Source organism: Pezoporus wallicus, unplaced genomic scaffold (assembly GCF_028554395.1).
Source record: "Pezoporus wallicus isolate ANWC-B61680 ecotype Strahan unplaced genomic scaffold, APGP_CSIRO_Pwel_v1 contig_8824, whole genome shotgun sequence".
NCBI classification, from domain to species: domain Eukaryota; kingdom Metazoa; phylum Chordata; class Aves; order Psittaciformes; family Psittacidae; genus Pezoporus; species Pezoporus wallicus.
In genome coordinates this window covers 698,072-767,891 of record NW_026642442.1, presented here as the reverse complement: position 1 = coordinate 767,891, position 69,820 = coordinate 698,072, and the positions used below count along the sequence as shown (strand labels likewise).

At 46.0% G+C, this 69,820-nt stretch overlaps 2 protein-coding genes across 5 annotated transcripts; both read left to right on the top strand.

The window, feature by feature from the left end:
• The first annotated feature begins 18,206 nt into the window (after positions 1-18,206).
• Positions 18,207-29,948, top strand: CDHR5 (cadherin related family member 5). Of its 2 annotated transcripts, XM_057430608.1 has the most exons (14): positions 18,207-18,332; positions 18,534-18,712; positions 19,559-19,609; positions 20,215-20,307; positions 20,425-20,523; positions 21,910-22,020; positions 22,347-22,523; positions 22,882-22,972; positions 23,816-23,913; positions 24,456-24,662; positions 25,701-25,817; positions 25,980-26,052; positions 28,411-28,568; positions 29,433-29,948. In XM_057430608.1, the coding sequence occupies exons 1-14, from the start codon at positions 18,254-18,256 to the stop codon at positions 29,931-29,933; spliced, it is 2,034 nt and encodes a 677-aa protein (XP_057286591.1). In that variant the 5' UTR covers positions 18,207-18,253; the 3' UTR covers positions 29,934-29,948. The 2 variants fall into 2 exon arrangements, with proteins under 2 accessions (XP_057286591.1, XP_057286592.1); XM_057430609.1 differs by lacking the exon at positions 19,559-19,609.
• Positions 29,949-36,642: 6,694 nt separating this feature from the next.
• On the top strand, positions 36,643-63,563 carry BUB1B (BUB1 mitotic checkpoint serine/threonine kinase B). Of its 3 annotated transcripts, none has more exons than XM_057430605.1 (23): positions 36,643-36,708; positions 37,090-37,240; positions 38,767-38,826; positions 39,051-39,195; positions 39,998-40,194; positions 40,287-40,465; positions 40,571-40,764; positions 42,635-42,729; positions 45,970-46,196; positions 47,047-47,159; positions 48,512-48,609; positions 48,888-48,940; positions 49,591-49,675; positions 50,379-50,481; positions 51,151-51,437; positions 52,317-52,507; positions 54,928-55,077; positions 55,242-55,354; positions 55,628-55,789; positions 56,453-56,595; positions 58,565-58,736; positions 58,873-58,979; positions 63,017-63,563. In XM_057430605.1, exons 2-23 carry the CDS (start codon positions 37,098-37,100, stop codon positions 63,207-63,209), a joined length of 3,210 nt encoding a protein of 1,069 aa, XP_057286588.1. In that variant the 5' UTR covers positions 36,643-36,708; positions 37,090-37,097; the 3' UTR covers positions 63,210-63,563. The 3 variants fall into 3 exon arrangements, with proteins under 3 accessions (XP_057286588.1, XP_057286589.1, XP_057286587.1); XM_057430606.1 differs by having other exon boundaries at positions 37,087-37,240; positions 54,931-55,077; XM_057430604.1 differs by having other exon boundaries at positions 37,087-37,240.
• Positions 63,564-69,820: the final 6,257 nt, after the last annotated feature.

Below are 69,820 nucleotides of genomic sequence, written 5' to 3'. Positions count from 1 at the left end.
CCCTGCCACAGGCAGGGACCCCTTCTACTGGAGCAGCTTGCTCCAAGCCCCTGTGTCCAACCTGGCCTTGAACACTGCCAGGGATGGGGCAGCCACAGCTTCTCTGGGCACCCTGTGCCAGCGCCTCAGCACCCTCACAGGGGAGAGCTTCTGCCTTATCTCCAACCTGAAGTTCCCCTGTTTGTTTGAACCCATCACCCCTTGTCCTGCCACTCCAGTTCCTGATGAAGAGTTCCTCTCCAGCATCCTTGTAGCCCCCTTCAGGTACTGGATGTCATGTCGCTGAGAGCAAAAACAGATGACAAATGACAGAGTCATTGTTCACCCTCGTGGAAAGCAAGAAGAGTTATAAGTCAAAGTGATGGACAGTGAGTGCTTTTAAGAGCACCTTTGGAGAGTGATGTGGTCAGTGGTTTTGAGCAGCCCTGTTTTGCTTGGGTGTGCAGCTTGCAGTGTCTTGGTTCCCCTGTCACACTGTGACAGGCTGCTGGCTCAGAGAAGGGGGAAGAGGCTGGGAAAGCCTCCCATAGCTGCTCTTCTGTCAGGAAAAAATGGTTTATTCTGTCCTAAGGACGTGCTATGAAGGACACAAGATATGAACAGCAGCACCTCAACCTCATGTAAAATGGTGCCTCAGTTTCCCCTTTATAGACCATCAGATTGGTCTCCCAGCCATCCCAGAGACAATGCTGTCCATAAACCAGGGATGGAGTCTCTGTGTAATCCCATGTCACTGCTTGTCAAATAAGGGGAAATGAGACTGATACCCAATATCTCTTAGGGCCTCTGCCTTCTGTGGCTCTGGCATGCAGAGACTTGGCTTGTGAGCTCAGTGTCACCGTCACTGCCCTCCAGCCACCTCCAAACTCAGCTGCCAGAGGCCAGCCCCTGGCAGCGCCAGGAAAACACCCAGTTCTTCACACAGCAGTGGCAGATCTGCCTTTTCAGCAGAGCTGGTCCCCAGCAGCCAGCCAAGGAGGCAGGAGCTCCACAGAGACTCCCCGAGGATGAGTTAGTGGAGGATTCAGTCGGTTCAAAGCATCGGGAAGGTTGTGAATCGTGATACCTGCCAAGGTCCCCGAGATGTGGAGCTTTTCTCTGTAGTTTCTCCCACTTGAGGCACTGGAGTTTTAAATAGAAAAAGAGAACAAAATTACCTGCCAGAGTTTCAGCCTAAAGTCAACTGTTGAATAGTACCCTGATACCTGGGCAACAGATCGCTGGGGCTATCTTGAGGCTCGGAACAAAGGGAGGAAAATCAAGAGCTTTTAAGGCCAATCGTGTTCCTTTTATTTGTTATATTTAGCTGAGCAATTCTCTGCGAAAAATATCATCTGCAGCAAAGCCATCCTGCAATGCACTTCCCAGAAGGGAGACAGAGCAGCATCCTGCCTCTCAGGTTAACCTTTGCGGCAGAGGGAGAGGATGGCAAAGCTCTCCCCGCTTTTCAGGCTCTCTTGAGCCCCCTCCAATAAGCTGCAGGGATTTGTGTACTCACCAAATAGATCTTTTGACATTTAACATTCTGGCAAGTTATGATAAATCCATGTAAGATGTAAAAGCTAATGCATTTGGGATGGTGATTAGCCGTGGGGATGGAGCCACAGGGAAACTGGCTGGATTTTCTGTCTCAGCTTCGAGAGAACAGTGGATGTTTCTGAGGTTTCAGACTAAGCCATATAATTGATCTCACGCAGGGGTTACCTGGTGAAATCTAAGGGTTTATGTCATAGGGCAAATCAAATTAATATACTTCAAGAGCTCCTACTGGTTTTAAAGCCTCAGTGAGCTTATTAGAGCCACTTGTTATGAGGAGGAGAAGAGGAAAGCAGCATGGGCAGGGAAGGGCATGCCTGGGAGCAGCAAGCACTGATGAGCGCATCTCCTTCCACCCCCCTCTTCACAAAGCCTTGCTCACCTGGAAGGGATGTTCTTTCAGGTCCTTGACAAAGTCCAAAGAGGGATGCAGCCAAAATGAAGCCCAGCAGTTGTGTAGCTGTCAGGGGCTGCTGTTCCATTGCTGGCACTGCATACCTGGAGCAGCTGGGTGAGCCTGTCAGCCTGGGCACAGAGCCTGGACATGGACACAGAGCCTGGACACTGAGACTGGACACACACAGAGCCTGAACACAGACCCTGGACGCACACAGTGCCTGGACATACATAGAGCCTGGCCACAGACAGAGCCTGAGCACAGAGCCTGGACATGGCCACAGAGCCTGGATACAGAGACTGAACACAGAGCCTGGACATGGCCACAGAGCCTGGACACTGAGACTGGCCACACACAGAGCCTGGCTACAGTCCCTGGCATTCTTATAATTAAAACTAATCCTCTGAAGTGCTTTCTCCTCTTCCTAGACCCAGCAAACAGCTGGAGGCTGAGATTACAGGCGCTGATGCCAATTAGAGCTGTGATAAGGCCACATGCATGGGGAGCAGCAGCACAGAGCTCTGCTGGAGACAGGAGGCACTTGGAGCTCTTCCATTTAAGCTACAAGGTGGTTTCTGGCTGGGCAGAAGCAATGCTAGGCCAGGAGGGCATGGGTGGCCAGAGCACTCCTGGGGAGGAAGCCTCGTGTCCTGTCCCATCATGTCCCTGCAGTGGTATCTGTTCCATCCACCACACTGGGGGGTCTACCTGGGGACCGGCAGAGTGCACCCACTTTGGCAGTCATAGAATCATATCACAGAATCACAGACTGGTTTGGGTTGGAAGGGAGCTTAAAGCTCCTCCAGCTCCAGCCCCCTGCCACGGGCAGGGACCCCTTCCACTGGAGCAGCTTGCTCCAAGCCCCTGTGTCCAACCTGGCCTTGAGCACTGCCAGGGATGGGGCAGCCACAGCTTCTCTGGGCACCCTGTGCCAGCGCCTCAGCACCCTCGTGGTCCTCAAAGGAGATTTAGAAGCCCCAAAGGGTGTAAAAAAGCAGCAGTGATCAATGGAGGTGGCAGTTTGTCTTTGCAGGTCTTTATAAAGCTCTCTGGGCTTCCTTGATGACAGAGACAACCACAATGCATAGACACAGGTTGCAGCCCTTCCTCTGAAAACTAGGCTGTTCCCTGCAGCTGCCTTTTGCTTTTCCAGTCGCAGTGCCAGCCGTGGCAAACCCAACCCTTATTTCTCCCTAGTGTCCATTCCGCAGCAGGGAAGATTTCCCTGCAGGAGGGAAGTGCCTCACAGCAAGCCTTCCACATTCAAGGCTGTCTCCTGCTTGCTGCAGGTGTGTCTGCACAGGGAGCAGCACAGCAGGGTAAGCCTGGCTTGGCCCCAGCATCTCCAGGCACAGCATCTCTAGGGAGGCAGCCCAGCACCCTTGGGGGACCCTGTGGCCTAGCACTTGTCCCTATCCAGAGCATGGGGTGAGAGATGTTCTGGCTTGCTTTCTAAGTGCCTCATTCCATTCCATGGAGAGCCAAGGCACTGCGCCAGCACCCAAGGTACCATCTGTGCACCAATGGGGCACTTTTCTCTTCCCATTTCTTAGCAAAGTGTTTTAAGCTTTTCATTTTTCCAGCGGGAGCCAAACACCAAATATTTTTCTTAATCTCTTCTTTGAAAAGAAGATTCTGGTGTTTGCTGCAGATTTCACCCAAGGATTTGGCTGGAAGCAGGTCCGGCTTGGATTAGATTGGCTGAGGTCTGCTCTAGCACAGCCCAGAGCTCCTAACACGAAGGTTTGGATGTCCTTGCCCCTGAGTGGTGCTGCCAAACATGGGGCTAGCTGGCAGGTCCAGCCCCTTCCCTCTAGACTCCAGAGCAAGTGAAGGTGACATCTTATGGGTTTTTTTGGCTCCCACATCTTAACTTTCTCTTTAAAGTGGTGCAAATCCAGAAAGGTGCCATATGCTGCAGCAAGGCTCAGCCTTCTTGGACTCTGCCAAGTAAAGCAGAGGAGAGACAGAGGCAATATAAGCATCCCCCCCAAGAGCTGCACAGGCAGACAGAGTGAGCCACACACATCCTGGATCCAAACACCACCTTTGCTTAGAGTAGTTTGCCCCTTGCTGAATCAGATGCTGCCATGTGGGCTCAAAGGGCAATGGAGCTGGAGCAGGGCCTGGAGCCCAAGTGTGATGGGGAAGGGCTGAGGGACCTGGGGGGTTCAGTGTGGAGAAGGCTCAGGGGGGGACCTGATGGCTGCCTACAAGTGCCTGAGAGGAGGATGGAGCCAGGAGGGGCTGGGCTCTGCTCCCAAGGAACAAGGGATGGGACAAGAGGAAACGGCCTCAAGCTGCACCAGGGCAGGTTTAGATGGAGCTGAGGACCACCATGAGGGGCTGGCATGCTTCTGTGACACTGGATTTATTCCATAACAAGGAGTGTTTCCTACCCTGTTCAGGGTTTGGGAATAGTAGCTGTGTCCACCCTGGGGCTTGGGAGCGGACTGGGTGTTTTTCTATGGTCCCACAGCCATATAGGACTGTGATTTTCCTTCTCCCTTCCTCTCCCAGGGCGCTCGCCTCTTCCTCCCATCCATCTCTTCCCTTTTGCAGCCAGAATTACCAAATCGGGTGGTAAAGATTAAAACCACTCCTGAAACCATCCTGTGCAAGAAAGGAGCATTTAGAACTCTAAATCCTCCAATCCCCTTATTCCAATTAGGATCCTTTCTCTTACAGACCTGGGAGTGATGCTAGAAAATGACTCCAATGTGCTCTCAGGAGACAGCAGCATCTTGATCAGCTCCTTGACGTGGGGAAGACTCACCTGTAAATGTACAAGAGAAAATCCCCACCACACACATGGACTCACACACACACAGGTTAAGGAAGGAAAAAAAAGAATGGGGGAGGTAGAAGTTCCTGAACACTCCCTAAGCTGATTAAAGGGTATTTTACGTAGGAAGGATTTAGCCATTCAGTTCCTGGCACCATCTGACCTCAATAAACTCCTGTGTCATCAACAGGGGCCACCACTGGATGGGGTCACAGCCTGTGCCTGGGCTCCTCAAAGCTCAGTGCACCTAGACAGACCTGTGACAGCATTGCTGGATGTGTGTGTGCTGGATGTGGTGGTCCTTCCCCACCTTTCTCAGCCTGTGTTGACCCTGTGCACTTAGCTTTGAGGCCACAGACCTCAACGAGAGCAATGCAGAGGCTGTAGGAACAGTTTGGGATGTGCGTTTTGGCTAACCAGGGTGTCTCCATGAAGAAGAGCAGTCCCAGCAGAGCCTGAGTTGCTGCAGTAACACAGCTGGGGTCTGGACTGTGGACAAGCTGGCAAGAGATGCTGCCTGGGATGGGTTGCTTTGGATAAACAGCATCCCCAAAGGCTGGATGGGCTTTCCTGGTCCAGGCAGGAGCAACAGTGTCTACAGGACATTTATATCCAGTAAAGCTCTGTGGAGGTGGGGTCTGACTGCATCCACACAGCTCCTACAGCCAAAGTTTTTCTGCTCTCCTGTATTAGCTTCTTTGCAGTGTGAAGGGGAATTTCTCCCCTTCAAACCCCAGAATGACCCCCTCGAGCTCTGTGTGCTGGTTTTGAGACCCTGCCTGCATCCTTCCTGTGGTGTGGGGTCAGGATGTCCAGCTTTAGGATGAAACCTTCTCTTCTTCCAAAGGCAGTTCCTTCTGTCTTTTCCTCCAACGCAGACGCATGTGCTCTCCTTAAACACTGCCAGATTTGGGGCTAATACATTTAACATGGTTATAAGATGCTGGTTTGGTGACTCCCTCCCACTGTAAAGGGGAGAAAAAAGACCTTCTTCTCTGCTGTTCTTAGCTTTGATGCCTTTGGAACGGGTCAGCTTGTGTGCACTAGCCACTAAGTACCCTTTAATGCAGGGTCTTGCTGTCAGACTGGGGATGGCTGCTCTGTTTCATAACCTGTGCTCACTGCCATGCACAAGGGTGCTCCCAGCCAACAGTGTGGCTGCTGTGAATAGCCCTTGAACCTGGATTTACTTAATGCAGCTCCCCACAGGTCTCTCCACGTTGCGCATGTCAGTTGGTGTCAAGCCTAAGCAGAAGTGACTGCACAGAGATCCTGCTGGCTTTATACCTGGCAATGTCCTCAGGGCAGCTCATGTCCTGCTCAGGAGTGGCCTCAAAGCTCACAGACCCCTTCTCCCTTGGCTGTGTGTCCCTGTCCCCTTCAAGAAGTGTGGATAGAATAGAATCATAGAATAGTCAGGGTTGGAAAGGACCTTAAGATCATCCAGTTCCAACCCCCCCTGCCTTGGGCAGGGACACCTCACACTAAACCATGGCACCCAAGGCTCTGTCCAACCTGGCCTTGAACAGTGCCAGGGATGGAGCATTCACAATCTCCCTGGGCAACCCATTCCAGTGCCTCAGCACCCTCACAGGAAAGAATTTCTCCTTAGATCCAATCTAAACTTCCCCTGTTTCAGTTTGAACCCGTTACCCCTTGTCCTGTCACTGCAGTCCCTAATGAAGAGTCCCTCCCCAGCATCCCTATAGGCCCCCTTCAGACACTGGAAGCTGCTCTGAGGTCTCCCCGCAGCTTCTCTTCTCCAGGCTGAACAGCCCCAGCTTTCTCAGCCTGTCTTCATACAGGAGGTGCTCCAGCCCCTGATCATCCTCGTGGCCTCCTCTGGACTTGTTCCAACAGTTCCATGTCCTTTTTATGTTGAGGACCCCAGAACTGCACACAATGCTCCAGGTGAGGTCTCACGAGAGCAGAGCAGAGGGGCAGGATCACCTCCTTGGACCTGCTGGTCACGCTGCTTTGGATGCAGCCCAGGACACGGTTGGTTTCTGGGCTGTGAGCACACACTGAAGCCGGCTCATGTTCATTTTCTCATCAACCAACACCCCCAAGTCCTTCTCCTTGGGCTGCTCTCAATCTCTTCTCTGCCCAACCCGTAGCTGTGCCTGGGATTGCTCCGACCCAGGTGCAGGACCTTGCACTTGGCATGGTGATGCACGGCCTCAGTGCTCCTTAATGCCACCTCTTTAGTGCACTTTGCTATATACCCTCTCAAAAGGTGTTATGTCCCCTGAACAGGTAAGTCACTGGCAGTTGGTGCCAAGGATGTGACTTTTTGCAGCTTTGGGTGTTACAACTGTGCAAGGATCAGGGATCAGATGAGGGCAGTGATGTCGATTTCCCTTGTTCTCAGTCAATGATGGGGAGTTTTCCTCTGCAATGATGCTGCACAGAGATGATGGGTTAGATGACAGTGATAGATGGATGATTTAATCACACTTTATCTCTGTTGCATGCAGGCTGGGGAATCTCCTGTCTGAATGCTCACAAAATGGAGAAGGGGAAAAGCAAGGTGCAGATTCACAAGGCTCCATTCAGCTGACACTGTTAAGCAGTCCTGTTTATCACTCCTGCTTCCATCATGTCTCCTGATGGACATTTAATGTGAATTCTAGTTAAAGCACAGATGTTGTCTCAGGACTGGGGATTTGCTTTGGGCTCCTGTTTATTCAGGTATAAATTTCAGCTTCCAAAAGTTTGGGGTTTCCTTTCATGGTCCATAACTTCCTCATCAGGGAGCTCAGGAGCTGCATGAAGCTCGTTGCTGTCACCTGCATTGTGCTGCAGCAGTGCTGGGCACGGACACACAGTTTTCTACCCCACCACCTTTTCCCTCTCTGCCTGCTTGCTGCCAGGCAAACCCCGGTGTTTGGCACACCACGTTGCTTGGTTCATGTTCTTCCAGCCCCCCAGAAGCTTTTCCTGTCGTGTTACTCACGCTCTGCTGCCATCGTGGGGCCGCCTCTTCGTTGCAGCCTCTTCTGGATGCTCTTTCCCTATACCCGGTTAGATTCTCACAGCAAACTGAGTTTTCTCCAGGGACTGGGGGCATTTCAGACCCATTGAGGTTCTCTGCGAAGGAAAGGACATCAAATGACTCATTTTTAGCTCCCTATATGTTATTTAGCCTTTTTTAATAGGCTTTTTTCCTCCTTGCCTTGTTCTTACATGCTTGGCCCTCTTTGTTACATGTAGGTGTTTGGCAACAGCATGAACAAGCCCAGACTGAAGCTGCCATCACTGATGCAGCCAGAAAATATGAATGCAGGAAATAGGAAGATTTAGATGCAAAGAACAAAACCACAAGAATTTCAGATGTCACCAATGTCACCGGGGGCTCCCAAAGCAGGGCCTGGTCCCCAGAGAGGAATGGCAGCACAAAGGCAGCTGAGGAAACCAGTCCTTGCAGAAAGGAGCCAAAGATGCTTGGGAAATGCCTGGACTGACCTGCACTGTCTGAAGGAGGAGAAGGGCTTCCCAGTCCCAGCGGTGGCTATGTCACCTCTCCATATTGCAGTCCTGGAATGGGACCTGGAATGTCCCTGCTGTTTCTTCCCCTCCCATCTGCAGGGGTCTGGCTGCAGCTTGCAGCCACAGGCAGTAGTGATGAGGCTTGGTGCTCGGCAGGGGGTGGGTGGCAGGGAAAATCAGATCCTTCCCAGCTTTCCAGCCATGGGGATGCCCTCTGCTTTTCTGAAGAAAACAAGGCAAGCAGACAAGAAGTGGTGTAGCGTAGCTCCTCTTTCTCCAGCTGGAAGATAAGAAGATTTATTTATAATCATTAATCCTTTCATGCTACTTTATACCACAGAAACAAGGAGAGAAAGGTCATAATCCTGTTTTCTCCCTCCATTTTCCTGCCACCTGCAACCAGCTCCAAACCCTGGGAAAAGCAGGGAATTTATTCCAGGTGTTTCCCATGCATGTATAAACATGCTTCTTTTCTTGAAGCTGTGATACAGCCCAGATGCGGCTGTGAAACCTCAACTTTGAGAAGGTGGTGTCCCAGCCCTCATCCCGCTGGTCAGACAGTGTTTGCCCTAAAACGTGACCCGGTGTTTAGGCAAATCCCAGTACACACATGCACTCCCCAACAGTTCCTGGCAGCTGCAAACAAAAGGCAAGCCAGGATTAAAAAGGAACGGCAGATTAAGCTGCTATCAAGAGGTAATTAAAGTCAGGAGGAGAGATAATGGTGACAATCATAATGAATCAATCCATACAGGGGTGTTTGCCCAAGGAATTACTGTCACTGGAGGCAGAAGCAGGAATTCTTGCCCATCAGCAGAACTGGGTTATTTGCTGTTAATCACAATTACTCGTATTCATATCTTTACCCAAATAATTGCTTCTGATAAGGGCTGCGCATTTATAGGGGGCCATGGAGAGGAGTGGGCCAGTGGAGCATCGGCGCAGTGAGACAGCAGAGAGCCCAGGGTGACCAAGGGGTGGTGAGTACCACAGTGTTGATGCAATCAGGCTGGCCCCATGGCCTTGACCCCTCTTTCAGTTTTCAGGTGGTGGGTTTCAGGCCCCTGTGATGCTTTGCTGAGCCATTGCCATGAGGCTATCCATCTCTTGAACTGCAGTGCTGGTTATATGGAGGGTTTTCGAGCAACCAGAGGAAAGAACAGGGCCCAAAGAGCAGCAGGACCAGATGGCTTCCAGAAATAACGTGGTCTTTAGTTTTAGATGGAGTACAGCAGATGGGCAGGAGCAAGAAGGTGCTCAAATGGCTGTGTACCAGCCTGTGTGGAAGCTCTCCTAGCAGTACGGCTCCTGCGGGGTGATGGAACCTCGATTCAGCAAAGCCTTTGGGTGCCATCTGACATTTCAACCCTGGGATTTGTCTGCTGGGAAGATCTGAGATGCTCCCTGGTCCCCGGCTGGCTTGGTGAACACTTCTCTCAGCTAAAGGTCCCAGCTAGCTATGGAGTTTGCATGTGTTGAAAGCCAGCATCACTGGGGAGAGCAATGAAAAGCTCCGAAGTAGCTTAAGAAGGTTTAAACAGCTCTACTGCGAGGACACTGAAGATCTACCTCCTTCCTGGGGTCTGACTGATTCAAACCCCAATGCAATACACTGCTGACACACAGGAGGAGTTCCTCCCCAGCAGCCATTGCTGCTCCTAGCAGCTTCAGCAAGCAAATGTGATCTGCACAAGGAAGACAAAGTAAGGGAAAAGGGAAGTTGATCCACTTGATCAGCAGCTAGGAAGGTTATGAAGAGAGAGGAAAGTCTGGGGTTTAAAATGGGCTCTTAAATGTGGTGCTCTAAGACAAATGTCAGCCCAGGGTTGGCCCAGGGAAAGCCAATCTCAGTGGTGAGATCCTGGCTGGGGGGGCAAGGCTCAGACTCCAGGTTTCACCCCTGAAGGATGGTGTTCTCTGGTTTCAGTGGCTGTTCTCGGCTCTTGCTCATCCCTCAGCTGGGAAGCAGAGCTCTGGAGCCTGGCTTGTTTGGACTCCAATAAGAAACTTGGAAGTGTCCTTCTTGTTTTACTGATTCCACCCTCCCCAAAGCCAAGTCAGGCAGGAAAACACAACACTAGAGCATCACAAGTGTGTGTGAGATGAAGCTGATGGCTCCTTAATCATGCAAACCCTCTCACCTGTGTGCTCTGTGACCCCCCAGGAAGTATTTGTGCTGTGGCTTACAGCAAATAGAAAGGATAATAGAAATAGAAAGCCTCTTCTCATGCCTAGAGTAGTGAACATCCCAGGAGGGTGGCTAGAAACTGTTCAGGGAACTCTGACAGTTCTCTAATGCTCTTCTTACTGTCTAGTTTCAGACCGAAGTAAAACCAAAGTGGGAGGACTTTGGTTTGGGGTTAGCAAGTGCTATGTGAGGGTTTCCAGGACAGGCATAGAAGGGAAGGTTTGCTTCTGTGCAGGAGGAAGGCAGGAGTATTATACATTACAGATATGGCTCCTGAGTAATCCCTGGGGAAATGTGAGCACCCGCAAAGGCACAGCCCCATCTCTGCAGGCATAGGGCTGCAAAAAGAGCCTGGAAATAAAAGGGAAAACCATGCAATGGCTTGTGAAGAACCAAATGGCCTCCCCTCCCCTCCCCTAATCAGGAGGTTCTGCTGCTACTGGAAATGTGGTTGTTTTTCTTCTCCCTCTTGAAAGATCAGAGCACAGGCAGATATTGGCACACACTGAGCTCTTCCTTTCCCCTGTGTGGACATGAACTTTTAGTTGGTACACGCCATTTGTTTTGGTCTGAAAAATCCCAAATAGGTTTCTCCTGAGCATCCTCCACGTATATCAATAACTGTGTGGGATGTGGGGGCTCTAAATCCTCTCCCTGAAGGCTCAGCTCTCAGGAACCTGTAGTAGAATGGGGTTTCCTCCATGGTGTTGTGCTGCTGGTGGATTAACTTGCGTGATACCTCCCTGTGTATTCACTACATGTTATACTGACTCACAGCAAGGCTCCGGCGCATCCATCATGTCACAGAGGCACCCTCAGATGTGTGCTCCAGGACTGCACGGTGGTGGGATGACAACTACCACCAGCTTCCAATGAGCTGACAACCTGAAAGATTGGAACTGTTCTTTTTTAGTATTTTAAATAATACAACTTTTCCTGGCAGGAATTTCTGCCTAATGTATAGTGGTGTTATTTACAGAGCCATGTGTGGCATGTGGCCTCTGCCAGACAGAGCATGGTCATTTTAAGGAGGTGATCCTGCCCCTTTCCTCTGCTGAGACCTCACCTGGAGCATTGTGTGCAGTTCTGGGGTCCTCAACATAAAAAGGACATGGAACTGTTGGAACAAGTCCAGAGGAGGCCACGAGGATGCTCAGGGGCTGGAGCACCTCCTGTATGGAGACAGGCTGAGAAAGTTGGGGCTGTTCAGCCTGGAGAAGAGAAGGCTGCGGGGAGACCTCAGAGCAGCTTCCAGTGTCTGAAGGGGGCCTATAGGGATGCTGGGGAGGGACTTTTCATTCGGGACTGCAGTGACAGGACAAGGGGTAACGGGTTCAAACTGAAACAGGGGAAGTTTAGGTTGGATCTAAGGAGGAAATTCTTTCCTGTGAGGGTGGTGAGGCACTGGAATGGGTTGCCCAGGGAGGTTGTGAATGCTCCATCCCTGGCAGTGTTCAAGGCCAGGTTGGACAGAGCCTTGGGTGCCATGGTTTAGTGTGAGGTGTCCCTGCCCATGGCGGGGGGTTGGAATTGGATGATCTTAAGCTCCTTTCCAACCCTGACTATTCTATGATTCTGCTGCTCATAAAAGCTTGTGCTTTAATTCAGCAGAGAACATGGTTTCCCTGTCAACTGGTCTGTGCCAACTGATTATTCCTATGATTGTGCTATCACACTTCTCAGCATCTCTTCCATCCCGAGAGAGGTAAGCATTTCCTGTGCCTCTGCTTCCTTTTCTCCATGGCTTGTTGTTCAAAGAGCCTGTGAGCTATAAAGTCAGGCTTTTATCTTCCCTCCGCAACTTGCATCTGCTTGGATGTTGGGCATTTTCCTGCCTAAACTGATTTAGTTGAATGAGACAAATGTTGAGAACATTTTGTCTTGCTTGAGAACAGAAATATTGATCTGTTTGGGAGAGAAAATCAGGGCCCCAAACAGACCAAACTACAGTAGAAGAGACACTTTTGAGCCTGTTTTTGTGCCCGGTACTTACAAAGGCTGATAAAGGTGGAAGTTTCTGCTTCAAATAGCTTAATCCTATGAAAACATAACTAAAAATAGTCAGTTTTGTCAGCTCACCACTTTACAGTCCTATGTAAGACCTTGGCAGGGTTGTCCCTCCTCCCTCCTGTGCAGGGACACTTAAAGCACAGAGGACTAAAGGAGCTGGGCTGGAAGAGGACAGAGCTGAGGCTTCCCCCATGGCCACAACCAGGGCCTTTGAGCACTGCTTTTAATGCCTTGTCACTCAGTCATTGCCGGTGCTGGGCTTTGGTACCACTGCTGTTATCTACCTGTTCCGCAGCCAGGTATCTGGGTGTTTAATTTCTTACTTCTCCAGTCTCTTGTCCTGCTCTTTTGTGCTGAATCAGCATTAACCTCCCATTCCCATATCCTTATAGTAAGGTGATCACATCGGAAAGAAGGAAGTGCAGGTAGTTTCTGTGTGATGATGAACAAAGATGAGTTCCTATAAGATTTGCCTCTTTTTCTGTGTGAAGCTTTGCCAAATTCTTGGAACCCTGTTTCCTTGAGGGTACAGTTTAAATCTCATTCTCTCTGGTCCTAAAACCATTCCTTTTCACCATTCTTCCTGTGCTGACTTCCTCCCCAGGCCTGAGAGGCATGCTGATGGGCTCTTCCACAGCGAGCTCAGCAAGATGAATGGCAATGCCTTTGTGCAGCAGCTGATCAAGCACCTGATGGGCCTCAAGGAGAGGTAAGGACCAGCCAAAACCACCCTCCTGAGGGCTGGAAGTCTCCAGAGGGAGATGGGATCCCAGCAATGAGGGTGGTGTCCACAGGGATGAGCTGTCTCCAGCTCCAGAGCCAGCGTGAGTGCAGTCCTCATCCAGAAGATGCTCAAGATGAGGCAGGAGAGGAGAAGGGGAGGGATACAGGACACCTTGATGGTGGGAAGAGAGAAATTCCTATGTCTTGTGATGAGTCCCACATCACATGGCTGGGAGGAACAGGCGTTGTCCTGCATGTTCCCAGGTCCCAGAGGCACTCCGATGGACTCTTCACCAGTGAGTACAGCAAGATGAGAGGAAATGCTCAGGTCCAGAAATTCATCCAAAACCTGATGGGCCGCAAGCGCACGTAAGAGCTCTGCTTCCTGGGAATGGAAAGTGCTTGAGCCATGTTCCTAATCTCCATCTAAACCTGCCCTGGTGCAGCTTGAGGCCGTTTCCTCTTGTCCCATCCCTTGTTCCTTGGAGCAGAGCCCAGCCCCTCCTGGCTCCATCCTCCTCTCAGGCACTTGGAGGCAGCCATCAGGTCCCCCCTGAGCCTTCTCTTCTCCACACTGAACCCCCCAGGTCCCTCAGCCCTTCCCCATCACACTTGGGCTCCAGGCCCTTCCCCAGCTCCGCTGCCCTTCTCTGGCCCCGCTCCAGCACCTCAAGGTCTCTCTTGTAGTGAGGAGCCCAGAGCTGAACACAGTCCCCATGTATGGCTCTGACTGCCAGACTGGGCAGATTTTAGACATAATCCTATGGATTATGTCTAAATATATATGGCAAATATGGGGCCTTTCATCCAGCTGTCATACAGGCACACGAGCTCCCACTGAAGCCACATATATGAACACATCACCAGTTATAATATGTGGGGCACTGTGACACACCCCACAGCTGCCTCTGCCCTTGATGCTGGTATGTTATGAAGGGTCAATATTGCCTCCAGAGGTTTCCTTCAAGCGCAGTCTTTTCTGCAGGGCACAGACAGCACATTGATTCCTTCCCATCCGTTCTGTGTGCTCTGATATTTCCTGTGGCATGCACCCCTAGCAAAGTCCTGGCAGATGCAGGAGAGTTTTCATTTCCAAGTGCTTGGAAAAGGTACATACATCCATGGGTGGAAGGACATGCCAGCCCTGGGTAATGAGGCAGAGAGCAAGAGCATATTAAAGCCTATCCCTTTGCCAGCCAGAAACCTGATTTGAAGAGGACACTTCCTTTTCCTCCTGCACAGCTCTGGTGACAGCAGGTTAATAGAGGCGGGACCATCAGTGGGGTGCTGTGGGGTGAACCTGCCTTCCATAGCAGGGCTGCTTTACAGCTGTGCTGCTTACACTGCATGGTCAAGTGTGAGGTGTCCCTGCCCATGGCAGGGCTTTGGAACTGGAGGTTCTTAAGGTACTTTCCAAGCCAAACCATTCTGTGATTCTATGATTAATGATTTTCTTTCTCTAAACCAGCCCTCCAGGCCCAGTCAACACATATGTGCAGGAGAGAGAAGACGAAAACAACTATGAGGAACTTTGCCTTCTGAGGCTCTACCAGAGCTTTTTAAACACCAGGTATGTGGGACAGGTTTGTCACTTCTATGGCCCTGCTCATCACAGCGTTAAGGCAGAAAGAAGACTTCTAGTAACTTGTAAATGCCCAGGTGTTGTCTCAAGCACAAATCTGATGTTAATGATCCAAAGGGTTCAGCTGATATCATAGAATGGTTTGGATTGGAAAGGACCTGAAGCTCATCTCCTTCCAATCCCCTGCCACGGGCAGGGACCCCTTCCACTGGAGCAGCTTGCTCCAAGCCCCTGTGTCCAACCTGGCCTTGAACACTGCCAGGGATGGGGCAGCCACAGCTTCTCTGGGCACCCTGTGCCAGCACCTCAGCACCCTCACAGGAAAGAATTTCCTCCTTAGATCCAATCTAAACTTCCCCTGTTTCAGTTTGAACCCATTACCCCTTGTGCTATCGCTGCAGTCCCTGATGAAGAGTCCCTCCCCAGCATCCTTGTAGTCCCCTTCACACACTGGAAGCTGCTCTGAGGTCTCCCCGCAGCCTTCTCTTCTCCAGGCTGAGCAGCCCCAGTGTTCTCAGCCTATCTTCATACAGGAGGTGCTCCAGCCCCTGAGCATCCTCGTGGCCTCCTCTGGACTTGCTCCAACTAAAACAATATCTTTAAAACTATCCTCCAAAAGGGGAAAGATGGAAGATTTATTAAGTTGTTCAGATTTTAAAATCACTTCTGCCTCGTTGCCCATCACTTTGTGAGGCACTGTCTGAAGAACTGCCATTGCTGAATTGCAGCCCCCATCACACAGTTTGGTCCCTCCTGTCACTCTGCCCACAGCCACACTCCCAGGGGTGGGGGGTTTGCAGAGCTAGAGAAGCAAATGCTGTAGCTGATCTGCAAGGTGACATGTGGCTCTGTGCAACCTCAATTGATTTCCATGCCTAGTTTCATGGTAACCTCTATTTCTATGTGCCAAGCACACCCGGCACTCAGTTTTGCCTTCCCTAAAGCAAAGCTGTCATTGGGAGTTACAGTGCCATGTAAAAGTCAGTTATTAAAAATAATAATCCTAGGGAAATTAAATAGTATCTTTTTCTAATCATCCTGGATTGAAACAATTCTTCATCCCATTAGGAAACCTGATCTAGCAGTTAAAATGGAAAGCCTTCCCTACCCTGACTTCATTCAGCTATTGATTCAAACACTCACCTCAGGATGGGCTGTCCCAGCATCCGGACGTTGTCTCCTCCTAGTGACCAACCACTTTCAATGGGACATCTCACTGTGAAATCATTAAAATTAGGAGGAATAAGCTGGCCCTTAGTACCTCTTGTCCATGTTGCCCACAAAAATGGGGATGGGAACACCAACCTGTGCATTTGTGGGGTGTCTGGGTGCAGGCAACCACGATCAGGGTCCCTCTATCATATACCTGCCTTGTGTGGCCTTGTCACACCCCAGGCTGCCTGTGCCCCCAGAAATAACAAACTGCCACTCATCTGTTCCCTTCCAACAGCCACTCAGAGGATGATGCCAGGGAAGCTGCTGCAGTCACCAGCCAGTACATTTGCCCCATCTTTAAGCATCTGGCTGCAGACATGAAGGAAGACACAGAGAATTTCAACTGAAGGTGAAGGAAAAGAGACAGCCAAGGAGGCAGCTTTGCATGTATATAGCCTTGGAATAAACAGGGAAGCTACTGGTTTTGCTTAGGAAAAACCGTGGAGATCAGAAATAAATAATCTGGAAAGCAGCCAAATCCCAATAAAACCTCTCTGATTATGAGGAGTGTGATAGATGTGTGAAGTGTGAAGCGCTGTCAGTAGATGGAGCCTGAATGAAGCGCATCGCTTGCACTCTGTGGTAGCATCTGCCTGCTTCTGAAGTCAAATAAAGATTTGTCAGCTACACCTGTGCTTTGGCTGCTCTTTGGGAGACAGGCACAAGGGTTTGGTGTTGGGCCATTAGGAATGGGGGGTGTGAGGGAAGAGGTATTTTGCCAGGCTTTCCCCACATAAATCATGTTGGGATCAGCTGGAGTCTCTGGCCATACCTTTCATGGCTGGGAGTCAGGACTGCCCACAACCCAACCATACAAAGAAGCTAGTATCTCCATTTAGCAGAAATTAGAGTTTGCTGCAAAGGAATGTATAGAATCACAGGATGGTTTGGGTTGGAAAGGACTGTAAGATATCCAGTTCCAACCCCCTGCCACAGGCAGGGGTGCCTCACACTGGAGCAGCTTGCTCCAAGCCCCTGTGTCCAACCTGGCCTTGAACACTGCCAGGGATGGGGCAGCCACAGCTTCTCTGGGCAAGCTGTGCCAGAACATCAGCACCCTCACAGGGAAGAACTGCCTTATATTTAACCTCATTTCCCCTGTTTCAGGTTAAACCCATCACCCCTTGTGCTATCACTACAGTCCCTGATGAACAGTCCTTCTCCAGCACCCTGTAGGCCCCCTTCAGATACTGGAAGCTGCTCTGAGGTCTCCAAGCAGCCTTCTCCTCTCCAGGCTGAACAGCCCCAATGTTCTCAGCCTGTCTCCATACGGGAGCTGCTCCAGCTCCTGAGCATCCTTGTGGTCTCCTCTGGTCTTCTTCCAACAGCTCCATGAACTCCTTATGTTGAGGACACCAGAACTGCACCTGCAGTCCTGCAAGTGGGATCTCATGAGAGCAGAATAGAGCAGCAGGATCACCTCCCTCAGTCTGCTGCTTATGCTATGGGGGTGCAGCCCGGAATACAGGGGGGTTCTGAGCTCAAGCACACACTGAAGCTGGGTCATGTTCGGTTTCTCTGAACTGAGAAATGTACTGAGAGCTATTCAACATAGATACACAGAGATTTTGAAGAGCAGCTCTGAAATATGGCATCTTCAGCTGCCATCATGTGTGTCTATGGCAGAACTGCTCATCTGTCCTGCACCAGCAGTTTTCATCATTTGTGATGTACCTGACACCTCCAAAGAAGCCAGTTGCTCTCAAATGCTCATCTAAGCACCCATGCCCTTACTGTGATGCTGAAATGCTCTTCTCAAGGACCTTGACATTTATCTATTTTGGTCCATAGGAAAGAGACCTTTCAGAAGCAGTGTTGACAGCCTGTATTTTGTTAAGCCACTAATGACCACCTGGCTAAAATGCAGCATGTGAGACCCTTCTGAAATCAATGGGGATGTTAAAAGGAGCAGTGAGATCAGCTGCCTCCTCTCTCCTCTTACACCATGAGCAAGCTGAAAACAAGGGTGTATGTCCACTTCCTCCCTACTGCAGGAGGCTGGAGCATACAGGGAGCATCCTAAGAGTCAGCCCTTGTCCTCCTTCGTGTTTATCACAGGGGGCTTGGCTCTAAATTCTGGAATGCTTCAAATACATCCTGTTGCTACAAGGAGTTTAGGGGCAGGTAAGACCCAGGAACACAGTAGAAATAGAAACCTATGCGTCATCATGTTCCATGAGCTTTAAATGGCTCTCAATAAGTCATCCAATGAGGCAAAGGTTGAACTGCAGTGGACCACACCAGCCAGGCAATGCTTTTTGCCTTCGTGCACTGGGAGAAGCAGGGCGAGAAGATCAGCTTCATCAGAGACAGGGGTTTTTCCTCAACATGGCTGTTTCTTACGGGCTCCTCACTTCTGTGCTCTTTCTGCTCCTCTTCATAACAGACATTTCAGCACAGCAACAAGGTAAGCTCGTGCAGCAGGTCCATGCCCCCATATGAATAACCCCATTGCAGCAAGCTGCACCATTACAGGGGGAGAGTTTTACCCTCCTAATCTGAGACAGCTTTGTTCAATGACCTTCTCCCCAACGGGAACCAGAGGGGCCTCAGGTCTCCCCCAGCTCTGTCACTAAGGCAATTTTGTCTCATTTGTGTGGTTCTCCAGGGTGTTCTGTTAGTGACAGTGAACCAAGTGTTTATGAAAATAACTCTCCTGGCTATGTGCTGACCACTATCCATGTGGATTCAGGCTTCACTGTGACCATTGATCCTACTTCCCAAGATGCCAAGTTTTTCACTATACAGGGGTCTGAGCTGCAGCTGACTGAATCTGTGGACTATGAGGTAAGCCTTTAGCTAACAGGCTATAAGGATGAGATGGGTAATTCTGGGGTCTAATGAATTTCAGCATGGGGGCTGGGATATTCAGGGACTCATAACCCATTTCTAAAGGATAAGTTGAGTTTGAGCTCACTGCTTGGGAGGACAGCCTTCCACAAGCAGAGTATAGGGAGCGGAGGGTGCATGGTGTGCCTGCTGTCACCTTCCTTCAATAACTGTCTGAATTAAAGCAAAGGGAAGTTTTAAAACCAAAAATGTGGCAACTGGAGTGTTCAGAGTTCTCCAGGACTCCTATAAAATGGTCCCTGTGTGCCTGTAGAAAACAGCTCAGAGCAGTGAGGTGCTCTTATGTGAAGCATAAAGGCAGTTTAAAAGGTCAGTGTAGTCAGATAGGTTGCTACTAACTTATTTTGCCTTTCTGGAATGCTCTGTTCACAGCCATAGGCGTCTTTAAGCTGCTTTTCCCCTGATGTAAACCCCACATGTATGTGAGTGAGCAGCAGACAGTGAACAACCTATGGCACTGTGCTGTGTGTGGGATGGTTCCATTTCTAAGTAGAAATCTCTGGGTTTACCTGAAGTCCTAAAAAATGGCCAATAGCTCTTCTGATGCTACAGGAATCACGGGAGAGGATCGAAGATAGGTTTGCTTTGACTTCATCATAAACAGGATCCCAGCACTGATGGAAGGCTGTAAAGGAAAGAGGAAATCAGATGGTCCTGAGAACCAGATAAAAACCCAGCAGCATTTCTGATCCAGCAATGCATGTACTTGTCTCATTTACTTTAGAAGGAGTTAGTACATTTTGGCTTGTTTCTATACTGACTCGGTTCTGGGTTTGCATACAGGAAAACACTGTGCTGATAGTGACCCTGATTTGTTGGCACTCTGACGTGCAGGTGAGTGCTCTTCCAAACACGCAGCGCTGTTATGGGGTACTGCAGGGCAACAGGTACTTCCCTCTGCTCCTCCTGGTCCACAGGCCTGGATGAGGAGAGGTCTTCCTTTGTGGACATACCCCTCTCAGTCAAAGAGAGAGCACCCAAAGCCCTGTGATAGGCCAAGGGGAATGGCTTGAACCTGCCCGAGGGGAGACTGAGCTGAGCTCTTAGGCAGAAGCTCTTCCCTGTGAGGGTGCTGAGGCGCTGGCACAGGGTGCCCAGAGAAGCTGTGGCTGCCCCATCCCTGGCAGTGCTCAAGGCCAGGTTGGACACAGGGGCTTGGAGCAAGCTGCTCCAGTGGAAGGGGTCCCTGCCTGTGGCAGGGGTTGGAACTGGATCAGCTTTAAGCTCCCTTCCAACCCAAACCATTCTATGAATGGGGAAAGGGTGGGAACAAGCTCCCTCCCCCTCTTCTCCCGCTGTGGGTTGGCTGCAAACCCAAGCCCCATTCAGTCCCTCCCCAGATGTGCCCCTTACACCATCCCCTCTGGTCACTCTTCAAAGCAGTATCTGCCCCAGCAGTCTTATTTTTGTCTTTGACTCTTATTTTACCCTTCCTGCAGAGTAATTCCTTGGACATTCTGGTGACCATTCTCAATGAGAACGACAACAGCCCCGTGTTCAAGCAAACCAACCTCACCCAAGTTGTTCCTGAGGTAAGCATCGCATGGAAGTGAAGAGGGAACTCAGTGCTGTGGGGCTAAGGAAGCATTAGCAGGGAGAAGTCTTCAGCCCATTTCCCAGAGAGAATAACCACAGCAACTTTGCTGCAGGATACAAAAGTGAATGCAACCATTATAGCCCGTGAGGAGTTAACTGCCAGTGATGCCGACCTGGACACCATCTTCTATGAACTCACAGCAACAGTGCAGGTGAGCATCTATGGGGGAAAATAGTAGCTCTAGAGAAGCCCTGGTGTTTAATTCAGAAGAGCCCAACTTTGGAGCCTCAGGTCACTGTATTGCATTTAGTTCTCTGACAGCTTTGACAGCACTCAAAAGGTTGGTTTGGTTAGCAGACGAGAGCTGTCAATATTTCAGGTATCAATCCTTTACTGCTTCTACTTTGATTCCATTGTACAGAATCAGCTCTTGTCTGGGATGTTCTGAGCAGTATCATCCAGGGAAGTGTTGTTGGGGTGTCCTGTAAACACGTTGGGTGGAGACCTTTGTACCTCACTGGGTTGAGGGCTGTGCTGAGTTGAACAGGGAAAGGAGGAGTCCTTGTCCTGCTTGCCAACACTGTCCATGCAAAGTGGAGATAAGTAGAGCTGCCCAAGATTCCACAAAGAATTCCAGACTGCTTTTCCCTGCTTCCAGTTCAGTGAGTTTATCTGCTTTTTAGAGGTTTGCTTGGTTATTCTAGTCAAGACATAGAGTTAAAGGAGAACCACAACAAGTGCAGATGGTTCTGAAGTAAAATGCAGGGTATGTTATTTCAATTTGCCTTTGTGGTGGTTTCCAAAGCTCTGGGCTAAGGCAACTGATCTTGTCAGCTCTGAGGCTGAGCCGTCCTTGATCTGTCTTGTGCGTGGATGTGAGATTGCTTGGCTGTCATGGACCCAAACCAAAGGCAACACGTTGAGTGTAGGAAATAAATGAGGTAAAAGATGTCATCCAGCGCCTGCTGAGCAGGAAGGCAGGCAAAGCAAGGGGTCTTGGAGAAGAACACTCACAGGAACGTGAACAAACCTTTCTGACAAGACACAATGAGGCCAATTGGAGCTGTTCAGTCTGGGCAAGAGAAACTCTGTGGAGACCTCAGAGCAGCTTCCAGTGTCTGAAGGGGCTACAAGGATGCTGGAGAGACTCTGCATCAGGGACTGTAGTGACAGGACAAGGGGTGATGGGTTCAAACTGAAACAGGGGAAGTTCAGGTTGGAGATAAGGCTGAAGCTCTTCCCTGGGAGGGTGCTGAGGCGCTGGCACAGGGTGCCCAGAGAAGCTGTGGCTGCCCCATCCCTGGCAGTGTTCAAGGACAGGTTGAACACAGGGGATTGGAGCAAGCTGCTCCAGTGGAAAGGTGTCCCTGCCTGTGGCAGGGGATTGGAACTGGGTGATCTTAATGTCCTTTCCAACCCAAACCATCCTTTGATTCTATGACAAGCCAGGATCTGGCATCCTCACACTGCCCCTGTCCACTCACCCAGGTCCTCAGGATTAAAGGTCTGACTGGGATGACAAAGACAGGAATGAGCAGTGTTTTGATCATGTATGTGACTCAGTCTCCTAGTAAGGATTTTCCTTTCCCCCCACCAGGACACAGAGGGTTATTTTGCCATAAAAGGAATTAATAACCCAGAAATTTATTTAAGAAGAGCTTTGGACTATGACAAATTTAAACTGACAACATTGATGCTGTATGCACGGGTAAGTTCTTCCGGAGGACCAAAGTGCTTTGTTTGCCTCAGTGGCCCTTAGCTGAAGGATAAGTCTGAATGGGAGACGTCTGGGATGACGGGGGAAGGTGGATACTGGGGTGGTGAATTTGGAGTAACCTTCCACCCTCCATAACTTCACACTTGCATTCAGTCCACCTTCATCAGCAGAATGAGATAATTCACTGCTTTAGCTAATCTCACTAAACTGCTAAGCCTTAGAGTGGAGTTACAACAGCTAGAATCCCCTGGGCCACTGGCTTTTGCAAGTGGGCTCTTCTCTGGGCATCTCATGAGTCTGCTTTGCCTTGGGTACAGGACAGGCCTGTGGGCAGCTCCGACACCACCAACACAGCTACTGCAACAATAAATATACTTATTGAACAGTCGGACACCAAACCACCCTGGTTCCTACCCTGTACCTTCATTAACACGGACAACAACATCTGCATCAGCAGTCCCTACACTGGGAGGGTCAATATCTCCGAGGTGTCGGTAAGCAGCAGTGATCAAAATGCATCCTTAACACTCAAAACAGCATCCAGATGCTGTTCCCAGTGGATAGTGCCTGTGGGCTCATCCTGATCTTCAGTCATCAATGCAGCCTGGCAGGGAGCCTTCCTGCTGGGAAGTGGAGGTTCCCCCACCCCACCCCAAGCAGCACTGCTTGTCCCTCTCCCTGCAGCACATCACAGTGAGAGGCAAGAGCTGGAAACCCCTTTGCTCTGGGCTGTCCTCCCTTTCCCAGCAATAGATGCCATTCTGCCCACACAAACCCACCAGAGCCATGCTGGGCTGGGAGGGTGCTGTGATGCTGCAGTGGGGTATGTAATGTTTTGCTTTGTTGTTGCAGAAGGAACCCCTCATCCTGGAGCCGGGGCCTATCCACGCTATTGATCCTGACTACACTATAAATGAAAGAATTGTCTACAGTATTGTTGGTGGTGAGTAGAAGTTGTCACCTTCCTCAGACTGCATTGCTCGTGTATCCCCTATGTTACCTGCCCAGAGCAGACCCCCTCCATGGCTGTCTAAACACACCCAGAATGTTTCAGAGTGAGGAAGAGGACTAAAGGTTTTACTTCTATTTTAACATCTCTCCAACATCAATGTTCTCATTATTCAAACACAGATTAGAGATGCAGGAAGCAATTTGTACCCCTGCATCAACACAAGATGGCTTCTGTGTCTAGGCTCCTTCTGTAGTCAGAAAGAAACAAGCATTTCCAGATTGAAATGCAGCTCACGTTGAGGCCAGTGTTCAAAGTAAGTTGGATACATCATGCCCTGAGATGCTGCTTTCTCTTCACAGTATACATAACAAGTTCAGGTAGGAGATGTTTTCCCCTTAGATGCCTAGAGCTATTTGAGACTAATCTCCACCCAGCTATTCTCTGTAGCTTGGTTTTTCACCTTTAAAATAGGAATAATTCTTCCTTTATCTCTCCTGAAATGCAGTTTGGGTTCAGGTTAGGGAACTGGAGACTTTCAGTCCTCAAATTGTAGCACAGGCTCTGGGCATTTAGCATAATTGAAGCTGGTTATATCTGGGCCTAGGCACTGGAAAGGCAAAGCTTTGCTGTTCTGCCTCATCCAGTTGGGTTTACATGCATCTCCTTAGTGCTTTTTGTCTATTGAGTCCCTCTGAATCCCAGCCCTTGGAGCAGCCAGGCCAGGAAAGCTGCATGATGCCCTGGGGGTATGGTCACTAAGATGTGAAAGTCCATGAGCACCAGGTCACTTGATGAAGGTATCTAATGATTGAATAGTCTTTCCATTTTCTGTAGGGGATACAGACAAAGTATTCTCAGTGGATGCAGACACGGGGAATCTGACTATGAACAAAGCAGTCACTTCCCCAGATGGGTTCCTCCTGCAGGTCATGGTAAGTGTGATGGCACAGTAGACAAGAGCCCAGCATAGCTGGCTTTCCAGGAGGCAGCAGTTTGATATCACAGGAGTCAATGACATTAATAATTCAGTTACACCCTTTCCTTTGGAAGGGCCTCTAGTATTTGACCAGTCTTACATCAGCTTACAAACCTCCTGCAGAAGTTGAGGAGTTTTCCCTATGTGTGGGTGCTACATGAAAGCAAATTTAACTGAACAGGGATGTCCTGCTGAGCTGAAAGTATGGAGGAGCGTGACTGGAAAGCTTTCTTTAGGAATGACTGGTGCTTCTGTTACAGTAGTTAACACAACCCTAGAGACAAGCTCCTCTTCTGGCTACAGCTCAAGAGCAAAGGGGTGAGCTGAAAAGAACTGTGCACAACATACCAAACACCATAAGGCCCCTTATACAGGCCTTGCTCAGAGCTGAAAGTGATGGGCAGAACCCCATGGGTTGCAGTGGGCTTCAGATCAAACTTATCCTTTTATTTCTCATCACTACTAGGAAATGGATAGCAGCTCTCTCTTTCTGTCTAGGCCACCCAGGTCAACAACATCCAGAAATACTCCGTAGCCAGTGTAGAGATTAAGGTCGTCAATAAAAGTGAGCATCCACCATACTTTGAGAACAAGATCTACAGTGGCCACGTGTCTGTTGGTCTGGCCCCGAGAAGCTTTGTCTTCCAAGCTGGTGATCCTTCAAGCCCCCTGATGATAACGGCAGTGGATGATGACTTCCCTGATGTAAGAAACTGAAAACGCACCACATTCATTCTCATTGCTTCAGGGATAGGATCAGAAAACATGAGGAAGGGGAGGTGGGAGAGGAAAACACATCTTTTCCTCTCGTGTTCTGTATTACATTTCCCTGGAAATTCCACCTGGATCAGAACTGCTTCTGGTGTGATGTAATGTGAAGGATCTGCTGGAGTACTCTGTTCTAAACCCCCAGGTTTATGTAGGTGAGCTGACCCACTGCAAAACAGAATGCTGAGTAAAGCCCAGGGTTAAGCAATGAATGGGAATGGGTCCAGGTCTGAATGAGGGCTGAGTGAAGTGTTTCCTAGAAGAGTTTGTGGCAAGATCCCAGGAGGACATGTCCTCCCTGTCAGGTCAAACGGAGTTGCCTGTGAACTGGCTTGGAAGGAGGAGCCAGCCCAAAGACAGCAGCAGACTAGGAAGGACCTGCAGTCCTGGGCCAGGAATTGTAACCTTCTCCCTGTAAAGACTCCTTTGGAGAGAGCCATTCTTGAGCAGTGCACTGGGAGAAGGGAGGGGAAGAGGCTTCCTGATCAGCCATTCCCAAGCACTGAGCAAAGAAAAGTTCTGGTTTGATTTCTCCAAAGGCTTCCATAGCATGACTGAGGCTTAGCAGAGGAATAACAGCCTAGACACAAAGGAAGAAATTATGCAGCCCTCAGCACGGGTCTATTCTCCACGTACATCCCCCTTTGGCACTGTTGTAAGGGCTAAACTGACCAGATTTACAAGGTTCCATGCACAGGTATGTTTTGCTTGGGCAAATGCTAAAGTTCCAACAAAAGCTGGGTGAGACTTGGGTTGTTTTGGTTGCAACACTTGGAGGATACATTCTTGACCTCTGAGCAGCAGAGTGAACCCACTTGAGTTCAGCCTTTCTCACCTCCTCAGTCCAGATTCATTTACTGCTCTGCACCCTTCCTCGTAGTTCAGGTGTGGCTGACAAGTCCTGCAAAGGCCTGTTACGAAGATGCCCTCAAAGCACAGACAGTGATTTAACCATTCATCCTTCTGGCTTTCCAGAAAGTCAACCCAAACATTGAGTACTACATAAAAAACAGCACTGACTTCATTGCAACCAAAGACGGATTCATCCTGACTAATGTGGTGCTGCAGTCCCCAGAAACCATAACCGTTGAGGTAGGGCAGCTTTCTTCATATCTTGCTGGGTCCTGGAAGGGAGGGGTAGCACGGTGAGGAGACAGGCAAGGTATGCTGTCCACAAAGGGCCCACCGTGTACCTTGGGAGGGAGCTGGACAGCTAGGAAGTCCCTAAGCTCTCTCTTTGCCACGTTCACACAGGCTGTTGGGAAAGACACGGTGAGCCTGCAGGAAGCAAGCACTGTGATTGTGGTGGAGGTCACGCATGCCGCAGGTAGGTTGAGTGTCTCTTTGGTTTCTGCTTTGTGGAGATAACTGGGGAGTCTTGTCTTCTTCTGCGGGCAAACCACCAAGGACAGGTCACCCACTGAAGTCTGTGGACCTGGCCTGAGACCAACCCCCTACTTACAGGAGGCTCTACAGTGGCTATGAGAGAAAACAACATCCTTACGATGCTGTCACCACATGCCTCAAAGAGCCTTCAGAGACTAAGTAGTGCTGTGTACTGTAATGTCTTGTTATTCTAAAGCTAAGTCTGGGGTTACCTCCTGCTGTTCTGTGGGTCAGAAAGAACCCAGGATGTCTAATCATGGCAAAGGAGGGTTGTCCTGACACCTTGGTACATCATTGCTCCTCTTTAGCCAAATCCAGAGAAAGCTGCAATGTTATTTCCTATTTATACAAAGCAGACAGAAGCTGGCACAACCCCACAAAGCCAGGCTTCCTCATGAGCCCGGGCTCAGGTCAAGTCAAGTTTTATCCTCTTAGCAGGAGAAATGACCCATGAGAAACAGGAGAAACCTGAGGCTCTATACACAACCCTCCAGCTAACATTTGGCTTTGTTGATGTAAAAATTTCTCTCACTTCCAAGCTTCTCAGAAATAGTTCTTATGTAGGTCTTATAATATAGTTAAATTTGAACTACTGCTTTGGATTAAGATGAGCCAATATCATGCATTTTTACATCAGGATAGGCACTTAATGCCCAGACTCCATTGTTTTAGACATGAATATGTGTGATTGAAGTTCCCAGCTGGGTGATCCCACTGCATCACTCTTTCATCACCACCATCGTGGGGAGTTCTGGAGGATAAAAATGTGGGTGCCTGGGTGTGAATCTGCCCCTTCACAGAGAAAACCACTGGCTGTGTAAAAACCACCTAAAAACAATTTAAGGGTGCAGCCCAGCTCGCTCAGTTCAGGTGTCAGTACATGGAGATACAACACTCCCAACAGATGTACCGACACCTTTATGGAACTTTTAAATGTTGCCCTTCCTATTTAAATCACACAAAATTGGACAACTATGCAAAAAAGTAGACTGAAGTTGCACTGAAAAGCTTAGAGTCTGAGAGGAATTGTGCTTTAGTCTATAGTCAGCATCCAGGAATGGCCTAAACTGGGCTCAGATCACCATTTGCCTGGCCAATCTGCAGGATATTTAACCCTGGACACTAAGAGGCAGTGCTAAGGAATCTGCATCCAACAGGTTGGAGGGTGTGTTACTGAGTGTCCCGATATCCAGGGAGAAACTAGGGTTATTTTTAACATACTCTTCTTCTGGGAAGTGGTAACTGTATGTTGGCCTCTGGTTTGCCAGAGCAAAGCTCACATGGATCTTGAGGTAAGTCATTCCCAAGGTGAGCCAGCTCTCACAGAGACAGTGTGTGCTGTACAGCACAGGAGGAGTTAAGGGTGGTGGAGCTCCATGGGCTGCAGCTCCCCAGGAGGTATGACGAAGCATAGGTCCTAAACCGTCACCAACTGTATTAAAGATAAACTGCGGGTGCAGTCAGATGTGGAGGGAATACTCAAAGTCCACTGTCACAAACAGGCCAGCATGAGAACAAAACTGTGATTCATTAATGATTAAACTTAGAGACTCATTTACACTACAAAGTGAAGCTGGAACATGTAAATAGGAAGAATCCAGCACCACCAAAGCTGTTTAACCCTGAGGAGGTTACTGTCTTTGTCTAATGTTGGTCTCTCTACAGATCTGCTTACACTGCCTGGTGGCTGAAAGCACAAGCTGCTCCTGAGAAGGCTGCTATATATTGCTACAGCTACAAAAAGGGAGGGAAGGCTTTCCTGTCCTGGGGACCTTCTAGAGCTTTTCCTGCTTTTTGTGCCTTTTTATGTCTTATTTCAACATGCTCATCAGTATCAGAGGTGATGCTCTGGATTAAAGGAACTTTGGCATTTTCACACATGTATAAACTTCACTTTACATTCTGGTGTACATGGATGAGGTGGGAAAGTGAAAGATGTACCTAGCTTTACTTCACGTAACATCTGCTGGCTTTATACTGTCATACGTCGATTAGGTTGGTTAAATCAGGGGGAAAAGTCATGTCCTGTGAATGGATGCTATTTCCACTTCATGTAACTTACTGGAAGTTATATTCTGAGGGTGGTGGCTTTAAAAACAAACCCTGTGCTTTTAGGGCAGCAAACAAACGGTGTTCTGTGATATTAAATACATCCCTGCCACATTCAGCACCACAGGATGCTGCTTTGCCCTTCCAAAATTGGTTGGAGCTTCTTCCACATTGGACTGTTACATTAAAAAAGCTTCCATAAAAAGGTGCCATTTTTAGGCTTTGTAACACTGTTTTGTTTTTCTTGTAGCTGGAGCTGTAACCTCCTCTGATAAGGCGTACACTGCTCAGGATATGGCTATCTTAGGTGGGATATTAGCAGCACTGTTATTACTTGCCTTAGTCTTCCTTGGAGTGATGATATATAAACAGTACAGAAAACCAGTCAAATACTTGATAAGGAAAAAGGTAAGTGCCTTTTTGTACCTGAATTTGAGTTACAAAGTGGGATCTGAGGAGGTTGTAAAGATGGGGTGGGCTGTCCAAATACTGTATGTCTGTGTGAAGGTGATAAATTGCTCCTGAGACACTGTTAGCAAAGGTAGCATCGCTTTGGTGATGTTTGCTGTTCTTTTCTGCCCCCGGAGCCTGGAGCTGTATGGTAGATGATGAACAGACATGGGAAGGTGAGAACCACGGTTCCATGGAGCGCAAAATCTAGGATGAACGTGGCACATGAGGGGCAGTCTCTGAAAAACCTGTGTCTGTGGCATGAGCCACTGTTCATCCTTCCTCTGTGGTCAAAAGAGATAAAGGCCCCTTCACATCCTATCCTAAAACCTGGACTTAGTTGTCTGTAGCTGATCTGTTTCCTTTTAGTGCTCTCAAGTCCATGGCAGGCTGGTTGCTTTGAAGCTAAGGAGATAATTCCTCTGACCAGATGTGGTTATCTTTGCATTAGGATGGGTGTGTCAAGATCCTAGACCCCACTGACTGCAACATGAGTCCAGAGCACATAGCTCAGATGAATACTTCATACCTCACCCTGAGTGAGTTAAATCCCGCTCCAGGGTAATACCCAAAGTGGATGGGTACAACTCAGTACATGTTGCTGGTGCTCAGCCCTCCTGGAAAACATGCCCATGCTTATCTGAAAAATAATTCAGAAATGGAGTCAGTAGTAAATAGCTGTTCTAAGGAGCTCTATCTATCCCAGGCTTCAAATAGGTGTAACTGCAAAAGAAGCAGTAGTAGCTCAGTCATTTCAGCTACTCCCTCTTCCCTTGTGTCTTCTCCTTTCACTACAATCACAAGGTGTCTCTCTTCCCATAGTTCTCAAAGGAAATCCCTGGGGGTTTCCAGAACCAAAGCTACAAGCGAGATTCACTCCCAGATGTGAGCACCAAAGAGCACGAGGCACCAGAGAACGGCAGTGTTGGGTCAGTGACACATGTACTGAAGCAACCAGCATTTCCATTGCCCTCTTCCAATGCAGAAGAAATGAACAGCCCCCCCAAGCCTTCTGTAGCCTCCACCATCACCTTTGACCAGGAAGAGAAAGAGGAAGAAGTGGAAGAGACTGAGCCTAAGAAGGAAGTGAAGTCTATCCTCAAGACAGACAGGAATATGGCAGATGATGGCTACAAAGCTGTGTGGTTTAAGACCAGTGTGGATCCAGAAGCTAGAGAAACAGTTGAGGTGATTGAGGACAATGCAGTAGATAGTGATGATGAGAGTGACCAAGATATGCACGAGAAGGAGGAGGAGGAGGAAGAGGAAGAAGATTATGACAAGAATGATGACCACAGAGGGCTGGGAGTGTCCTCAGCCTGAGAGCTCCCCACCAGCTGCAGAACTGATGGTCAACAAGTCTCACACAGATGACAGTGACCTAGGATGGAAATAGGCCTGCACCCACCCTCATCTCTCCTTCCCCCAGAAAAAAGGGGGAGTCTAAGCTGCTTTGCTGACATGGAGCCCCTCTTTCTGCTCAGAGGAAAAGCCGGGATGCAGGAGGATGAGGTTGCCTGTCCTGCTTGCCTAAATGCGGTGCTTAAAGCCAGAAGAGATTATAGCTACTTCAACACTTTTGTGAGACCTTGAAGTATCACTTAGGATCTGGGGGATGGATGGATGTGTTTCATGGGAGCAATTGAGCCACACAACCCAGTGCTCACCTCCTCTCGATGGGTAAATAAGCCATCACTGACTCCTTGGCTGTTCCTTTTAGGGTGTTTGATGCCAACTGCAGGGTGTAAGGCAGGACAAGTCACCCTGACCCTGTTTCAGACTGTATCCAGAAGCTCGTTTCAGGGCTTGGCTCTGCTTTCCACCATGCCAGACTCTACTCCAGCACCAGCAGCTGGTATGTGCCACCATTGTCCTTGTCCTGCCAGCAGCCAGGAATTTACATGCTGGGGAGCTGCTGTTTCCTCTGTTACTGATAAACAAAGGCTGATCACATGCTCTTTAGTGAAGGACTTTGTCATCAATTTTTCTATGTCATAAAACCAGTAATTGTGCAGTGCTTCAGCTGTCAGTGAAAAGAAAAACTCCTGCCAGGACCTGCCTACAAAATCCCAGGGCTATTTCGTGCTCCTTGGGCTTTTGGCACAATGGGTATCATTCCAGAGGTGCTGCATATGAGCGCCAGCACGTTGTTTCCCTTTCTGACCTTGTCCAACAGGGCTCAAGGTGTTTTTTTTGTTGTTGCTGCTGAAGGTGGAGGTCAGCATTGCCTCCAAGTGCCAGATGTCACCATCATTTCTCTGCTCCTCTCTTGGCTCAGACCCCACCCCCCCTTTGCATACCACCTTTCTCCATTCAGGAGGAGTGCAGCAGGCTCTTTTGCTGGTAAAATACCATCTTTCAAGCTCACCTAGAGCCAAGGTGTAACCTGAGGTGACTCACTAAGAGCATACCAGCTCTGCTTATGAGTCCCAAGCTTCAGCTAGAAAGCCTACTGACCTCTGGATTGACTCCATGAGGTGACAGCCCCAGACCATGTTGGACCCTCATCCTCATCTTCAGCAATATTGTCTTCAGTTCTGGTCCTGCCATAGAGCCTCAATTCAGCAAAGTGAGCATTTCTATCGCCAGGTAGCATGGGGAATAAACTGTTTGACGGCCTGGGCTAGATTCACATCTCCCATCACTCAGTCTCTTCCCCAGCTGGCAACCAAATACTGGGGTGATTTCCACTTGTGAGAATATGGCTGTGTTCTCTGGGCCCCTCACTACAAAAGAGACATTGATATAAACAACGGATCTAAGGAGGAAGTTCTTTCCTGTGAGGGTGCTGAGGCACTGGAATGGGTTGCCCAGGGAGGTTGTGAATGCTCCATCCCTGGCAGTGCTCAAGGCCAGGTTGGACAGAGCCTTGGGTGCCATGGTTTGGTGTGAGGTGTCCCTGCCCATGGCAGGGGGGTTGAAACTTGATGATTTTATGGTCCTTTCCAACCCTAAGTATTCTATGATTGAGTTGCTGGAGTGAGGCCAGAAAAGGGCAATGGAGTTGGTGAAGGGCCTGGTTGTCTCCAGGGTTGCCTAGTGCTCAGGTTTGCTCTCCTTTCTCCAAGCAGTGCTGCCATTGCTGTGTGGACTTGAGGAACTGAAGGTGGAGTCTGAGATGTGGAAAGCTTTCTTCCTTACTGTAATAAAGCTGTTTGCCCAGAAATTGCAAGTGCAGTTTGCCTGACAACAGAGGGCGGGGTGTGTGCCCTGTGTTTGCTGTGTAAGCATGGTTGCTCAGGGTTACCTTGTCGTGGTTTAAGCCCAGCCAGGAACTCAGAACTTCATAGCTGCTCTCACTCCCCCCACCTTCCACTCCCTGCTCCTGGAGGGATGGGGAGGAGAATCGAAAGCATGTAACTCCCACAGGTTAAGATAAGAATAGTCCAGTAACTAAGGTATAACACAAACCACTGATGCGAAGGGTTAACCGATGGGGCGGGGGGGGGTAGGTCAAGCTGCTTGCTTAAGTGTTACTGCTTGCTCATGCTTATGGTACTTGCACTGTACAAGGGGGTAGATCAAGCCGCTTGCTTAACAATGTTACTACTCGTTCGTGCTTGTCATACTCGCCATGTATGCTGGAACAAGATATAAGGACATAGCTATTGTCAAGAAGTAGGGACCGTGACTTGGTTCCAGTCCTTTGGACGCTGAAATGGGCTCTGCGCTTTGGACAAAGACCAAGCCTCCAGGGAGCATGCGTAACGACCAGAGGCGAAAAGTTCAGGCTCGAGGAAGACTGGTCACAGTAAACATTACTGAGCAGCAACTAAAACCATCGGTGTTATCAGCGCTGCTCCCAGACTGAGAGTCAAAACCACAGCACTGCACCAGCTACTAAGAAGGAGAAAAGTGACTGCTACTGCTGAACCCAGGACATATCTACAGCAAATATTTCCCATGGGACTGTGAGGACTCTTCAGTAGTTGCTAACTGCCAGCCTTAACACCTTCAAGACTGAGGGTAGAGCCTAGCTGCCCCCCATGCTGATGCTACTCACTGGAAGATTGCTGATGTTGGTGGTGAAGCTGGAGGGTTTCTCCATGTATTTGCTTTTTTCACCTCTGGCTAAAGGTCCAAAAATGAGCGCCCAGCATGCTGTGCAACAAGAATCAGCACTTACGAGGGTTCAGTGATGCTAAGGGATCATTTTGGCAATGCAGGACGGTGTCCCAAGCCAGTGAGTGGCATAACGCGGCTTCGATGGGATGAGGGCTGATGTCTGTGGAAGCAAAGCAGAAAGCTAAACTAAGAAGCAGATGTTCCACTAATGCAGCAGTGAGTGTTTCCCATCGGATTGGCAAAGGGAACACATACAGAACATGTGTTCTCTAACCCATGTGAGCATGGGAAGAGACTGGAAAGGACAGAGAAGGAGCAAAATGCAGGTAAAAGCAATTGGATGTTTATCAGCACCTCTGCCCCAGCTTTCCGCAGCTGGGACCAGGTCTCTTATCCCCAGCCATGTTACAGATTGTGATTGACAATTCCTGCCTCAGGAATTCCTGCATCAATAATGAGCTTTGAATTATTTTAAAGCATAATGACCTGCAAAGTGACTGCCTGGCACTGGGAAGGACTACTGCTGATTGCCAGATCCCATCTGCCTTCCATGAACCACGAAAAACATTCCTAAGAGAAATGCTGACACAGACAAACCTGATTACTGAAAGCAAGGGATAGGTGACAGGCTCTGCTCAGTCCTGGGGCAGCTGGACATGTGCAGTCAGGTTCTGCTGGGCTGGTACCTACAGCAGGGTGGTGAATTTGGCCCCGCTAGCTGTTACTGTGATGAAGAGACAGGCACAGGTACACACAACACCCCTATACCAGTGTGGGAGAGTAGAAATACCTCCTGGTTTTCAGCAGCATTTTTTTCTAGCCTTGGGATTGCTTGAGGCACAACTTTCCTTTCACTTTCACATTTAGAGGCTGTTCTCTGTGGCCTGTCCTTCTCTAACTTTTCCTTCTATGCACTGGAAAAAGGAGAAATCCTTTTCTGCTTGTCCAGAAGCCTGTTTTCATGGTACCTGTGACCCATGACTGAACTGAATGGTTTCCAGCAAAAGGCAGGTCCTGTGGGCTACATTTCCCTCATTGCTGTGCCCTTTGTGATCTGCTCCTGTCGTTGGCACACTGTTGTCAGCCTGTCTTCCTTTTGCTGCTGTATTTTTGGGGTCTCACATGCATTGGGACACTGATTTATGAGCTCCCTCCATTTGCAATCTGTCCCCATCTGTTAGTGCTTCACCTTCTCCTCACTGCTGTGCTTCTCATGCTTTTGGCCTCTTGTGTTTGTGTGAATCGTGAGCTGAATTTGAATGTTGAGTGCTGTTTGAGTCGAGGCAGCCTCAGTCTGCAATTCATTGGCTGTGGGTGCTCTGGCTTCCCACCGCTGGTGTGTGATTGAAACCCCATCAATGTGGAGCTCACCTGCCAGGCTCCCTGCTGGCAGTTCCTCCCTCTGCAGCCCCAGCTGCTCAGTCTGTTTTCCCACAAGCTTTTGTGTTCTTTTATCCTGCAAAATTCCAACTGGAATTACCCAGAAGTTGGTGCTTGCCAAGAGAAAAGTTAAACTGCAGCACTCACGAGGGTAAAAGTGTGTTCGAATAGTGCCATCACATGGGCAGCCAAAGCACCTGCCTTTCATCCTACACAGCTTGAATGAGAAAGCTGGAGCACCTCCCATATGGAGACAGGCTGAGAAAGTTGGGGCTGTTCAGCCTGGAGAAGAGAAGCTGCATAGAGACCTCAGAGCAGCTTCCAGTGTCTGAAGGGGGCCTACAAGGGTGCTGGAGAGGATGCTTCATCAGGGACCTGCAGTGACAGGATAAGGGGTGATGGGTTCAAACTGAAACAGGGGAAGTTCAGGTTAGATCTAAGGCAGAAGCTCTTCCCTGTGAGGGTGCTGAGGCGCTGGCACAGGGTGCCCAGAGAAGCTGTGGCTGCCCCATCCCTGGCAGTGTTCAAGGCCAGGTTGGACAGGGCTTGTGTGAAGCATCACTAGACCCTATGGCAGGGGGTTGGAACTGGATGATCTTAAGGTCCTTTCCAAACCAAACCATTCTATAATTCTATGCTCAGCACAATTCTAAGGAATTAGTTCCTTCATTAGTATAACCCTTGCTTAAGAGGGTAGGAGAATATGCTCGCAGTTGTCAACAAACAACAGTCTGCGGGGGAAGAAGAGTGTGGCAGTGGTAGATCTGGGTTTGAGACTGCAGGTGAAAGCTGAAAACTGCGGAGATGCCGCGGCTGCTAAACTGATGCTTGCGACTTTTGTGAGCTTTGAGCACCCTCTTCTGGAGTAACCCACACGTAAGCCGCGACCATCTCATTTCTTGACCTCCACAGAGAAAAGCAGCAACGGCTCTTGGCTGCCAGGGCAAACTGTAAAGCTGAACTGAAATGAGCAGGTTGAAAAGTCAAGTAAAACACACGTTTTACCCTCAGCAAGTAACAGAAACAAACCAATTCCCAGGTGTCTCGAGATTAATTTCTGCTAGCTCAAGTTCTGACCCCGTTTAGAACTGAAGAACCTCATCGAGTCTTCACTGATGTAGCTGACATCAAGTGCATCCTTTTGTCTTTTTTGCCTTTAAGAGAAAAATGGCTTTAGCACATGGCTGATAAATGTGCAGAGGACACTTCAGGGTTTAGTTTTGAAGGGCTGGAAGATGCTTGGAGACCTATTCTGTTTGTATGCAGGAGAGCAGAACCACCTAGCATTTATCTGAATCAATAGTGAACCCTGATCTCTGCAACCACATAATCCAGGTAAAATTATGCTTGATCTCAAGGGACAACACCCAAATGATAAATAGTCAACTGCAGAAGACTTGGTTCAACTGGATTTGCCTTGGATATACAGTGTCTTTAGCTCCAAAGGGATTTTTTTCCTTCCAAAACAAGTCAATTCAATTTTATTCTGGTTTATACAATTTATTTTTTCATTACTTTGTTACTAAGCCCTTATAAAAGTAAAACTGACCTCAGCAGACCTGTGAATGGAAACTTACAGAAACAGGATCAACTCTGTCATGTGGATGGGATGCTGAGCAAACGATGGCCTTTACTTTCTATAAATACATATTTTATCCAATCAATAAAAACAAAGCAGTCACCAAATAGATTCAAAGGAACAGATTTGGAACTGTAATAAAAACTGAGGCTGCAGAAATGACCTGTGAGAGCAGTGCACCTGTAGTAATGCACAGATAGAAATTGTGTTTCAGGGAGTATTTTGATGATGCTTATAGCAGCAAAGGCAATGGCTGAAGCAGAGTGAAGCCTGGAGAAGTGAAGGCTGCGGGGAGACCTCAGAGCAGCTTCCAGTGTCTGAAGGGGGCCTATAGGGATGCTGGGGAGGGACTCTTCATTAGGGACTGCAGTGACAGGACAAGGGGTAACGGGTTCAAACTGAAACAGGGGAAGTTTAGATTGGATCTAAGGAGGAAATTCTTTCCTGTGAGGGTGCTGAGGCACTGGAATGGGTTGCCCAGGGAGGTTGTGAATGCTCCATCCCTGGCAGTGTTCAAGGCCAGGTTGGACAGAGCCTTGGATGCCATGGTTTGGTGTGAGGTGTCCCTGCCCATGGCAGGGGGTTGGAACTGGATGATCTTAAGGTCCTTTCCACCCCAACCCGCTCTATGTTTCTATGGATTCCACCCGCCTGAACCGCTCCTCGCGAGGCGCCTGAGGGAAACTCGCTTCCTCCCGCCGCCGCGGTGCTGCGGGGCGGGCTCTGGGCGGAACCAATCAGGAAGGGCGTGGAGCAGGAGCTGGCCAATGGGGAGGAGGCTGGCGGCGGTTGGGGATTCAAAGTTTGAAGGAGGTTGGGGCCGCTTCTGCCGTTACCTCGCGGGGCTCCGGGGACCTCCGAGCCCTGACTGAGGGGAGAGGAGAGGAGGGGGCTGGCAGCGGCGAGCCGCCGGTCGGGAGCCACGTAGCGAGCGGCTTCTCCTCCCTCGGTGCTAACGGGCAGCCTGCACGGGGCTGGGGAAAGTCTCCGCCGCGCTCCTCATCCCCGCCGGGCATCGCCTCAGCGCAGGGTCGAGACCTTCCCGTGCTCCCAGCCTGCTGCAACTGCTCGTAGGTGAGGAGCCCGAGGGGCTTGGCTCGGTTTACGCTGCTGCCGGGGCGGCCCTCGCCGGCCTCTGAGGGGGCGGTAGCCTCGGGGAGGGAAGGGAGCACGCAGGTGGGGGGGGGAAACGGTTTAATCTTAGTAGCCTTTGCTGCTAACATCACCTGCCCGAGGTTCCTGGGGGTGAGGAAGTGCTTAGCTCTTGTTTCGTGTAGTTCCCGTGGAGGGGAGTTATGTGTTCCCAGTTGCCTCTGAAGGCTGGGGACCTGACCGGTGTGCTGCTGGCCGCAGAGAGGGAGTGCGGCGGATGGGCTAATCAAACCAGCTCTGCCGGAGCTCGGTTTAGTACCCTACTAATGACTCAGTTCTGTGCCGTTTCTGTCCTTAAAGCAGAGGCCGTCATGTCACAGGACTGCAGCGATGAGTGGGAGCTCAGCAAGGAGAACGTGCAGCCCCTGCGGCAGGGCCGGGTCATGTCCACCTTGCAGGAAGCCCTGGCTCAGCAGGAGACCTCCAGCCACACTGCTGTTCAGCTCAAAAAACAGTGAGCTGACGTCTTTTGACACCTTTCCTCTTCTCTTCCTGCCTCCTCTTCCTGTTTTATATGTCTTATTTAACTATTGATATCGTAGGCATTAAGAAAAGCATAAATGAACTGAGGATAGTCTGTGCTATTACACTCCAGGTCTTTAGGACTAATGCTGTGGGTGTTATACAGTAGACTACTATTTGTATGTTTGTAACTGCATTCAAACACCAAACACTAGGGAGATTCATTTGCGTACATTTAAATGTACTCATTAACTAAAATACTTAAAGTTTACAAGGAGGAGAGTGTTTTTTTTTGTCTTTTCTATAGTATTCTATGGCAGCAGAGTGATTTTTAGGAGGTAATTATTTCCTACTATCAGAATGCAGACACAACACGGTTATCTCTGTGTTGTCTGCATTGCAAAGGCTGAATGGGCAAAGTCAGCTTGGGTCTGGTCTGTCTTGCACACGGTATTGTATGGATACAACTGTATGACTTCAGGGGACATCTGTGTCGTAAAGCTATTCAGTTACAGTTGTATTGGCTGGTGCTCCAATGTGCATGCCCTGTGAAGGCCAAGCTGACTTGTGAAGAGTCTGCATAGTTGTGTCTGTCTGTACTATGTTGTCAGAATTGGAAGTACTGGTGCTTGTCATGCTGAACCATGTGGGTGATTTCCTGCAAAGTCAGCAGTGTCTGTGAACGTTTGTCAGCTGCATCTGGATGTATTTTTCATGGAAAGCCATGGAATTATTATTGTATAGGGATTTGCAAGAGGGTTTGTCCAACTTGATTCATGTTTGTGAGGTGTGATGATTGAGCAGAGCTTTCCAGTAAGAAAGAACTGGGGAGTTCTACAGGATCAATTCCGAGCCAATGCTAAACACAAACTACTGTTCTTATCTAACTCCAACTGCAAGGTGGTTTTCTGTCTTAATGTGCTTCCTGAGGGTGAAGTCGTCATACTTTAGGGATGGAATGATGCACAGGATTTGAAGAATGAGACAAGATGATGGCTGCCAATCTGGCCACTTAAATGTGTTTTCACTGTGTTCTCTGGTACAGTTCTATAGTTGTCTATCATCAGGCTTTTCCATCCATCTGTGTGTGTGTTCCAACCTCCTTCTATACTTAAATGAGAGATGCTTCATGCAAAAATTAACTTTCACAATATATCTGTCTACTACTAACACTCCATAACAGAACATTCTGTCAAGGGAGACCATATAAGCTTTGTGATAGTAAATATTCTTGGGAATAACCTTTGGAAAGCTGCATATCTGTTATTATTAAATAATGATACATTTCCCAGTGCTTTCATTTTGAAGAAGGGTGAAAAAGTGTGGGTTTTTTTTAACTATTTTTTTCATTATTCCAGTGTCAGTGAAAGCTCAAGTCTAAATATATGCTAACTTGGCCTTTCTTTTAATACACCTGCAAAGTGGTGTAAGTGAGAGTGAAGGTTTTAGCTTGCAGTGTATTAAAAGTCTCTGCATTTATACACCTGTATTTATTGGTTTCATGTTTTTGTTTTCTAGGGAGTTTGAATCCGAAATCCGATTTTACTCTGGAGATGATCCACTGGATGTCTGGGACCGGTGAGTTCCCTTTTGTTTCAGAAGAAAGAATAGAAAGGTCAGATATCCTTGTAAAAGGTTGGGGAAAATAGTCTAGTTTAATAAGATAAGATTTTACAACAGGTTTTTTATGGTGTGTTTCAATACTGTGCCCCATTATTTTCTAAATCTCCATGTGTTACACGGAAAGAGAAGCCTTGTGTCTTACTCAGAACTGACTTCCTATTTATATATCCCATCTGTAGGTATATCAAGTGGACAGAGCAAACCTTCCCCCAGGGTGGAAAGGAGAGCAATCTGCCTGCATTACTGGAAAGGGCAGTGAAAGCTCTAAATGAACAGAAACAATATTACAAAGATCTCCGTTACCTTAACCTGTGGCTCAAGTTTGTAAGTGTTTTGTTAATATTTTGGGTGCTGCTTTGTCTTGGTATTATGTCGTGTGTACACAGTTAAGCTGGTTTTTGTAACAACAAAGTATATATTGTACCAACTAGTTAAATATAAGAAGCATCTGTAAATGTTGTCTACTCCTGAATTCCACTTCTTATTTTCAATATGATATTCAGTCCTTTTTGGGGCTATTCAGTTTGGACAGATGGAAACTCCACAAATTCTGTTTTGGAACGCTAGTATGAATGAGTAGATCTTGGTTATTTAAGGATAAAAGTTATTAAAGATCCGTTTTAGATGCTGTATCTGTCCTACCAGGTATTTTAACTTCTGTTTTGTATCCACATCCTGGGTTTAAGCAAAACCAAGCTGAGTGTGATCTGGTCTTGCCCTGTTTCTCCATTGCTATAGTTTTTGTTGTTCTTGTCTTAAAGCAGCTTTTCTCCGGGTTTAGATTACTGAGCTCATTTTCCATTTCCTAAACGGCTAAGAAATATGTTGTACTTTGTCTAAAGCTAAAATAACTATTAGGAATACTAACATGATAGTGTTCAATCATAGAATTGTATCAGATAAAAAAGAAATTACTGACTTCAGCTATATAGGCTAAAATTAATGGATTGGTGATAACACTGATATAGGCATACAGACAGTCAGAGTTTTTTCTTGGTACTGTTCTTCTATTGAATACTTTTCCTTAGCCTTATGTGCTGTGTATGTCCTGACCTCCTGTAAGACTTGTATTGAAATTGGAATCCCTTCCAGTCCTCCAATTACTGAAATACTTCACTTGTTTCAGGGAAATTACTGTAATGAGCCCTTGGATCTGTACAGTTACCTCCACAGCCAGGAAATTGGCACAACACTGGCGCTACTCTACATCACGTGGGCAGAAGTACTGGAGGCTAGAGGAAGCTTTAAGAAAGCAGATCTGATACTGCAGGAAGGCCTTCAGCGCAAGGCTGAGCCTTTGGAGAGGCTCCAGTCCCATCACAGGTAAGCTTGGAGCTAAAAGGAAGAAGTTTTACATGCTTCCATGGCTTCCTGGAGCAGTGAAGCTGATGCTGACTTGTCCAATATGTTCTCAGGCAGTTTCAGACCCGTGTTTCTCGTCAAACACTACTTGGCCTTGAGGAAGCTCCTGATGAAGAAGAGACAGGACTCCTGGGAGCTGCAGAACCTCAGAGAACCTCCCTGGCAGATCTAAAAGGCAGGGGGAAGAAAAATGTGAGAGCCCCAATCAGCCGTGTAGGAGATGCACTTAGAGGTATATTCAGTTGCTGAAGCAACATATTATTGGGAGAGTTGCATCTCTTTGTGGGATTTGCATTTGAGTGTGATAGTTAATTTGCATAAATCTTTTTGCTTATAGCCACAAACCAAAACAGAAACTTCCAGACTCCAGCTTCTCAGCAGCTTTCCAGCAATCCAGGTTTTGCTGTGTTTGATGAAAATTCAGCTTCTGGACCTGAGATTCCTGTTCTGACACCTCAGCCATGGACAGCCCCTCCAGCACCAAGGGCCAAGGAGAACGAATTGAGTGCAGGACCTTGGAACTCTGGCAGGGTAAGGAGTCTCCAAGTGGACTGGCAAAAATAAAGTGTAAGCTGATGACTTCTGGTCCCTGAGAGAAAAGTTATCATCTTTCTCCTTTGCCTGGGGTTTGTGTCTATTTGGATGTGCAGGTCTTCCTAGCTTTTCCCTGAAGAGTCTCTGGCTATGTGTAACCTGTTGAAGCTCAGCAAGCTGATCTTGCTGGAGTAAGTTTAAAAACCTCTCTAGGGTTGTTAAATCAAGAAATTATAATTCTTGCTAACCAACTAATAGTTGGTGGAGATGGTCTGCATGTCTGGAGGGAAGATAAGAAATAAATATAAGAGGGAAAACATTAGTGAAAGAAAGGGAGAGAAGCCAGCCGTTAGTTAATTCCGGAAGAAGGAAGAGTTAAATTTGTATCTAAAATACAACCTAAAGGAAGAACTTGTTGCCTCTTCATATGAAAATAAGGCAGGTACAGCATTCTGTATCTCTGTTTTGAAGTGCATGCAAGCAAAACAGAAGAGTGGAGATCAAAGGAATTGGAGAACTACTGTATCAATGGAATATTTATCCTGACAGTAGGGTGACAGCAGTTTTCAATGGTTCAAGCTAGTGCTGGAGACACAAAAAGAAGCAGCTGTGCTAGAGGTGTTTAAACTGTTCCAGTGAAGCTGTCCAAGATGTTATCTGAAGGAGATGAATCCTATAAAATCACCTGTTTCCTAGGCTCTTAGATAAACCCCAGTGTTCCCCTGTTCTTTGTAGATTAGAGGAGAAGAATAGAAACTAATTGGATGATGAAAAATGTTTTAAGACTGCTGAATATAGAAGTTGTTGTAAGTGAAGCTTAGAAACAAAAACTAGGATGAAGGGAAGAAGGCAGATGGCTTGGAATTCATGGAAACTCCAGGAATAGTTACTACCAGATCCAAAGCATATTGATGAAGTGAATGGGAAAGTTCAGAAAGTCACAGGTTTAGTTTAGGTGAGAAGAATGAGGAGGAATTATCAGCTGCTTTGTTGAACTGCTTAACACGTTCATTCTGGTCTTCCAATTCTTCCATATGCTTTTGATGTCTGCCCTTAGAGTTGTCTCCATTTCCCCTTTAATGCAATTTAATAGATTTTAATTAAAAATAAAATAGGTCTGTAATTAGCGGAGAGCTGAGGATGTTCAATGCCCCTTCACTGAGGCGTGGTGCTCATTCCGGCTTCTGTTACAGTCAAAGAATAACCTTTTCTGAATGCTTTGAGATACTGAAAGCTGCACAGAGAGAAGAGGCTTCACTTGGCCATCTTCACACTGGCAGTAAAAGGGAACAGTTTGAAAACTGATGGAGAAAAGTCAGTTTGTGAAATATTCTTAGCATGTAATTTCTGCTTAAGAGTCTAGGGGAATAGCCAGGTGAGAGCAGCATGTTCTCAGACTGAATTCCATCTGTCTTCTCTCAAATAATGGACCACAGAAGTTAGGGAGGTTTTGTGATGCTGGAAAAGCCTCTTGAGAGGGAGATTCAGAAGTCTAGAGGTTCTTGGTTGCCAGCAGAACTGGGGCAGTCTTGGCTGAAAAGTGAGTACTACACCAGGAAAACAGACGAGGAGCAACCAAGATTCTCAGGTTGACAAGCATTCGCTCAGAAACAGCAGCTAGGTACTGATGAGGACATGCAGGAGACCTGTGTCTTGCTACTTCAGGTGCTAGTGTTCAGCTGATGGTCTGTAACTCTTTCTGTATCAGCAGAATTAACCTTGGAAAAGTCTTATCAGGTCTAATGTGTTTAACTAACAAAACCTACGCATGAGCCAAAGCCTGGGAAAAGGGAGATTCAGAGTATAGAGGAATGTAGAGTCTAAAGATCAATCTTTAAGCTGTTAACATTAACTTTTCCTTCCTCAGCGTCCTCGCAGCAGTGTGAATTCTGGTCCAGAAGTGTCCTACCCACTGCCCAGTTTCACCCCATATGTGGAAGAGTCAGCTCAGCTACAAGCCATGTGAGTCTTTGCTTCAGTTTGCAATGGGGATTGCGTTTGAGATTATCAAAGCTGCCTTGAAAACTTCTGACTCATTTTGCCAAGTAGTTAAGCCTCTAAATCTGCAAGAACTTAAAGATCTGTCAACCTGGAAGCTTTGTGCTTTAGCAGATGACAGAGGCTTCAGTAGGGGATGCATAAGAACATGGGAAGCTGCCAATGACCTGGCTGCACTCTGGGGAGTCCCCTCCTGAAGTCCTGTGTCCAGCTCTAGGGTAAAAGCACAAGAGATTGGTGGAGCTGTTGGAGCGAGTCCAGAGGAGGCCATGGAGATGGTGCGAGGGCTGGAGCAGCTCTGCTCTGGAGCTGGGCTGGGTCAGCCTGGAGAAGGCTCCTGAAGGGGAGACCTGAGAGCAGCTCCAGTACCTGAAGGGGCTGCAGGAAACTTGGAGAGGGGCTTTGGACAAGGGCCTGTAGGGACAGGACAAGAGGAATGGTTTTAACCTGCCCGAGGGGAGACTGAGATGAGCTCTTAGGCAGAAGCTCTTCCCTGGGAGGGTGCTGAGGCGCTGGCACAGGGTGCCCAGAGAAGCTGTGGCTGCCCCATCCCTGGCAGTGTTCAAGGCCAGGGTGGACACAGGGGCTTGGAGCAAGCTGCTCCAGTGGAAGGGGTCCCTGTCTGTGGCAGGGGGTTGGAACTGCGTGAGCTTTAAGATCCCTTCTGAGCCAAACCCTTTTGTGACTCTGTGATTCTATTATGTTTTATTTTTGTGTGTGTGTGTGTGGTGTGGTTTAGCCATGTTCATGAACAGCATAAACTCTGCCAGCAGAAGTGCTTCTTTGCCAGCACAGGCGCATATACTTCATGTTGCTGTTGAAGTAGCTTAATTAATTAGGGATATGACTTTTTCAGCTACTTTTTGACGTATCTTTGCTAGGAAAATCTTATAGCATAGATGTGGTGTCAACTAGATTTAGGCCTTTTATTAACTACTTTGGTTTTCCACACTGACTTCTGAATTGCTACAGTATTATTCAGACTGCTAACAGCTGCAGATGCCATAATTTTTTATTCCTGCTCCTCGATGAACAGGAATACAGGCTGAGAAAGTTGGGGTTGTTCAGCCTAGAGAAGAGAAGGCTGCGTGGAAACCTCATAACAGCCTTCCAGTGTCTGAAGGGGGGCTATAGGGATGCTGGGGATGGACTATTCATTAGGGACTGTAGTGACAGGACAAGGGTAACGGGTTCAAACTGAAACAGGGGAAATTTAGACTGGATATAAGAAAGAAATTCTTTCCTGTGAGGGTGGTGAGGCATTGGAATGGGTTGCCCAGGGAGGTTGTGAATGCTCCATCCCTGGCAGTGTTCAAGGCCAGGTTGGACAGAGCCTTGGGTGCCATGGTTTAGAGTGAGGTTTCCCTGCCCATGGCAGGGGGTTGGAACTGGATGATCTTAAGGTCCTGTCCAACCCTAACTATTCTATGATTTCACTATTGCTGCTCATTATGTAGAAGCCTGTATCGTATTTATATATGCTAATTATTTTAATAGCTTAACTCAGTATGTTTACATGAAAACACAGTTACCTCTCTTAGGATGCTGTTTGCTATGAAAGCAGCCTCAAAGTGAGAGAGGCTTGCTGCTGTTTTCTTGTACTTTTGCACTCGCATCTATCCAGAGTTTTAGTCTGAAACAAGCTCTCCAGGTTTCCATGACAACAGTGTTGCTTAGGTCATGGACAAGTTTGCTGGTTTGCCTGAAATTCCCTTCCTGCTAGTGCAGTGCTCGCTGAAATGCGGATAAATCCCAGGAGATGCTCTGTGTTACAGCAGGTGAAAAAAAACGTTGTTTTGCAAAGCTGCTCCCCTTTTTCTGTGGCTGCTGATGGCTGTAAAATACACAGATTCTTCTTAAGACAGAAATGGAAAAGAATGCTTGTTGTTACAGCCAGCTTTCAGGGCTCTGCATTGTATCTAATCAAAGAACAGTGCAAGGTAGCTAACAGCATGAATTTTTCCTGTGGGTTTTGTATGCTGCATGTGGACTGCAGAACAGCCCTGGCCAAGAACATGCTATAATAGAGTTTAAGAATATGCAAAAGAAGTTTCTGTCTAAGCTATAACACTTTCTTACTCCTGAAAGTCAGTGATGCCATAGAATTGAATCTCTTGACATGCTGGTCTCTCAGATGAAAAGTTATTACTTACAGAAGGCAGCACCCTTATACCAGGGAAAAGGAAGGAGTGGGTGGGAACTGTGAGCATCATTCTAAATTAGCTGGAAGCAACTTGAGCAGAGAGTTTCCATGTAGTTTTATCCATGCAGCTAGAAGTTTAAAAGCAGCTCATTTTTCTGCCTTTGATTGCATTTCCTCACTATGCCCCATGGTCACCAAATCAAATATGAAAGTGTTGAATTGAAGCTGTAAACATGATGCAAATCATGCTGTCAGTTGTCCTCAGATTTGGGTAGGACTCTGGAATGATCTTGGTAATAAACCCCCACTCACACAAGAAAAGCTTTAAAATATACCCACCCATTAGCCTCGTAACCTCCCCAATAATTTAGGGTTGTGAGTCCCTTCACATGCAAAACAAACCAGATGTCTTGGAACTGTGCACTGTGTTTTCTTCTGAATTATTTACCCAAACCACATTTAGCGCGTATTTTTAAGGTCAGTTATTTAGATCATCTTTCATGAAGGTACAGATAATTGGCGGAGCCATCTGGATTACTGATATGTATAAAACTACAAATTCTGGTTCCTCTCTCCTGAAATTGGCTGTAGCACTTTTGAAAGCCCTTCCAAGCTAAGGAGTTGACAGTTAACGATTCCTTCCACTGTACAATGATGGGCTTTTGCAATGGGGTACTTAATTTCTGTTGCTCAGGATATAAAACATTCTGGTTGAGCAAATTCCCCCCCTTATTGCATCTTAAGTCTTCTCTTCTTTTTTTTTTTTTTTTTCCTTTAACCTAAAATGCCAGGCTTAATCTAGTCCAAGATCTTCATTCTTTTAAGTCAGAGAATCATAGAATCATGTAATGGTTTGTGTTGGAAGAAAACTTAAAGCTCCTCCAGTTCCAACCCCCTGCCATGGGCAGGGGCACCTTCCACTAGAGCAGCTTGCTCCAAGCCGCTGTGTCCAACCTGGCCTTGACTACTGCCACTATCCTGCAATTAGCTTCTGAGATTAGCTGTGTTCTCTCCTATGCTTGCTTTTCTGTCTCACAGTGATAATAACTGTGTGTTTTCAGGACTCCCTGCAGAATTGAACCCAGCATAAATCGGGTTTTAAGTGCTCGCAAACCTGAGAAAGAGGAGGATCCACTGCAGCGAGTACAAAACTATCAGCAGGATACTCAAGAGAAGAAAGAGATGATGATGTACTGTAAAGATAAAGTTTATGCTGGAGTTGAAGAGTTTTCTTTGGAGGAGATCAGAGCTGAAATCTACAGAAAGAAAGCCAAAGAGAAAGCCGAAGGTGTGCTTTGGAATGGGATGACATAAAACTTTCTGTGATGGAATCATCAAGTTGTATTTATTGCTACCAGCATAAAGATGTTGTAGGCTTAAATTGTAGGTTTAAACCAACAATAGTGTGTGTGTGTCTTTTTAAACTAACATAGTAGAATACAGCAAACTGTAGAGAGAAAGGAATGTTCGGCTGGTGGGGAAGGAACACCATGGGTCTGATAAGAACAAAAGAGACAGTAGATAAGATCTAGGATGTCTGCCTTCAGGATAGCAGTGGCACCCAGCTTGGAGTAAGGCTGAAACAGAACAGAAGCCAGGAAATACCAACTGCTAACTTAGCACTAGGACCTTGTGAGCGTGCACAAGCACTGAGGTCATTCAGTAAACACAGTGAGGAAGACTGTTGGTGACCACCAGAGACCCTCCCTCAGCAAGGAAGTGCATGCATAATTAGAATGCAAATATTATAATTAGTTCTTGGGAAAATCTATGAACATACATGAGTATGCTAAATATGTGGCTCCTGTGAGCAAGTAAGGGGTGTGCTCACCTTTGTGAGATGATTCGTGTGCCCAGAGCTGCAGTAAAGAATGCTGCTTTCTAAAACTCCAAATTGAGGCTTGGAGAGTTTCTCTGACTGACTTCTATGGTAAGACTGTCTGTTACTGCAGCTGCTTTTCTTTCTCTTTTTCCTGGGGCAGTTATTTAACTCCGAGGTGTAACATGTCTGACAGCTTTACATGTAAATGGGAAACGGGGAAAGAAACGGGAGGGTTTAGCACCTCTAAATGTAATTTAGGCTTTAGACACAGATGGCATGTGAAATGTGTTGTGCCATATAAACTTTTCTTCCACAGAGGAGATGCAGGCCATAGCACAGGAGATGGATAAAATACAAAGGAAAATTGAGGAGCTGGAGAAGAAATTAAAGAAGAAAGAAGGTGATGAGCAGCAGCAACCTTGTGAACAGGTATTGCCTTCATTTAATTGTTCTTTTCCAAATAGCTACTCTTAAGTAAAAGTACGGAAGGAGGATTAATATTGGATACAGTTCTGTTTGGCTCACACTTGTTAAACTTTTGAAAGGATGCTTCAGTGTGCTGTATACATACACCACCTAGTAAATGAATGCTCAGGAAATTAATTCTTTACTTGTCCCCCCCTTGTCCCCAGGCCCTTTCCTTTCACTATAGGAACGTATATCAAAGGCTTTCAGTTTTGCACTGTTACTTTACAAGTATTGTTGAGTTATTTAGCAACTGGACAAGATCCCTTATGCTAAGGTGTAAAGTTCTGAATTTTGGTCGTAAAGTTATGCCAAGTACTTAAGGGCAAATTGCTCTTTCTTCAGTTCTCTTCATGGGTGGCCTCCTTTAATATAGAGAATTTGTATTGCAAAAGAAGACTGGAGAAAAGCTGGAACTAAGGCGAGAAGTGAAGGGTTGTAAAGTGGTGTGGGGTAACCCCAGCAGGCAATTAAGCATCACCCAGCCACTTGCTCACTACCCCTCAGTGGGATGGGGGAGAGAACTGGAAGGGTAAAAGTGAGAAAACTCATGCATTGAGATGAGGACAGGTCAATAGATAAACCAAAAGCTGTGCATGCAAGCAAAGCAGAATAAGAAGTTCATTGTCTACTTCCCACTGCAGCCATGTTCAGCCATTTCTGGGAGGGGAAAAAAAAGCAAGTCTTCATCATGGGTAGTGGTTACTTGGGAAGCCCAGTGCTGTAATTCTGAACATTCTCCCCTTCCTATGGATTTTATTGCTGAGCATGATGTAGTACAGTGTGGAATATTCCTTTGGTTACTTGGGCTCAGCTGTCCAAGCTGTGTCCCCTCCCAGCTTGTGCAACAACAGTTTTCTTACAGCTTGCAAATAACAAGTGAAAGTTAATTATTTAAAGCTTTTCCTTGTCCCCAGCTTCATCAGTTGGGCTAATAAAGCATGTTCTCCTTCTATCTTTCTCTTCCTTCCCCACTTCCAAAACAATGCCTTAGTAGAAAACATTTTAAGTAGTGAAATACAGAGCATGAATTTAATACAAGTTATGTAACTGCTTGCATATGTCTTAGTTGCAGTGTAACTAAAGTCTCCTATGAGAGTTTTATATGGCAAAGAGAAAAATTATGTGTTTTAACTACACTAAGCAGAAGAACTGACTTTTCTTTCATGTAAGTAAAGAAAGTACAAAAAAAAACAATGGCTGAAGATCACCAAGGCTTTAACAACCTACACAGAGTTATTACAATGTTCTTGGAAACTTGTTGCATGGCTTGGGATCCATCACGCTGGAACCAAAATACAGTTTTGTTTCTACAGCCACCAGAGGCAACTGAAGCTTCACCTCCTTTGGCACCGCAAGGTTTTACTTCTTCCAGCGCAACAGAAGTTGGGGAGAAACGGCCTCAGTCGCAAAGGTAATACAGGATTTTCTTTGCCAGCAATGAGAATTAGTGGTTATGAGTAACATGGATCACAAGCAGGCTATTTCTGTAGGCAGAATGGAGTATACCCCTCAGCATCAGCCTGTAACCAGGATCAGTAATCTGTCTTTATGCGTTTCTCTATTATTTGTGTGAAGGATCTTAACTTCTTCCAAGTATCGGTGTCAGATTGCCTTGCCTTTTTACCAAATTTACATATGTTTCATGAAAGTGTATGAAATACAAGCAGCAACTTTGTGTCTCTTTCACAGTGAATTCCAGGTCTCTGAAGATGCTCAGCTCCAGAAACCATCTTGTTCCGAGGGTAAATGTTTACATTCTTTACCATTAAAGAGAAGGCCATGTTAAAGGAGTTGCTCTTTCATATGAACAGCAAGATTGGAACAAACAAAACCCAAAAGTCGAGGTGGATTAGAAGAACGAAATTGAGAATGTGCTAGTGGTGCATTTAACTGTATCTGGCAAAAGACTGAGCATCTGAGGTCACTCTGCAAGGACTTTGAAGTGGAAGAGCTTTTTTTTTAGTAACTGGAGAGATTTCTTCACATTTGAATATATGCAGAATTGCTGAAATCTGTAAAAGAGTTCAACATTAAGCTGGGTATTATCTTAAGTCTTCTTTTTACCTCAGAAGATTTGGTGGAGGAGTACAATCAGAAATTACATGTTCAGTTCTCTTGGGAAGGTTGTGTGCTGAAGAAGTTTTGCTTTTAGCCTTACTTGACTACTGTTGCTGTTGACAGAGGTTATCCAGCCTCTTGATGTATGCCCAGCCACATGAAAGGGAAGGGTGGTTTTTTAGGAAGAGAGAGCACGTTGCGTAGCACGTCACATAGCCCCTGTTCATTGGCACGACAAAACCCAGCTTTTTTAATGTCAATTCAGCAACTATTCCTTAATTCTCTCATTTTATGATTCTGTGATTAAATAGAGCCTCTTGGTTTTCCTTTACAGATGTTGGTTTCCTTCCCCCACAGGATCCTTCTGCATTCTTCACCATATTTGATGAATCTTCTACTTTGGCGAATCAGAATATAAGGTAGAATTATTCAATTATTTCAAGTTCCAATTATTCAGATTTCAAAGGGAGGGGAACTGAAGTATCAAACCCCTTTGTGTGGCAGCTGAAATACTGTGCAGTTTCTTATATCGATGTGGGGTGGCTTTTTTGTTTATTGCTTTACTTCATTACTCTGCTTGCTAAGTCCATGATGAGGAAATACTTTCCTGTTGTTTCTTCCCACTTAAAACTATTTAAGCTGCTGGGGGCCTATAGGGATGCTGGGGAGGGACTCTTCATTAGGGACTGGCATGATAGGACAAGGGTAACGGGTTCAAACTGAAACAGGGGAAGTTTAGATTGGATCTAAGGAGGAAATTCTTTCCTGTGAGGGTGCTGAGGCACTGGAATGGGTTGCCCAGGGAGGTTGTGAATGCTCCATCCCTGGCAGTGCTCACGACCAGGTTGGACGAGGCCTTGGGTGCCATGGTTTAGTGTGAGGTGTCCCTGCCCATGGCAGGGGGTTGGAACTGGATGATCTTAAGGTCCTTTCCAACCCTGACTATTCTATGATTCTATGTGCACTTTTCATTCCAGAGAGCTGTATGCATTGCACATTACCGGTAGTTCTGTAGCAGAAAGTGATAGACTGAAACTGTTGGTAGACTTAAATCTTGAGAATCTCTGTTGAAGATCAGAACCTTCTCCTATCAGTATTTAATGGACTGTAACTTTATCTTAGTTGTTCAGTAGATCATGCACAGAAAAGTGCCCGGCGCCCTCTCGCTGTTCAGAAACCTTTCAATTCTCTACCTGCAAATGAAAACGTGTCGCCAGAAGCCTGTGTAAGGAAACAGTTTCTCCTATAGCAATTTTCCTGTCGCAGAGAAAACCAGCATACAATCTTCTACTGTTGAACTGAGTGAGATTGGCTGGACTGACATGGTGTGTCACAAGCAAGGATGTGCAACTTCTGTCTGGCATGGCAGTACTTGAAGTGGCTGATGTTCAGGTTATGCTGGAAGCTTCATGGTCTTATTAGGGTTTAAGGTGGCCAGTACACCAATTGTGTATCATTCTGCTTTACATGTTCTGTGTGTCTTTGATGCCCAGCCTTTTAGTTAATACTTTAATGGCTGGTCTTGGTCATAAAGGTCTTTTGAACCTTGTTGATTCTGTAATTCTGTATGTTCTATGATTCTAATAATGAGCTTGTAATGGAACTGACTTCTGCAGTGTCCAATACTAAGTAGCTTTTAGCAGTTCATAGCAGCTCTGCAGTGCTCTAGAGGGTAACAAAGCTACTCTTTCTAGTTGGGGAAAAAATGTGCAATTACAGTGAGGGTTTAATAACTCAGTTTTAATGAGCAATGGAAGTAGAGTCTGTGAAGGCTGAGTGTCAGATCCATGTTGAAAGGTGCTGGGGTGGAAGAAAGGGGAGAGAATTGTTCAACTTTTAAATGGAAGGAAGATTTGACAGAAAACGTTTTCACTGTCTTTCTGCTTTCTTTCAGGATGAGCTGAATGGAATTGAGCCTTTGGCTGAAGATGCAATTGTGACAGGTTCCTACAAGCACCAAACCATTTGTGCCAACCCGGAGGACACGTGTGACTTTGTTAGGGCTGCCCATCTGGCTTCAACACCCTTCCATGGGGTGGGAGCTCAGAGAATTCCAGATCCTGGTTTCTCCCAGAGTGTCCTGAAGGAAAACTGTCCCGCAGCTAAGAGCACACCCCCGAATCCAGAAACGATGGGGTGTGAGGGAGTGTACAGTGAAGCTCTGTGTGTAAATAAACTGAGGTAAGTAATAGCCAAGTATCTTAAGCCCTTTTCCTGTCTTTGGTTGTGCTTTTACTATTCTGTGGTTGAAGAAACAATTTCCAGAAGAGATCAAGATGTACTGAGGACAGTCATTTCTCTAGCTCAGGGTCCGTTTTGCCTCAAGCGGATTTTAGAGGCAATAAAAGCCTACTTGGCTTTCCAGTATTACTGCTGCAGGACTTAACTCCATGCTTTTCCTACCAAATAAATTGCAAAGAAAGTAATGAACACATTCTATCTTTGGAACCAGAGATTAAAAGCAGACTCACCAGTTCCTTTTCTACCTGTGTGCTGCTGTAATTATTTTAGCATGTAAAATGCATCTGGTGATTGTGGCTTAACTTCTCCAGAGAAGGAAAAAACCTGTCAAGCAACCTCCTGTTTCTTACTGTAAAGAAAACAGCTTCCATTGGGTGGGATTTTCTCAATTTAGAACAGTTTGATTTGCTAGCTCTTGGTATGTGCACACATAGACCGTGCTGAAGGTGTTTACTTGGTAAATTTCCTGATTATGATTGGAAAGAAAGAGCAAAGTTATTTCCCCCTCAACTCTCCACTGCTTTAAAAGCACTGCAGGTCTGAATTTTGGCAGCGGAGTAAGTTAACAGTATTTCTGTTGTTGTAGCAGTCGTATTTAATGGGAGAGAAGATAAAATTCATCTGTAGACTAAGATTCTGAGTGTAAACAGTCAGCTCATATGGAGCTCTGACGTAACTATTGGTTTTCCACTCAGATAGGAAAGGACTTTGTGCTAAAAAGGAGTCATGGGGTGCACTGTATCCTTTCAGAATCATGAGGCTGGTGTTGTCTGGACATTGTATCTTCTGCAAATCTAACTAACTTGCCTTCATTTACAGCCCAATCATGGAAGCAAGCCTGGAAGATACTCGCTCGTCAGGTGGTTCTGTCTCCTCAGGATCATCTCTTTCCTCTGTTACACAAATATCTACTATGAAATACCTGCATATCCCTCAGAAACTGGAACTTGCACACAGCTTGCCTGCTGAAACGGCTGCTGATTCTGGAGGGATCAGTGAAAACACTAGTGGTTAGTATGAAACTGAGTTGAACTCACAACAAAGGACTTGCATCTGTTGCTAAACTGTGGTGCTTTTCCTTTTTTTAGTATGTTCTGCTCTACTTTCTGTGTATTTCCTGTTACTTTGACTTGTGACTAAGCTTGTGTCTCTATTGTCAGAGCAGCAGTGAGGTGTACAGTGAGCAAAAGTTATGAAATATTTACATAGAAAAATTACACCCAAAAGATGTCAATATTAAGGTGATGGAGAAGTTCCTTAAGGTATTCAAGCAGGGGGGGCGTAGGTGTAATGAGGTTGAATTCTGAAGTAAAAAAGTTGGGCTGGAGAAGAGAAGGCTCAGGGGGACCTTATTGCTCTCTACAACTGCCTGACAGGAGGATCCAGTGAGGTGAGCTTGGTCTCTTCTCCCAAAGAACCAAGGGACAGGACAAGAGGGAATGGCCTCAAGCTGTGCCAGGAGAGGTTTAGACAGGGGATTAAGAACAGTTTCTTCCTCAAAAGTGCTGTCAAGCACTGGAACAGGCTGCCCAGAGCAGTGGTGGAGTCACCATCCCTGGGGGAGTTATTAAAAGATGTGGATGTGGCTTTTAGGGACATGGTTTAGTGGTGGCCTTGGCAGTGCTGGGTTTATGGTTGAACACGATGATCTTACAGGTCTTTTTAAACCTAAACAATTCTATGAGTGGACATCAGTGAACTTCTAAGACAGCTTTGTTTTGTCTTGATTGGTTTCTCTGTAATCACACTGTGCGTTCTCCTGGTAAGTGCCACACTGAAAGAGGTGAATATGAATTTACAGAACTTACAGTGAAAGTTACACGTTTGGCTTTACATTTGCATTCTTAACTTTGCTGTAAACTATTGTGCTACTTCACAGTATGTTTCTTTTTCCTATTGAAAGAAAAACAATACTGGTATTTAAATAGTTAATGCTTTTTTTTTTTTTTTTCCACTCTTTCTATCCAAAGATACTTGTTCCTCTCTCTTATAAACCTTTATATTACAGTTAGGAAAGGAATGGTCATGGAAAGCCTTCAAAATCTGGCTTGTAGAATTAGGTTTGCATTGAATGATGGTTTTCAAGGTGTTTCAGCTGCTTTAACTACTTTGATTTTGGTTTATGATATTTTTATTAGAATTGTGCATCTGATGAAGCATGCTTGAGACCTGGAATGAAAATTTGATTAGGAGAAGAGTGGTGTCACTGATACAGCTGAAGTACTTTGGATAGATCTTACACTCATTTTCTTTATCGTATGCTCTAATCTTTAGAGCAAAATGAAGAATCTTTACAGATTCTTTTCAGGAAAAGGCATTTCTTCAGATGTTTTATTGGTCTTTTCTTAAACTTTTGATAATTCCTGTTGCTTTTTTAATAACTTGCTTTCTGCACAACTCCCTTGAACTGCAGTTCTCAGCCTGGAGGAAGTGATTCTACTGAGGACTCCTTAATGCTGCATAGAGCAGGAAAATTACTTCAGATGTCTGTCAGTGTATTCCTGTACAATAAGCCATTAATTTCCAAGGTTTGGGATTATAAATTATTGGAACACCTACTTAGCCTTTAATCTACAGTGTTTTCTGGATATACTTTCATGGAATTACTTCCCGAGCAATATCTTACTTGCAATGCTTTTCAAATAAATAAAGGAGTAGGTAATGACACTGATCCTCACCTTTGTACTAGAAAAGCTTGAAATGCTTTCACCTGTTACTGGTCATACATAGTCTTTGGGAGAGGAGGGCAGTAGAAGCCATCTAGCTCTGCTGTGGTTTACTCTGCCTCCTCATTTGAGAGCAACACCTTTCTGGCCACCTTGTACAGGTGAACTCTCCTACTGAAGGATTTTCTCTGTTCTGGCTCTTATGCAGAAAGATAAACCCAGATCTACATGTAATTATTTTATGTGTCTTCCAGGAGGTAAAAGCCATTAGATTCTTATTATTTCAGTGAGCAGTAGAGTTGGAACCCTACTTTGTTTTCCTTTTCTAATGTAAATTCCCTGCTGTATTGAAAGGAGTAAGTTTTAATAAATCCCTTCATTTAAAAATCACACACTGATCACTCTGGACATAAGAGTGTTCATTTGCCAAATGAGTTTGAATTCTGCCATGGCTGAACAGACTTGCCTAATAGAAATCAGAGCTTTCTCTTGTGAAAGATAGCATCTTGCATGACACCAGAGTAGAGCCATTGAGACCTCGGAGGAGATGGTCTGTAAGGTTATTCCAGAGATGAGCATTATGTTCATTTCACAGAACAAGAAGCTATTGGGAAGAGATGAATTGACTTGCTGGAAGGTGATGCAGTAAATCAGTATGCAGATAGAAAGGTTCCAATACTTAAGTTATTTTTTCTTGACAGATAAAATCACCACAGAGACTCAACACCTGGTTTCAGCTCATCTTTCTATTCACTTGTCTTTAGTAGGTGATGATGTAACTCAGATCCTGTGGAGCACTGAACAGCGTAAGAAGCTTTTAGATCCTATGCCAGAATCACTGACTGCTTCTCCCTATTTCCATCTGAAGACTGGCCCTCTGCCTGTCATGGAGCTTGAGAAAGATGTTGAGCTAGGTGGGTATGGCAGAACCACAGTGCAGGGGATCTATTTGTGTTCTGCTTGCTTTGGAATATACTTCATCCTCACTCATTTTATGTGGTGTAGATGAGGAATAACTTGAGCATCCTGGGTACTTGTTTCTGCTGTGACAGCTCATGAATGTAAACTTTCAACACAGGGAATGACACATACTGCATCAAGTGGGAATATTGGACCAAGGAAGAAAACAAGATGTTTTTTGCCATTCCAGCTAACATTCCCCAGTTGGATGCAAAGGGATTTGCAATAAAGGTAACACATGATGGTGTTACGCAAGGAGTGTGAAATGTTAAAATCTATCCAGCCAATAGAAAGTAAAATGTAGTAGGTTTTGTCTTAATTTCTGAATTCCATGCATGAAACTTGTTACTTCAAGTCCTCTTTCTCATTGTTCGTATAGATCAAAAAAATCTGTCTGTGGAAAGTGTCATCTTTAGTAAAGTGAGGAGAAAAAAAAGAATATGAAGATGAGCAATTTTTGTTTTATTCCAAAAATAAATGTTCTTCTTCTGTGCCTTCTTCTAGGTGTATTCTCAGCCCATACCTTGGGATTTTTATATCACCCTTCAGTTACAGGCGCGTTTGAATGCTGACTTTGACCAGAACTTCAGTGAGAACTGCTGCTGTTACCTGTTCCAGGATGGCTGTGCTGTTTTGCACAGGGATATCAATCGCTTCACACTTGGGGTCAGTGGAGCCAAAGACAGTGCAGGTGTAGATGATGTGAACTCTTGCATAGGTACCATTAGTGAGTTGTTTGTCATTATGCTTATTGCTGAAGATGGATTTAATCCTGCAGTCTAGATGCTCTGGCTTGTGCTTTATCTATACACAAGTTGGGAGTGTCCATTACAGCCTTAGTTGGAACTGGTTTCTCCTTCATGGATCCTGTGCTTCAGAGACAAACCTGAACCAATTTTTCACATTTTTTTTTTTATTCATGAGTGATAACCTGAGCCAAGAACCACGTTATTCCACAACAGTGGTTGCACCTAAAACTTTCGTTTAACTTGGCATTAATCAGTGACTTACTATAGTCTGCTATAGTAAGGTTGTAGTGTCTTACATTTTAAATAAAGCAAGGATATTTTGAGTTGTTGCATATATGTAGCATACAAATTAAATAGTGATTTCAGTCTCCTCTTGATCTTTTGTCCACTTCTGAATAATAGTGTTTCCTAAGAGCTCATTCTGCTTCTAATTCTGGCTGGGCTGATCACAGGCAAAACCTGATTATACTGAATTTGGGGTAGGACTGTTATCTCTGTACAGATGAGTAAGAGGAAAAAAGGTGAGCTATAAATATTTCATCTAAGGCATAATAAAGACATGTTTATTCCTTCCTTTCAGGATGTTATCCGTGGCTCTAAGACCATCACAGAGGAAGTTATCCTGCTGGTTGTTTATAATCTTCTTGGTGTGGTAGAGAAGCTCCACAATGCAGAGATTGTCCATGGAGATCTGAATCCAGATGTGTTCTTTCTAGGAGACAGGTTTGTCTCTTTGGATGAATGTGAGAGGAAATATAATACTCGCTTTGGCTACTTGCTGCTCTTGTGCTTTTGTGGCTTCTCTTTAGCTGGAGAACTGGTATTGCAGTCCAGGGGTTTTTAGGCTACAGTGTGTCCTGAAGACAGTGAAAACACTTTGCTTCGGAATTAACCTTTCTTGTTTGCTTCTGTGGAAATAGTATACAATGATGTTGGAAAACTTATACTAAGAAAGTGGTTTTGCTATTGCATGTGTTCTCAAGCCTCTGCTTTAGCAATGTACTGGATGTTGGTAAATAACTTCCCTTCTGGTTTTATGTAGCCAAAACCCAGGAGATTAGAAGACAAAAGGCGGGTGGGACTGGAATATCCAGGCACTCTCTGCAGCACATTGCTCACCCTCCACTACAGCCCAGCTTGTAACGTGATGCACAGATCTAGCTTTCTTCTCCAATCAATTTCTCATAGTATGTTATCAAAGTCACATATCCCTTGGAATAGGATCTGTGAACTGAGCGTGGGAAGACAGGAACGTTTGATGTCTAATGATTCAGATAGAATTCCATTAGAAGAAATTCATTGTTCGTAGCCTTCACTGATAGATTAAAAATAGCTATTAACTTGAAATTACAGTCATCTAAAGGTATAGCAAATATATTCTACTTATAATGTATTTTATTTATACAATATATTATATACATGAAATACATATACTATATATAATTAATTTATAAATTACACACATGTATACTGAAGTTCTAATACTTTCCTCCCATGCCCCAGTGGACTGTCTTGCACAGCCCTCAGGGTCCTCTTTTGGAAGCTGCTGATTTAACAGTGGCTGATGGGCTTGGATATTTCCTGCTGGATTTCTCTGTGGTGAATACAAACCAAACTAAACTGCAAAAAGGGAGGATAATGCATAAACTATCCTGGGAGAAGTGCACAGTGTAAGTGCAGTGCACTGTCATCATACAGATCGTACAGTACCATACAGATACTCCTCACTGCCCTTCCTGTTTGTCCTTAGAGTTGGGGACTAAGGAATGTTTATAAAAGTATTAAGAAGCATAGTTCTTTCTTGTATAGGTATTGAGATCTTGAAGGAGAGGGAGAGATGCTGAAGTTCTGCTATTCTGTTCTACCAACTAAGTTTTGGATAACTGACATATCAAAACAGCATCATCCTTAACCTTTTAATGCTTCCCCATTGCTTACTCTGTGTCCTGGGTTCAGCAGTAGCAGTCGTTTTTCTCATTCTTAGTAGCTGGTGCAGTTCTGTGTTTTGACTTTCAGCCTGGGAACAGGGCTGATCACACCAATGGTTTTAGTTACTGCTCAAATGTTTAGTCTGACCAAGGACTTTGTGAGTCTCGTGCCCTGCCAGGGAGGAGGGAAGCTGGGAGGAAGCAGAGACAGGACACCTGACCCAAGCTAGCCAAAGAGGTATTCCATACCACAGCACATCATGCCCAGGATGTAACTGAGAGTTACTCGGAAGGGCTAGTTCACTACTTGGTCGGGCTGGGTATCAACGGGTGGTATTGTATTCTTTCCCCTCGTTATTTCCCTTATCATTATTATTATTGGTGGTGGTAGCAGTGGTTTGTGTTATACCTTAGTTACTGGACTGCTCTTATCTCAACCCGTGGGGGTTACATGCTTTTGATTCTCCTCCCCATCTCTCTGGGAGCAGGGGAGGAGGAAGGGGGGCAGTGAGCGAGTGGGCTGCATGGATCTGAGTTACTGACTGCACTTAAACCACGACAGAGATACTGGTATGGTATGATCTCTAAGCTTCAGGTTGCCACCTGGTTCTTCCTCCTCCAGGGGTAGTCCCTTCAGCAGTAGTTCTTAAGCTAACCATCAGAGGGGAGCATTGACATGGCTACGCCTCACCTGCACTACACTCACATTTCATTTCATAAACTTTGTTAGGTTGTCTTATGCTTCATTTGCTCCCTCTGCTCAGGATCTGTGATCCATTTGCTAATGAAGAGATGATGAGAGCTCTGAAGATAGTGGATTTCTCTCACAGTCTGGATTTGAGATTGCAGTCTAGAGTAAGCTTGCCCCGCAGCTTTCCCATATCCCAGACTCCTCATGGACAACAGCTTCTGGCAAAATGTCCTTCTCTATACCAGGTGAGTCTGTATTTAGCAGGACATCTTAGTTTCTGTGTTTCCTTTACAAGATCTCTTATTTTCTGAAGTTACATTTTGCAAGTGCTGTGGAAAGCTCTGATCAGTAAATATTGAATAATGTTTGTTGTGATTGCAGGTAGACTTGGTTGCCATTGCAGATATAGTCCATTTGATGTTGTTTGGGGATCATATCCAGGTCTATCAAGAGGATTCCATCTGGAAAATCAGCCAAAATATATCAAAGTAAGTTCTTTATCAGAGGAGGCTGCTTGTAAAGAGACTTCTAACTTCTTTCACTTCCTTTACAAAGCTTAGAACTCTCAACTTAGTGCTGTTGTTACCAAAAGCATTAGTTTTGTGGGGAGTGAAAATTTGAAGCTCATGGATATGTTCCTTGTATAGTAGCTTTAGTGCTGTGTAGGAGACAATTTTAAGCTGACTCTGGCCTAACAGTCTAGGTAATACCACTTTGCTTTTTCTATCCTTTCAGACCAGACTGCTCTAGTCTGGTTTCACTTGTTAGACCAAGCTTGGAGAAGTTTCTAAGTGGGTGGATGGTGAGGAGGAAAAAATTACATGAGCATGTTGCTTTAGAAATGCAGATTACTTTGTGTTCCTGCTTTTTTCAGTCTAAGCTATATTGAAGGGCTACCAAGGCTGATGCTATGGTTCAGTCTGTAACACTTGCAGAAGCAGCATACGTGCACAAGAAGGAAAATAATTTAAATACTTGTATAATTTAAGATGCATGTGCAAGAAACTTCTTTTTGGAAGCTGCTCTTTATCCTTGGGTATTAATTTCTGCTGCTCTCTCTTAGCCACATGTTTCCTCTCTAAGGCTCCTCTGCCTTCGTCTCACCTTTGTTCTTAGATGAAAACACTTGTTCATTTTGTTAGTCACATCCTGCAGAATTTTCTGCCTTAAGGTTTCATAAGGATTTTCCAGAACACTCTCTGCATTCCAGAAGCTACTTGATGCATGTCTGCATTTAGGTATATTCACATATCGTAGTATATCAGCCGCACTCACTGTGTGGATGTACGTCTATAACCATTGCTTGAAGAAAACCTACAGTCAGGGGGTTGTCTGGTTCCCCACCAACCTGCACTGCTTCCACCTCCTAGTTTGTTGCATTCAACCTTTGAAGAAACATCTCATCTTAAACTGTGCACAGGGGAAAAATGCTTTCTTCTTTACTGGCCATATATTTTTCTACTACAACCGTAGTTACAAGGCTCTAGTAGGCTTCTGCTGTGTACTAACTACATGTGCTGTACTGTACCTGGTAGCTTTTGGTTTTGCTTCCAATCAACTTACAGGACTAAACTGTGAAGAACAAACTCACCAAGGGGGGTTGTTCTCTGAAGAGATGAATATCAGTGACTTACAGGTTGGCAGTAAATATGTATTTTATGCCGCTTTTGTTTTAGAAATACTAAAGAAAGGGAAACTAAATCATTGATGGAGACTAATGGGTCATGGTAGTAGGTGACTCTTTGAAAGGTACTTTGAAAGGCCTTTGTTCTCTATTGACAGATAAACTAGCATTCTATATCTCTTAGCTATGTAAATCTGCCCTGCACTGAAAAATAAGACTCCTGTTTATTAATTTCCATCAGAACATGATCTGATGTTAATGATATTTGGGATAGAGGGGCAGGTTTCTGGTAAGAGTTGCCTTTTACTTTAAATATTAATTTAATTCTACAAATGATTATACTGAGCTGCTGCAGATCAAGCCACGCAGGGCCTGAATTGAGAAGGTAGGAACAGGGTGTTGGGGACCTGATCAGGATGTGGATATGGGAAAAATAGCCTGGATAACTGAAGCAGGAGGAGCTGAGTAGCATGTATAGTAAGTCTGAGTTTGGAAGGATAGGGCAGGGGTCAGTTGGAAAAGAATTCTAATCCAAGCTGGGGGTGCTGGATTGAACCAAGACTTGGGTAGAAAGGGGAGTAAGACCTGGGAAGGGCTTTGGGAGCCTAAGGAGGAAGAAAGCAGAGCCTGGGCATGGGTTCTGTGTGGCTGCAGCCAGGCTCTAAGGGCTTATTGCCTTCTCCAGTACCTCAGTGTGTAATTTTGCTTTGGCGTTGAGAGTACAAATAAGGAATTTCCATTTTCCATCCTGTCATCTTCTTCACTTCTGAAGGCATGATAGGCTTAATATTCATCTTCTGTAGTTCTTTTTCAGTGTCAAGAAGCCCAAGACCTGCTTGTACAGGTGCTTTAATTACACGTTGTACTGAAGTATTATATCAGTGTAAATGGGGCATTTCTTTATGTGAGAGTAAGGCATCTGCCCTGAATCTTTTTTCCCTTCACACACAGATCTTTCAGTGTGTCTGGCTCTTATTAAATTACATTTCCTCCAGTCAATTTGAGGCTTTCAATAAACTCTCAGTCTCTGACAAGCAAGTTCCCTACTGCAGGAATCTTCATCCCCCAAAGGGGCTGCACGATGAAGCACTTCCCTGTGAGAAGAGTCAGCTGATGGATAATACTCTTGTGCTTTATCCTTTCTATAGACTGACACTTGCAACACTCATAAAGACACAGGACTCTTTCCTGTTGCTTTTAGTAATTCTACTTTTCTTTGTAAAGCCCATGTTACTAATATCCCTTCTGCTCAAAGTGCTCTCCAAGTGACTTGTAAAGTGGTTTTGGGGGTATTTTCTGTTTCTTTAGGAGCTGGTTTCTGTTTGTTGAGGGTTGCACTGGAGAGATAACTCTCTTAAAAGAATGGTATGAGAGTTTAGGCAGCAGCAAGTAGAAAGAAGGCTTCTTGCTAGAAGGCTGACTGGTGTCAAATGTAACAACCACCACCACCTTATGTTAAGAAAGCTTTACAAAAGAGCCTTAATTATTTGCAAGCATTAAGCACATTTAAAGATGGAAGAACGACTGGTAGAGCCACTACTTTTACCACCAGTTCAACAGAATACCAAAACAGTGGAAATTGCAAGGCAAAGCACAAAATAGTTCTTCTAAAGGCACTCAGTAAAGCAGAACCCACTGATTGAATGAATGCAAGCACTTACACACTGTAGTAAGTACTCCTGGAAAGGCAGAATGTGAATTATGATGAAGTTTCTCTTTTCATTTTTAAGTATTACTGTAAGGATGACACCCTGTTTTTCAAGGGAGGAGGTTTTAGCATGTTGCCATTATTAAAGAAAGCATTTGGAGGTTTTTCAGCTCCAGAAGTGGTTTTATTTTTGCTATAGTATTTTGGGCAACTTCATCTGTGGAGGCTTATGTGAGGTACTATCTAGAAGCTGTGTTTGAATTTTTAGGACTCTTTTTGTTGTTCATAACTCCTAAAACATCTTTACCAACATTTAACCTCCTCTGTTATGCCTCTACCTTGTCTAAGTCCACGAGGAAAATGGCCTCAAGTCCTGTATACTCTTAGTTTCTTGGTTAGGTTCTATATGACTTCATCATTTTTTAAAACATAAGAGTTTAATAGTCCAGGCCAGATTCCTTCTGAGAGTGTGGCTCACTGAGTGGCTGTGTCTGAGTCACACAGCAGAGGCAGATAACTTCTTCAAAAGCCACTGTGACTCCTAGCTTGAGGGAGGAAAGCGCTTCAGTAGTCAGCAGCAGTGTGGTCTATGGACTTCAGTGTGAGACTGAAGAACAAAGGGTTAGCTCTGGTACCACTTTTCTGATGCTTTTCATACTGTAATGAGTCACTTAACTTTTTTATTCCTGGTGTGTGGGTATATGGGAGAGGGGATTTATTACTGTTAATTGCCTTTGAAATGTTATCTCTGTGAGAGCTCTGGCAGATGGAAGGCAGGGAATAGAGACAGTAAAACTGGCTGTAAACCCCTTTTCTTTCTTGTTTTCTCTCACAGCTGTCCTTTAATATTGACCTATGAACTTAGCTTGCAAATGGGGAAGTAAGAGGTACCTCTATGCCTTATTCAGGAAAGGAGTCTGCCAACTTTGTTGGCTCAAGGAGTGCTCTTGATGACTCCTTTTAATGTAAAGTATGGAAATGATAATGGTCAGGTACACTAGAAGAGGCAACCAAAAACACTGGTTTTGATATCCCTGTGGCACAGCCCACGTGGTTACTCTCCAGAATCCTACTGGAGAAAGAGAAAGGGGCCTACATGTATAAACTTACCAACACATTCCTGGCTTTCCTTTACATTTACTCCTGTGAGTGAAATTATTATTTCAGCCTTCCTTCTCCCAGGGTGTTTAGTGCTGAATATAAATGGGAACCTTGACATGTGTCATTCTGTTTCACTGCTCTGTTTGTTTCAGGACTTTTGAGAGTGATTTCTGGAGTAAACTTTTGGGAAGAATTGTAAATGCAGATGGTAAGTCCACAGTGCCTCTGCTGAAGGCATTAAGAGAGGAAATAAGCAACATGTTTGACAGCAGCTTCCAAGGACGACTTTGTGAATCCTTAGCTGAACTGGGAGAAACTCTTGGAGAACTTCCTGGGATTTCCTAGAGGTCAAATCCATTTTGTGTTAGAGAGGAATTTGTTGTTAACTTCTTATTTATTTTCTTCCAAGCATGAGCAGTGATTGTAGCTGGCTCTGCAAAGCTTCAGTCACATTGGACATGCTAAAGACTGTTGACGTTGCATTAGTGCACAGATAAGCTCCTAAGCCTGCTACGTGAACTGGTCCATGTCTGACCAGTTTGCCAGAGAACTGGTTTCACAACTGCCCCCTCCCCTTTCTGTATAGTTTAAGAATGTGTTTAATACCTGTTCACACCCCAGTCTCTGAAATGTCTTTGCCTACATTTAGTTGGTCTTTTAATTAGTGGTTTTATAAATAAAGTTGTATTGTAATAGTAACTGTCATATTAAATGTTCTTGTGAGTTGGTCTTGAAGTTTTAATGTCTGTGCTGGAGTGCTTCTGCCTGACTGGGAATTCATTGTGGCTGCTGGATACAAATTTGGTGGCTGCTTTCCAAACCACACAGGACTTCCTGGACACTTGAAGACAGCTTGAGTGATTCTACTTGGAATATGCCTTTGTGGATGATAGAAAGTAGATTGTCATGAGTGAAAAGGATGCATGGTGAAGTATTTGCTTCTCAGTGCAAGTATTCCATTTACTTTTGCACAAGCTGCCCTTCCTGACTAGATTGAGCATCTTTCAGAGATCTCAACTCCAAATCTGTTTGCAGGTTTTGTGGATAGATCTTTGTGTTAACCTTTTAGGCACTGTATTATTATGGGGATGGACTCTTCATTAGGGACTGTAGTGATAGGACAAGGGGTAATGGGTTCAAACTTAAACAGGGGAAGTTTAGATTGGATCTGATGAAGAAGTTCTTTACTGTAAGGGTGGTGAGGCACTGGAATGGGTTGCCCAGGGAGGCTGTGAATGCTCCATCCCTGGCAGTGTTCAAGGCCAGGTTGGACAGAGCCTTGGGTGCCATGGTTTAGTGTGAGGTGTCCCTGCCCATGGCAGGGGGGCTGTAACTGGATGATCTTAAGGTCCTTTCAACCCTGACTGTTCTATGATTCTATGATTATTAAAACTTAAAAAAAAGCTCCATTTTATTCAAGAGAACAGAATTTAGAGGATCCAAACCCAAGATGCAACATACCTCAAGTGTAGAAGAACTTCTTGGACTTGGGATTTTACTTCCTCACAACTTCTCCCACACATCAAAATGAGAGTAGAAAAGTTCATCACTAGTAACTTCTTGTGCCTATAAAACTAAACTGGCTGCAAGTGTGTTTTCTTTGGTCAAGTTCTCCAGGTATGGTTCTGCTTGATTCTTCCCTGTCTGTGTTAGCTCTAAATTCTGCTCTAGAACTTCATTGTTTCTTCCAGTTGCTACAACCCATCTTCTTTCCTGTTCTTTCTGCATATGTCCCTCGCTACTCTTGTTTTGACCTCTGTTTTTTTTTTCCTCTTCCAGATACCCTGTGTCTTCTTTATAGTCCCTTCATGAAGGTTATATACTCTTGTCATTCAGGAGTAGGGCCTGAATGCACTGATTAGATATTAAAACTTGCTTATGTAAACTGCTGCTGAAGTTTTGTCTGTTACTGCCTCAAATAATGCTTCCTGTAATACAAGGCATTAGTCATCTGTTGAGCAAGCAGATGAAATAATGATCTATCTCTAGCCAGAGTGGAAAGCATAGATCACTGGTACATTACAGCTTCTTTAGCTCTAAAATGACCTGGGCGTTTCTTAGTGCTTTCCTTTAGCTGAAATTCGTTTTCTTTTGCTGATCTTCTACCTTCCTTTAGCCAAAGTCTGGGGGATCTCTTGCTTTCAGCTGCTTCAGTTTATATCCTGCAACACTGATATGAAAACCAGGTAGCTTAGGAAGAAGATGCTCATAACAAAGTATTGGTCATCCCAAGGACTTCCCAGGCAAGACATGTTTCCAGCCAGCACAGAACAGCACTACCTCTTCTCCTGTTTCACAAACCTCATTCAGACAAAGCTTTTGAGAACAGCCTGACCACCCAGATGAGAGCTCCATTATTACTCTTACGTTGACTTGGTATCTGTGTTCTTGCTGAGCAAAATGTGTGCTACTCCTCCCCAGTACTGTGAAATAACAAACACTTAGCAACAGCACTACACCCTTCTCCATAGACCCAAGCACACAAATAAAGAAGAGCAACTAGCAGCTATAAAAAGAAAGAGCAGTGTCTCCTGTGCTGCTTGTTCCCAGTTCTACTCTGATGGAACTCCACATCTCTTCCACATAGGATAAGGTAGGCAGAGATTAACCTATGAGCTGGTTGCACCAATATGTAGAAAGAAGTCAGGGACACCTTTTAGGACCTCCCTGTTGTATCTCTGTTCAAGTTTTGTTTTCCACCTAAATGGGTGCAACTATGATCCATTACATTTTTTGGACTTTCTTTCTTACACTCTTATTCATATAATATACAGTATATTGACACTTGCAATAGCTGATTTGATCACCATGTACTTTAATGATAACCTCAGCAGGTTTCTAGGCCTGGGCATCAGACATGATTTCACGCTACGCTCTACCACTTGTATTCCTTGTCATCTCAGCATCTACAACTGCCTCTTCCTCTGAAGACAGGACAATTTTGACCTCTGCATCTTGTGGGCAAGGTTGGTCTTCTATTTCATGACTGGTCTATTACAATGCTGGCCTGTGAGGTCTTGGAGCACAAGTGTCTTTTATACGATGATTCAAAATGTGATGCTTAGGAAAAACTTGTCTCAAGTTGGAGGTAGATGCTTACTTTAAAAGGTTAAAGCAACCCACAACATGGCTTCATGCCTCCAAATACGTGCTTAATAACGCAGGGTAAATAGGTTTGATCATGTTCAGTTACAAGAAAGTAATACTGTTGGTATCTGGAGAGGAAGGTGCCAACTTGACTAATGTTTCCTGGGGGAAATGCCACACACTTGTAATCGTACACATCACTTCTGCTTGTCTTTGGTATCTGAGGAGAAAACATCAAGCTCCTACTAAAATAAAAGTTACTTTGCCTAAGTAAATGGCTCTAAAAGCTTTCAACAGAAGGATGTTTCCTTCATTATACACCTGGGGGGTGCAACACAAGTTGTGTGGTGTTTGTCAGTGTGGAAAGTGCCTACTGAATCTGGTAACTCTCTGGTTAACTTTCAGAGTTGGAAGAGCTCTATTGTGAATGTAGGAAATGACAGGCAGGATTCCAGCAGATGCACTATTTCAGCGTGCTAGAAAATCAATTATTCTTATAAAAGGGACTTTCTAAGACATTTTTTAAATTGGAAAATGGAATATATTTCATATAGCTGAAAGAAAGAAAAAATTATATCTGTGATGCCCAAGAAGCTGCCATTCTTCCTCAGCCTGCTTTCCATTTGAACACAAAGATGGGTTTGCATCTATATTCCCTGGTGATACAGCAACAATATCCTGTTCTTTAGCTACTGTGGTGGTAGTGAAGTTTCTCCACTGGAATTAGTAATTTGATGCAATTTAAGTACAGTCTAATAATATGCATGATACTCCACTTGGAATAATATTATTGTCCAGATGATGCTTTTTCTGTTACCTGGGTAACCTGCAGTAGGAAAGTGGTGGGTTTTGATTTATGCACAGCTTATTTCCCTGCTCCTGAAATGCTGCAGTAGCATCACAGCTGTTTGACAAGGAAGGTCAGAAGAATGGAGGTGATTTGTAACGTTGGACACTGCTGGATCCTGTTTCTAAACCTGAGAATTTGGGGGTTTGCCACTTTTCTTATGATCCATGTGCCAGCAGCAGCAGTCTCAGCGTTAGATCTGTCCCTGGAGTTGTGATTGGGAAGAGCACAGGAGTCAAAGCCTGCCTCTAGTTGTTTTTTATTCCTTGCTAGGATCATGCTGTAGTAAAATGTTCTTCAAAGGCTACAGGAAAGGGTAATGGTACAGAAGAGCTGGGCTTCTAACTCTTTCAGGAGTTAAGAGCAACTTGGGTGATGCTCCGAATGCCTTGAACTGCACTTTACAAGAACAGCCCTGCATGCAGTAACCCACCCAAACCCCCTGATACTTTCACATGACACCATGGAGCAGTTGGCTGCTGCTGTGGCTGTCGAATGGTTGTGCTTTGAAACAATGTGTTGGTGTTCATAGGACACCCTCTTGCCTTTGTGTTCACGTAAACTGTCTGCTTTGCTTCAGAGATGAAGAGTTAAGTGCTATAATGTTGTCCACTCTTATATGGGGCCTACAAGGATGCTGGAGATGGACTCTTCATCAGGGACTGTAGGGACAGGCCAAGGGGTGATGGGTTCAAACTGAAACAGGGGAAGTTCAGGCTGGAGATAAGGCAGAAGCTCTTCCCTGGGAGGGTGCTGAGGTGCTGGCACAGGGTGCCCAGAGAAGCTGTGGCTGCCCCATCCCTGGCAGTGCTCAAGGCCAGGTTGGACACAGGGGCTTGGAGCAAACTGCTCCGGTGGAAGGGGTCCCTGCTCGTGGCAGGGGTTGGAGCTGGAGGAGCTTTAAGGTCCCTTCCAATACAAACCAGGCTGGGATTCTGTAATACTTGACTATGTCAGTGCAAATGATGAGAAAAAGCAGCTCTTGATAGGGAAGCACAGAAAAGTTATTAAAGAAGCTATAGAAGCAAAAAGGAAGACTCAGAGTTCTACACCAATAGCACTAAACCAGAACTTTTAAAAGGGAATCTACAGATAAATACAAAAAGTGCTGCAAACTCTGAGACTCACTTGTTAATGCCACATCTTAAGAGATCACTTTAAGGAAGCGTGTCAGCTCGTTGTACTCATCCCCTGCTGTCCTCAAAAGGCATTTCATTTGTAGGGGCTTCAAATTCCCAAACCTAAGGTAACTGGTAAAAGTATTTATCAGCTCAGATAGATGTATTCCAAATGCATTTATATCTGAGACTTCTCCTTGCCTGGGGACTGTATTAAATAGATTATGAAACCCACAAAGCAAAAGTATGCAGCTCTGACTGATACGTGCTCAGAGGTGGAAGCTTGGGCTTGTGGAAGCAGGTGCTGTTACTTAACAGAAGATTGCCAGAATGAGCTAGAAGGGGCAGCAGCTCAAGAGGACAAGAAGGGTATTGTGAGGTTGTACAGGGAGAGAATCAGAAGGGCCAAAACCCAACTAGAACTTAGATCTGCTGTAGAAGGTAATGAAAAAGGTTTCTATAAATACACTGGCATCAAAAGGAGGGCTAAAGAGAACCATCATGACAAAGGATGAGGATAAGATTGAGGTACTTAATGCTTTCTTTGCCCCAGTCTTTAATAATAAGACCCAGATGTTCTCCAGGTACCAAGTCCCTGAGCAGAATGAAGCACCCCATAATCCAAGGGGAATGGTAAGCAACCTGCTACACCACTTAGACACACACAGGTCTATGGGGCCAGATGGGATCCACCCATGGGTACTGGGTGGAAGTGCTCACCAAGCCATTTCCCATCATTTATCAACAGAGAGCTACAGGCCTGTCAGCCTGACCTTGGTCCCAGGGAAGCTCATGGAGCCAGATCATCTCGAGTGCCATCACACAGCACAGATGAGACAACCAGGTGACCAGGCCCAGTCAGCAAGTGTTTATCAGGTCCTGCTTGACCTGATCTCCTTCTCTGACAACAGCATCCTGGCCTGTATCAGCAACAGTGTGGTCAGCAGGACTAGAGCAGGGATTGTCCCTCTGCACTGGGCACTGGAGAGGCTGCATCTCCAATCCTGTGTTCAGTCCTGGGCCCTCGCTACAAGACACATTGAGGTGCTGGAGTGGGGCCAGAGAAGGGCACTGGAGCTGGTGCAGAGCCTGGAGCCCAAGTGTGATGGGGAAGGGCTGAGGGACCTGGGGGGTTCAATGTGGAGAAGAGAAGGCTCAGGGGGGACCTGATGGCTGCCTACAAGTGCCTGAGAGGAGGATGGAGCCAGGAGGGGCTGGGCTCTGCTCCCAAGGAACAAGGGATGGGACAAGAGGAAACGGCCCCAAGCTGCACCAGGGATATCATTTAGATTGGATGTTTGGAACAATTCCTTCCCTAAAAGTGGTGTCAGGCACTGGAAGAGGCTGCCCAGGGCAGTGCTGGAGCCACCATCCCTGGCGGGGGTTAAAAGATGTGGATGCGGCTCCTGGGGACATGGTTTAGTGGTGGCTTTGGCAGTGCTGGGTTTATGGTTGAACACGGTGATCTTCAAGGTCTTTTTGAACCTAACCAATTCTCTGATTCCTCGCAGACAGATTACACCCCTGATGTGCATCAGCAAATAATTCTAAACATTTCCTCTGTGCTGCTGCTGATTTCCCAAATAATAAATATTCCAAAATGGCTTTGGGCTAAACTGTAACTTCTGAGGTGTTGTGCTTCTGCTTTGTATTAGTGATTTCCTCAGGGATGCTTCAGCGTACAAAAGCTCAGTGTTCTTATTCTAAGTGAGCTATTTGTGGTCTTGAGAACCAGCGGTTAGAGGCTCTGCTTCAGCCTTGGGCTATGGGCACTGCACTTACTGTGCTTGAGCTTAACCAGATCGTCCTTAAAGCTTGTTGAAGGAAGACTGAAGCTCCTTTAACAGTTCCCTTCTCTCCGTTCTTGCTGTTCTACACTCCCTGCCCCTCTGCTTGGTTATGCC

Coding starts and splice junctions, on each gene's coding strand:
- BUB1B (XM_057430605.1), top strand. CDS start 37,098: ATGTCACAGGACTGCAGCGATGAGTGGGAGCTCAGCAAGGAGAACGTG. Junction 39,196..39,997: donor TTAACCTGTGGCTCAAGTTT/GTAAGTGTTTTG, acceptor CACTTGTTTCAG/GGAAATTACTGTAATGAGCC. Junction 42,730..45,969: donor TCAGCTCAGCTACAAGCCAT/GTGAGTCTTTGC, acceptor GTGTGTTTTCAG/GACTCCCTGCAGAATTGAAC.
- CDHR5 (XM_057430608.1), top strand. CDS start 18,254: ATGGCTGTTTCTTACGGGCTCCTCACTTCTGTGCTCTTTCTGCTCCTC. Junction 20,308..20,424: donor TCACCCAAGTTGTTCCTGAG/GTAAGCATCGCA, acceptor ACTTTGCTGCAG/GATACAAAAGTGAATGCAAC. Junction 25,818..25,979: donor CAGAAACCATAACCGTTGAG/GTAGGGCAGCTT, acceptor ACGTTCACACAG/GCTGTTGGGAAAGACACGGT.